The sequence below is a fragment of the Euphorbia lathyris genome, chromosome 1 (genome assembly GCF_963576675.1).
Source record: "Euphorbia lathyris chromosome 1, ddEupLath1.1, whole genome shotgun sequence".
NCBI lineage: Eukaryota > Viridiplantae > Streptophyta > Magnoliopsida > Malpighiales > Euphorbiaceae > Euphorbia > Euphorbia lathyris.
This window is the reverse complement of record NC_088910.1, coordinates 108,338,397-108,410,485: the sequence shown is the minus strand read 5'-3', so window position 1 is coordinate 108,410,485 and position 72,089 is coordinate 108,338,397. Positions and strand designations below refer to the sequence as shown.

Genomic DNA, 72,089 nt, shown 5'->3' with positions numbered 1-72,089 from the left:
AATAACTTCGAGATGGAAGGACCGAGAAAGGAGGGAAAAATTTTAGAGTGCTATAAAGTTTCACAACAAAATAGAGAGAGTGACTAGACTTATTATATAAGGTATATTTTTAATATATAATGTGAATACGTTTTAAAGTCAAATTTCTTTTTGTTGTTTGCTCGTAGTCCTCTTAGGTATTAGGATGTTTGTTGGACTTGTTGTATCAGTTAATTGTGCTTGGACGGATATTCTTAACAAAACTTGGTGGTATACTCATGCACGTTGTACTCCCTTGGATGCATCTCTAATAGGCTTCGAAATATAGTGCTCATACTCCGGTAATAAGAACCTTTTTGCTCATGACTTTCATCATTTGTCAGGATTTGATTGGTTCCCTTCCATTTCATCTTCGATCTTGGACACGTTGATTGATAGGTGTCGAATCCACCAAAGATAATCTCGACTTTTCCTTAATAAAATAATTAGTAGATAGAGCAAGTAGAGGTCGTATCCAAGGGATTAATACCGATCTAATCACTAATATAACCAAGCAATTAACAAAAAGTAAATAGGGGGGATTGAAATTGTTGATTAATGAATAAATAAAAATTGCAGAATCGAATTGAAATTGAATGTAAAATTATATGTTGGAATTTCAGTTAAGGGAGATTCCGCAGGCCAAACAATTATTTGTCATCGATCATTGACGGTAAGACAATATCTTAATTAACATGATCTAGATTGGTTATAGTCGTTCCTTATTCATTCCCGACCTAATCCTTCCTGAATTGTAAAGCAAATCCAAGTACTCCTAAAGATAAGCCCCTATTCGATTAAACAGTTCTAACTTAGCGTTAGAATTTAATCTATCAAATGCATTATGAATTAGAAAGACCCAATCTAAGTTAACCGAATTCTTAGCGACTCCGATTTAAACCAAATCACATGTTCATGCGCTTAATCGTTGTTAAGATATTCAGATGATTACAAATCCTATTTTCTAACGTTGTTCAATGAATGAAAAAGCAAAAGTCCGGCCGAACCGTCACCTGAACCTCCAATGATGGTCTGATTTTATAGATTAATAAACATGCAAATAGCTCATATAAATTCAGATTTCTAAATTAAGGAGTAACAATCTCACGATAGAAAATAATGCTCGCCTTTGATTAATCCCTTAACCGAATAAAGTGTTTAGCTACACATAGTCATGAATTCGACTATGATAACCATTAAAGACGATAAAAATAAATAAAGCTAACTAATAACCCAAAAAGAAAAAAACTTCAGAGAAGAAGTTTTCGTTCCTTATCTATTTATAGAGAAACCCCTCTCCTAAAAGTTAGGTAACCAAATAATATCTATCTGAATCAGCAACCTCTTTTACAAATTTCAAATCCCTGATTTTATGCCTTCTTTTTCGAGTAGGAAAAGGTCCTGGTCAATTTGAACATCAGCAGATTCGAAGGTCCTTAGTCTTGGGCAAGACTAACTCCATTCTCGTTTCAGCTCCTTTAATTCAGCACCAAATTCCTTTCTGGTCCAAAGTTTCTTCAATTAAGTCCAATTCTGCCCCTTTTAATCATTTGAGTCCTGTGGAGGTAAATCAAACGAAAACAAGCAATAATACCCAAAATAACACCAAATTAATTAAATAACCTAGTACTAAAGTGGACATTTGAACGTTGAATTGGAGACTTATCATTGATCCCACTATACAAAAGCACCTCTAATTAGCATGTAGGCTATCGACTTGACGTTTCTATACAAATCTAGAGCTCAACTTGACATATACTCAACTTTCAATAGCATCTCAGAACCATCATCCAAGGTCCGTATTCGATATTCAGAGTTTGAGTGTTAATTATCAAAATCTTAGAGACAACAACCTCATCCACCACTTGCTCAATACAAATATTATTTAATTGCACTTGAACTTCCATGCCCGCGGAGGGTCCCCTATTGCGAGGAATTATCCTCGGTCCAAGGCATGTTTACCGGAGGTGACCATATTTATCACAATTGGTGCAGACAGTGTTGAGACCTTCATATTCTACTCGTTGTTATGAGCCTTCTAACTCAAATTTAGCAACATGGGCTTCATTAAATCTACCTCCAACACAAACACTAGCAAAGCGACCCCTACTATCGTAGTATTTTCATCGACTTTCACTAGTTTGCCAACTGCTTGTGCAACAACAAGAAGAATATCTTCATCTAAGTAAAGTTTTAGTTAATCATATTCATACCATGATCGATTCAACTAGGGCATTAGACAAGGAGAAAGAAGTCGACCAAGTTCTAATTGTGAGATAATATCCTCATACAAGTTAAGATCCGTCCATCATCACATGGTCCATGTCAAAGTCATTGTCAAATTTCAGAATATGGAATCCATGACTCAAATCCATTATATCAAAATCACCAATGGACTTTAGCAATTTGATTGCTCTCTTTTGTAATGCCACATATCCTAAATCTCTCTCCAATAACTTGATCAACAAGGCACTCTCCCACAGAATCATCAAGCGTTTTTCTAAGTTAGGGTCTAAAGTTACTTTTGGACTGGGAGGATTCTTATTAGAAATTCAATTGTAACATCACCAGTAGCTCTTAAGTGTTCAAGGACTCAGGTGTCTCACGGAACGTCCTTGTTCGCCAATAAATCGCGCCATGAAACTTTTGAAGGGGACAGTTTTTGGGATTGGGACTAGGTCCTTTATTCGGTGGAAACCTGATGTCGGAAGGGAGGATAGTTAAGCAAGAATTAATATGTCTTGGTTTAACGATGTTGGTTGAACTTTTAAAGATAAGTTTTGGTTGAAAAAAGATGATTGTTCTGACAAGGCTCAAACCTGAAAGGACTAAAATGGACTAACAAAGACAAAAGCATTTATAAGAAAACCTGAATACTTCATGGGCAAGTAAATCGTGAAATTACCACAATACCCTAACAACCCTTGGTCAAAGCATTCGACCCCTCATGTATCTTTCATGAGCAAAGCATTCGACCCCTCATGTATCCTAACCTTCATGATCATTATTTGAACGTTTTGACCGAACATTCCATCCTCATTTCTTGGTCAAATGACATTGCTTTACACGGATATCCACCCTTATGGTGTACGGATCCAATCATACGAGGCTTTTCTTCTCTTTATCATATCTCTTCATATGAGATGTTCTCCATCATCTAAATTTTCGTTAGTTTAGTTTTACATTTGCATCATGTATAAAACTGTACAATATTTTACACTAACTTAGTGGTCGTATAATCCATAATTTAATCTAAAATTATTCTATATCTACACAAAGTTTCACGCTTCCACACATAAAATCTAAATCTATTCTTTCTTCAAATAGGAATAGTTGAAGTTCTATACCATATTTAGCCAAAGTATTTTATACTTATATTATATAGAATGCGTCCTCTCACCTTCAACAAATGAAAAGACCATGTGGATCCCTTTGGCCCTCTCACACTTTTGTGAATTTCATCACAAGCTTCACTAATTTCAATTTAATAAATGTGCCCATCTCAATCGGTGCATCAAAATAATAAAATATAGTTTGTGCAATCAAATCAAGGAAAAAAGAAGGTAGTTTACTTAAGATTAGTGTAGGATGTCTAAAATGATCCCAATTGACACTTTTGAGGACTAAACATTAATAACCCTTTTTTTAACAAAAGGGAACAAAGGATTAGACTTGAGATTGAGATTGAGTTTATGGGACCATTGATAATGGGGTATTAACACATCTTAATAGAGACACATGGCTAAGGGATACCACACATTGTTTGGTCTCACAAAGGGCTGACACCATTATTTTTTGGGGTGGGTGTTCTTGATTTGATTTGCCCATCAATTATCTTTTTTTAATTTTATTGATTCTGTGCATTATGGGCTATCTTATTATTGCAAGCCATACTATCCTACTATTATGCATCTTCAGATCTCTTCTTCTGGATTCAAAATGCTTCATAATAGTCAAATTTAATCACAACAATATGTTCTTTTAATGCAGTTTGGCCAATTGCACCTAAATTCATGGACGAAAAGGAGTTCTTACTTTGATACAAAGGAGTACTACAATAATTGTAGTATAAGATTCACCCACAAACTCTTTGGTTATGTTGTTATTAAGAATGAGAGAGGAACTTTTGAGTTTTAATTGAACTAAAATTCATAGAAAAAATTAGGGTTGAAAATATTATGATTTAAAGTTAGAAAAATAACTACTCACGAAAAAAGTGGTACATGAATACATAACATAGTAAAACTAATTCTTAAAAATAAGGAACCAATTAAAGAAAGATATAGGAGTCTTATACATGTTGTAACACTTCGCCTTGCTTTAGGAACCGCAAACATCAACTTTCTGTTTTAGAAACTCGAACTTGTTGACTGGAAGTGGTTTTATGAACAAATCCGCCAGCTGATCTTCAATAAAAATCTTGGTGCTTACTTCCTGCTCAAGATTCAAACCCATTATAATCTTTCTTAGCCAGAAAGCTTGACTAACAGTAGCCACTGCAGCAACAACTGCTTTAACAGTGAATTGAGCCACAATATCTTGCTTTTTGGATCACCATGAGAAAATACTAGATCCAAGAGTAAAACAGTAACCTGAAGTACTCTTCATATCATCAATTGAACCACTACTGGAAGTATTATTGCCAGTGTACTAGTGTACATGCAATGTTGGCTATATTGCTTCAGAGCCAAATGATTCTGAATCGATGTGATATCCTTCCGAAGGTTTTTAGATTCCTTGTAGACTTCAGTGACAAACTTATGCATGATTTTCAAGTTTTCATCTTACCTAGTATTGTCCTGAAGGAGGTGTCGGATGTCTCTGAGTTTTACTTCCTCAACTTCATCACATCTCCTTCCTATTGCCCTTATCTTTTTGTTGCACTTCTTAACAAGTGCATAGACATCACATAGGGAATTTATCATTTCTTTTTGGAAGACAAGAAGAGATATTACCTCAAGGTTCTGATCTTCATTATCGGAAGCATTTGATATCTCTGCTTCATCACCACTTTGTTCAACTGTTTCCACAGCCATAAAACATACATTGACTGTTTCAGCAATGTCACATTTAGAGGAGGAAGATTCATCATTGTCACTCTATGTAGTTACCATTGCCTTCTTGCCAGACTTCTTATCATTCTTCAGCATTGGGCAGTTTAACTTAATATCCCAGGCTGGTGACATTTGAAACAGGTAATGGGTTTGGAAGAGTCCTTCCGAAATTTGCTATCACCATGTTCCCTTATTAGTCGTTCAGACCTTTTGTATGGCTTCTTGTACTGATCATTCTTTTTGAACATCTGCTTCATCTTGCGAGTAAACATTGTCATCTCTTCATTATCAGTCCTACTTTCCTCTGAGGAATTGGCTTTCAACACTATTGATTTCTGTTTCTTATCTTCTGACTTTTCTTTTGCTTCGAAATTCTTCATGAAAATTTTGTGAGTCAGAAGGGACCTGATTAGCTCATCATACTTGTATTTTGTTAAGTCCTGAGCTTCCTCGATAGATGTCTTCTTAGCTTTCCAACCTTTCAGAATGCTTTTGAGAATCTTCTTAACTTGCTCCTCTTCTAAAAAGACTTTTCCTAGTCTCTTGAGCTCATTTACTATGTTAATGAACCTGGCATTCATCTCGGAGATGCCTTCACTTTCTTTCATTTCAAATAGTTCATAAAGCCTCATATTCTGATTTACTTTCGACTCTTTGACCTTGCTGGTTCCCTCGTAGGTGACTTCCATTTTGTTCCATATCTCCTATGCTGATTCGCAGCCTGAAATCTTATTGTACTTTGCAGCATCCAGAGCACAGTGAAGCATATTGATAGCTGAGGCATTATTTTGAAGCTTCTTTAAGTCATCCTCTGGCCATTTATCTTCAGTTTGAGAGTTTCACTCCTTCATCTGTTTCATATGGTTCATAGGGGCCTTTTCCAATTGCCAACCAGGCACTCATGTTTTGTTCTTGGATGAAGTTCTTCATTCCGTTAGTTTAAAAGCTCTTATGTTCACTTCGGTTATAAGTGAATAGGTTGAGAGGTAGATAGATTGCTGAGTGTAGTGTGTAAAGGACTGTACTTTCAGCTATTACATGAATGAAAATAATGAATGTGTATAAGCTTTTTGCTTTTCATTTTTGGCACTTAAAAGATGATTCTCTTGATTTCAGCATTGATGATCAAGTACAAATGAAATGCTTTTATAGTGAAGCCTGGAGGAGGATCATTTCGAAATTCGAAATGACCCGTTGGAGGGAAAGCTCCTTCTGTCGCTTTCACCTTCTGATTCCAGTACAAAAGCTTTCCGTTGAAGTAGCTTTTCCTTATGTCTCCTTGAGACAATATGCTTCTGATTTTTGCCGAAGGCAGTCTGTCAGTTTGGACAAATATGGCAAAGAGTCCAAATTGTCCTGGGGGACAAGTAGCATGTTACTTGTACTTCTTTCCACATTTAGGAGCGCAATGTCAGTTAGGGAAGTCAACATTAATCTTCTTTGATTCTCTTTAATTCTTGTCTTCTGGTAGAATCAATCTTCTGAGAGAAAAAACTTATTGATTCTTCCAGCTTCTGGGACGGATTGAAGCTTTGGGCTTTTGCCCATCCTTAAGGCCTTTCTTTAATACCTTTTCTTTCTCTTATTTAATCAAACATAATTAACAAACCATTAGTTAAATTAAATTAACATTTAATTTATATACTTAAACCATTTATGGGATTTTGATTTCCTATTTAATATTTTTGTCATAATCAAAAGTCAGTGTGGAAATCGTGTTTCAACATAATGTGCCTCCCAAAGTTTTCTCCTAGATTCATAATGGGGTATTGTATATCCCGTTTGTAAAGACTCTTCTCAATCCATATCAAAATTTCCCTTTTAGGAGCATTCATAGGTGTGTATGGAGTATTCAGGGGTGCATATATGGGTCATTCATGAGTACTTCTGAGGTACATTCCGATGAACTTCTTTACCCCTTATGTTCAGTGTTTTGAGTTTTCAGCATCACTTCCTACTCCCGCTAGACATCATCCAAATCCATGAAATTTTTGGACATGTTGATAAGTTCCATTAGAGTCTCTGGGTGATTCGTGACCAAGCCTTCCCTCAACCTTTTGCAAGTTATGTCACGGATTACTGATTCAATCGTTGTATTAAGGTCGAATCGTTTAATTTGTACACACAATTTATTGAATTGATCAATATATTCTCGTAAAGTTTGATCCTTTTCTTGTACGAGGTCGTACAATTTTCTACATGCAATCATTGGAGGTATGCATCCGAAAAACTTCGCACAAAATTCTCCACTCAACTGATGCCATCAATCAATTGATCCTGGGTCAGGGACTGAAACCAGTTGAATGCCGATCCTAGTAGAGTTGTTTAGAAAATTTGACAGATGATCCATTCGTTTGTGTCACAGACATCCATAAGCTTTTTATACTACCGAACGTGTACCTATGGATTTCCTTCACCCTTGTAATGGGGTAACATTGGAGGTTTGAACCGTCAGTCTTTTTCATAGCTCAAGATCCATAAGGATAAAGGAGAATCTTTCAGAGATGGAGCTGGTTTTCTTACTTTATACCCATATCTCTGTAAGTTATCTAACACCCACCTTTCCATGTCTTCATATGTCCTCTCAGTACTAGGAGGTCGAGAAATGAATTGATTTATTCTCTTCCAGCTCTTCCTCTAGTAAGTTGGCATATCGTTTTGACTTCGGGCTTTGGAGTCTCCACGGTTAGTGATAGTTGTTGCCCCGTAAGTGGATCAAACAACCACGGCTCCTTTCGGATCTTAGGTTTATTTGCATATCTTATCGGGGCTACGACATGCGTTATTGTCGGTTCGTTTTGGATCTCCTCCAATTTTCGTACCAGGGCCATGATAGGCACCATTGTCTGATATCTGCATATCTCTAGTACTTCTGAATGTCTCACAAGTATTTGCTCTCTTCGGATCTTTGGCACTTCTGAATGTCTAATCGGGTATACGACATGCACCGTTGTCTCAGATGTTAGAGGATTCGCCATCCCTAGAGGCATAGTATAAAAATGGCATTTGGTGACGCCTTATTGGCAACAGTTTGTAAAAAAAATTGATGCCAAAGGTCGTTGGAGTGGGTTTTAGCAACGGTTTTCGTAAAAAACCATACCAAAAGTCAGATCTTTGGCAATGATTTTCAAAACCTTTGCCATCTATTAGCATCACTTACAGTGGCAACGGTTTAAAAACTGTTGCCTAAGGAAAAAAACAGTTGCCAAAAAATCATTTTTGTACTAGTGAGGCATATATGAGGAAACATTCCAGGAGAGCGCTTGTAATACCATGTCCATCATGAAGAGAAGGTTGTGAGGAATAAGTAATAGATTCACTTACCATTCGTATGAGATGCAAACTGTTAGATACATGTAGCCCACTCCTTGGTAGAAGACTTGTGTGTACTGAGATACCACTAGGTTGTGGTGGAGAAGGAATTGGGACGAGTGCTTCCATCCTTGCTACAAAGCCTGTCAAAATTTCAATTAATCGATCCCTTGAACATTGACTCATGTGGGCAGCAAGAACTGCTCCTACTTCACTTATGAAAATGGTTAGGGATGCATTATCCAGATTTTCCACCAGCACTTCGTCTGAAATTGGACCCGAGGTAGTAACTGGTATTGGTATAGTCCTTTCAGGTTCCATCGTTACAAAACTCTATTTATGATGTTCCATGCTCACCGAACCAATTTGATAACTACCCTACCTTTAATGATATGTATTTCATCTCTAGGAGGCCCCGTTGGGTTCGGTCGGGGGCACTTCGATGCTAAAGTTAGTACCATATAGAAAAGTATAAGAATATGAAAAGTATTTATGGAAGTGATAGTTAGTTTACTTGGAAAGATATCCCCTGGGTGGGCATATATACAACTTTCTATGACGTTCTTGACTTAATGAGACTTAATTGAGACTTTGCACCATTACTCTTATTAATGGCTATTTATTCTCTATTAAGGGTCATTATTCTTCGCTAGAGGGAATGATGGTTCTTTTGAGTTTCTTAATAACCGCATAAGTGACATATAACAATGGAGATCTGTTCCTCATGGCTGATCCTTCTTATAATTCAATATACGCATAGCCTTTTAGCGTGTCATTAAGATGGTGTATCTAACATGATAAGGTATTTGGAGGTGTATCGTATGTTTAGATCTGTCTGTCTTACTTCTAGGCTCTTTTCGCTTCTTATCTTCCATCTTCTTGTTCATTCGCTAGTGGAGGATAACATCATGTGTAATTTTTGATGTTATCGATAGCCATATTTATCATAGAACCAGTATATTTTGATTTTTCAAATCTCTATTTTTGGAGGTTTCTCTCTCTAAATATTAATTTTCTCTCTTTTAATCAAACAATCTAAATAACATAAAAATAAGAAGATCAAGAATCAAAGTTGTTTACAACAACATTTTAATTATTAGCTCTACAAAGTTTACTATTATAGTGGTCAAGATTGAGTGACTTTTATATTAGTAGAATCAAAGTTTAGTGGCTTTTATGTGAAGTTTTGATATTGAGTGGCCATAATATTAATAAAGTTAAGTTGAATGGCCATGGATGTAATTTTCTCCCAAATAAAAGCTAAAGTTTTGGCCCACTTAGGAGGCCAAAAATCAATTTGAAATCGAACCATTCGTGGTTCGGTTCAACCAAACGAAAGATAAAAACACTTTTTTAACTACATGGTTTGAGTTTGGTTTGGTCAAGCCATAAATATATATCTTTGTGTTGTAGTAACTCTTCTATCCATGTTTCTCTTTCGTTTCGTCATCAATTGTTACTCTTAGGTTGTCCCTTGATGATGGCTCTATGTATAGAATATATCAAGACAAGTAATGTTTATATATGGACCCCAACTGATCAAATAAATTTTGGTAGATCATCAATCGATCTAAACTTATTAGATCTAAGTCTTAGGATCATTTTAATTTTTATCTAGGATTTTAATAAGTCTATATCTAATAGTGATTGACCAAATTCATTTGATTAATTTAGGATCCTTGTGAACACTGCTGATATCAAGACACACTTAACAACCACTTCAACTATACAAATTTCAAATATTTTTCTCGCTTAAACATATTTGTTTCTTCACAATAAAAGTTCATTGGCAAGGGTCAAACGAATTCTTCGCTATCTTAGGCATACTCGAGATCATGACATTTTCTCTCACCGTAAATCTCCGATATTCCTACATGGTTTTATTGATGTTGATTGGGCGAATACTCTTGATGATAGAAAATCAACCACGAGATATGCTATCTATTTGGACCGATCCTTGATATCTTGGAGTTTTAAAAAGCAACAGTCTATTGCTCGGTCTTCTACTGAGGCTGAATATCAAGCCCTTGCCATAGATGCTTCTCAATTTGGTTGGCTGCACATTATTCTTCAAGAGCTTGATTTTTCCTTCTCTCAACCACCACAACTTTTATGCGACAATCTTTCTTCAACATATTTGATTGTTAATCCTATCTTTCGTCATCGTATCAAACACATTGAGGTTGATTTTTTTTTGTGGAAGTCCGTGTTTCCAAACGCTTGCTATAGGTGCAATACATTCCAACATTTAAACAAGTTGTATATATTTTAACTAAACCTCTATTAAAATACTGATTTCTATTGTTGTGTTCTAAGTTGAGCATTTATGCTGTCCCTACTCAAATTGTGAGAAGGGGATAGAATACTATATGTACTAATTGTATAATTAGTCAACCATTAGGGTTTAGTCATCTTAAAGACGGTTTTGATCAAATGAACTTTAATGATCATGTAGTATTTAATCATTCATCGTTAAATCTAGACTTATTAGACTATAATTCTAACAAATCTAGATCAAACAATATTTGATTATTGAGATCCATGTGAATATTACGGCATCTTAAGATTAACATTGTATCTATTCTCTACCGTACGATACATGTTGCATTACTTCCTTAAGGAGTAGTTGTAATAATAATAATGAAAATAAATATATAATTATTTTATAAGATCCATAAACAAATCTTTTTCTCATAAGCTACAACCATGATTTCCCAAAGGGTGTTGTTAAACTCCGCCCCAAATTCCCACTCCTAGCCCCGTGAAAGGACGAAAATACCCTTTCATGGGTTTTGGGAGGGGAATTTCTATTTTTTTTTTTGCCAATCCGACACGCGGGCGTGTGGATATCACGCCTCACCGCGTGGTCGGGCGTGATAGCCCCACGCCTCACCGCAAGGTCGGGCAGTTGGCTGTCACGTCCGACCACGCGGTGAGGCGTGTGTCTATCACGTCCGACCACGCGGTGAGGCGTGTGTCTATCACGTCCGACCACGCGGTGAGGCGTGATAGCCACACGCCCGCGTGTCGGATTGGCAAAAAAATAGCTTTTTAACCCCGTAAATAGTTCGTTAAACCCGTAAATAGGCCGTTAAACCCATAAATAGGCCGTTAAATCCGTAACTACAGAATTGTACTTAAAACCTAAAAATACCATACAATTTAGTCCTAAAATCAGTAAAAATAATATAAGTTAATTAATAAAAATTATGGCATTTTAACTCGTATTACCCTTTAACAAATAAAATTTAAAAACATAAAAATTAAAATAAACATTAATAAACATAAAAATTTATAAACGTAAAAGAGTAAATATAATATCAAAAGTGTTAAAATGTATGAATTTCTACAACAAAAATTCAGCTCGCCCGACTCCACGCATCCATAAACTCATTCATCTCCCTCTTAATGCGTGGAACATCCTCGTCAGATCGGTGGGTAGCCGATAGTTGGGTGACACGCCACAACCAGCTAACCCACTGCAAAAAAAAATTAATAAATAAATATTAAAAATTAAACACATATAAACTAATACTAAATAATAATATTAAATAATAATAAACTTACAAATTCGCTGTTGGCGCGAGCATGCTGTACCGGTCCAGCCTGTGGTGCATGAAGGAGATGAGGATGCGAATATCGCCTATACCAGTCCATATAAGCAGGATCACATGCAGTGGGATCGTATCCAACTGGTCGGCATCTCCTCCGATCAATGCCCCGAGCCGATGGAAATCTCCTCCAGGTATCCTCAACTGTGACTAAGGAATGCGTGAGCTTATACGCTATAGATCTCCATGGTCGTACTGCTTTATCAGGTCTAATACGCTCAGCTGAGATAGGCTGAGTATATCCGACCTGTCGCAGCGCTCGATCGGGCATATACGGCTCGACGATGTCTCTACACCGTATCCAATCGGCGTAGGACACTCGAAGCCGATCATCATCGGGGATAGGACCATAAGGCAACCACGTCACCTGAAAAAAAATAATACTCAATAAAAAATAATAATATACTATAAATAATACTTAAATTAATTCTAAAATTTTATAAAATACCTCTGCCGCCGTCATACGGTCTAGCTGCCCGCGTATGGTATCTAGTCGGGTGGTCGTCTTGCCTGGTACCCCGACCTCCCATCTCAGTGCACGGGCATGGTCAGCTGGGATCAAGTGAGCTCCTCTATGCGGCCGGAACACCGGAAAATACTCGTATATCCATGCCTGCAGTAGGGTCAAACATCCGTATATACCTGAATAGTCTCCTCTCCTCGCTATCCCCAGCTGTCGGTACAACATGGCAAGTGTAGCAGACCCCCATGATAGTCCAGCTGCCCCACTAACACCGCTGTAAACCTCAGCAAGATGGGCAGGCCTAATCCTATCTCCACTCTTGTCAACAAACAGAGTGGATCCAAGCATAAGCCACATCCACGATGTGGCCCGAGTAGCGTCATCCCTACCCTCGGTGAGAAGCCCGTGTACAGCCCCAACAAATACACCTCCACCACCCCATAAATGTCGGCCGGGCAACAGAAGCTCAGCCTGACTCACCCCAAACATCATCATGCACATGGCATGAAGCCCGTCAGTAGGGGGAGACTCGGACACCATCGGACCGTCGATCGGGATCCGAAGAATCTGCCACACATCATGCAGCTGGATAGTCATCTCCCCGAATGGCATGTGGAAGGAGTTCGTATCGGGCTGCCACCGATCCACGAACGCAGTCAACAGCGGAGTGTCGAGGTTCTTAAACATGGCATGTGGAAGGTGAGACAAACCAGTCTTCTCGATCATCTCCCTCAGTTGTAAAATGACACATATACAATTTATACAATTACTGAATGTTTTTTATGTTTATAGTTAAAAATACAAATTACAATAAATGTTGACACACTATATTATTCTTACCTCGGGTGACGCACCAGAAAACCACTGACACAAATCTCGATATGTTGATGATCTGTTGTAGCATGTCAGAAACGACCGAATCTCTCCTCCCAACATCCGTGAGGCAACATATCCTAGAAAACTAGGAATCACGGAACCATCAACGGGGCCACCATCCACCGATGCAGTAACTAGCCAGCTCTCGTCCTCACTAGCTTTGGGACGTTTGCTTGTCCCTGAAAGTTATAAAATTATACTAAAATACTAAAATATACTAAAATTATACTAAGTTATACTAAAATACTAAAATATACTAAAATACTAAATTATACTAAATTATACTAAAATATACTAAAATTATACTAAGTTATACTAAAATACTAAATTATACTAAAATACTAAATTATACTAAAATATACTAAAATTATACTAAAATATACTAAAATTATAAATTATACTAAAATACTAAATTATACTAAAATTATACTAAAATTATAAAATATACTAAAATATACTAATATACTAAAATTGTACTAAAATTATACTAAAATTATAAAAAATACTAAAATATACTAAAATAATACTAAAATATACTAAAATTATACTAAAATTATAAAATATACTAATATACTAAACCTCGCTATCCTCAACCTCGCGATCATGTGCAACTGCAGACTGTCGCACTGCCCGGGCTGCCACATCCAGGTAGTCCTCAAAAGTATTGCTATCAGGCTCTCTGTCATCAAAATCTGTCGTCCCCTCCGATCCATCAATATCGGGCTGCTCCACAATCGGTCCCCTCCTCAACTGGTCCGTCGCAGCCCCTCTACGCCTACGACCGGATATATCAATACCACGCAATCTCGTATGGCGTGGTGTATCATCCTCGCCGTCCATATCTAGACGACGAGCAGATGACGAGATGGATTTCCCACCCCTAGTAGGCCGCTCCGTCTACAAAAAAAATTACACTAAATTCATAAAATTGTAAATAATGTAAATTATACTAAATTTATAAAATTATGCTAAAATACTACTAAATTAATAAAAGTGTAAATAATTGTAATTATACTATAATTATAAAATTATAATAAATTATACTAAATTTATAAAATTACCCTAAATTAATAAAATTGTAAAAATTATGCTAATACTATACTAAATTTATACTAAAATTAAACTAAAATTATAAAATTACACTAAATTACTAAAATTTTAAATAATGTAAATTTTTATAAAAAAAAAACCGTGGGCGTAAGGGAATCACGCCCGAACCACTGGTCGGGCGTATGAACATCACGCCCGATCAGTGGTGCGGGCGTATGAGAATCACGACAGACCTGCGGTTCGGGCGTATGCGTATCACGTCCTACCATTGGTGCGGGCATGTGGCTATCACGCCCGCACCACTGGTCGGGCGTGATACTCATACGTCCGAACCGCAGGTCGGGCGTGATTCTCATACGACCGACTGCGATTCCGGCGAATACAAAAACACCCCCACAGATTTCAGTTCGATGTAAAAATCAACGAAATAAAACGGTAAATCTTACCACTTTAGCTTTTCCTTTACGGTTTCTGTCACCGTCCATGATTCGGTTCACTAATTTGTCCGGATTTGAGCAAAAATCGTATAGGGTTCTTGAGAGGTTTTGGGTTTTTTCAAATTTAGTGCAAATGGTAGTTCGGTCTATTCACGGGGCTAGAAGTATAAATTAGTGGCTGAGTTTAGTAACCCACTTTCCCAAATCTATTTTACAAATTGTCACGAGCTCTATTTAGAGGCTTAAGATCCTAAACATAATCTCATACTAAACAAGAATTACAATTTGTATCTTAATGGGAGACCAAAAACTTATTAAAAATCGGACAATTGGTGATTTGGATTGACCGACCTAGAAAACACGGTTTGGGCAAACCAAATGCAATACAAAAACTCTTTATTGTCTTAAAGGATAACGAAAAAATTGTAGGAATTAATCAAAACACAAGATACAAAAATAAACCTTGTTTTTATTTGGAAAAGAGAGAGCTTAATTACAAGTAGCATTTGGACCGACAATAAACCCGTTCACTTAAAAGGTCATAAATTAGATATTGAGAAAGAAAGAAAGAAAAATGTAACAATAATGAAGGAAGGTCCTACATAAAATAAAATACAAAGGTGTGACATTTTTGGTCATTTTCCATTTGTGTAGAATTTTAGTCCACTTAAATTCTGACACAATGCCGTTCATATATGGAAATATTTAGGATCATTTAGTTGGCAATATAACTTACATATTATAACACAATTCAAAAGACGATGTAATGGGAACATCTTTGTGAAAAAAATTGACCAAGAAAAAAATTAACTAGAGGAAATCTCTATATAGAAATATACTTGGAATCGACGTATTTATATGACAATTGAAAGGTTATTATTAAATAGAGGTTATTACCAAGTTGAGACCGGGTTTTTTTATAACAAAATAGAAGTTATTCATATATAGAGTATTTCTATATAGAAGTTTTATTATATATGGAAACAGAATTCAGATTCCAAATGTAAGAAAATAAATATAAATCTAGACAGGATTATCAACGAATAAGGATTAAAGGTTCGGTCCAAACCTATGAAAATTGACTATACATATATTGTTGAAAGTCCGAATGCTTCACACATCAAAGATTTGGGGGTTGAGTAGATAACTTCGCTGAGCCTGGGCAGGAGAGGCGTCTGTCCAGGGATAAGAAGGGGCCCAAATATATTAATGTATAGTACTAAGGCTTTTGAACTATAATTGGTTAAATTAAAAAAAAATGCCTAATACACCACCAGCTTTCTGAACTTGTCCATAATAGTAGATTAGCTCCATAAACTTTGCAAGTGCCCCACCAGCTCCCTAAACTTGCTTATTTCGTATCACCAGCTCCCTAAACTTGTCCATAAAAATTGATTAGCTCCCTGAACTTTGCAAGTGCCTCACCAGCTCCCTAAACTTGTTTATTCTGTAACAACTAAATACAAAAACCATATTACTAACCCGGGTTAAAGTGCAAAAATACCCCTAACATTTTGGATCAGGAGTAATTTTACCTCTAACGTCTAAAATTGTGCAATTTTACCCCTAACATTGGAAGCCAAAAGCAATTTTACCCCTAACATTGGAAGCCAAAAGCAATTTTACCCCTAACATTGATAAATTGGGTTAATTTGAGAAATAATTCATCAAACTGTCTTATCGGTCATGAATTTTGTCATCTACACTTCACATGTGCGTCATTTTATCAGTAACAAATCACAAACACATGTTGGGATGTGAAAAAAATATACTATCTTTTGTACGAATTGGATAAAAAAATCAAAAAATTCACCAAATTTATAAATTTGCTATTGGCTACTAAAGTTAGGGGTAAAACTGCGTCATTTTAGATGTTAGGGGTAAAATTATCTTGACCCAAAATATTAGGGGTATTTTTGTACCTCAACCCGAGTTAGTATTATGATTTTTGTATTTAGTTGTTACGGAATAAGCAAGTTTAGAGAGCTGGTGAGACATTTGCAAAGTTCAGGGAGCTAATAAGTTTTTATGGACAAGTTTAGGGAGCTGATGATACGAAATAAGCAAGTTTAGGGAGAACACTTGCAAAGTTCAGGGAGTCAATCTACTATTATGGACAAGTTCAGTGAGTTGTTGATGCATTAGGCCTTAAAAAAATTCAAAAAACATTGGTATTGGATTAAATTAAAAAAAAAATTATACTTGATTAAAAATATGAACATCAGTTAACAAATTTTCTACTTTACCTCAAATTCTTTCCAAATTTCTTAATAAAAATATCGAAAATCAATTCCCTAATTTATCTCAGAGTCTTTCCATAATTATCTCTCTCACCCATCAATCCTAACAAAATTTTTAATTTATCTCTCCATTCTTTAATCACACTCCAATCCCAAAGAATATTGAACGGTAATATTATCCTTCATCTTCAATTCATCAGCTATATATAATAAATTTTGTTCTTTAATCACCTCATTGTGAAACTTTCAATTTCTAATATCCTTCTTTTTTGTGTTTGAAAAACTCTATCAGATTCTGATTTACTTGGTCTTCAGAGGTAATTTGGGAGGAACGCATCAAAATCTTCCAATTTCAAGAACTTAGCCCTTAAAACCCGTTAAGTGAGATGATTTTCAGATTTGGTTTTTCATTTTTCTGTTATCACGCTTTGTGTCCTGAAAAGCATAAAATCTATTACAACTATTTTATAATTTATTAATTTGAGAATTTTGAATCTAGAAATGCTCATAGAAATCATTTTTTTTATAAGAAATTGGATACTTAAAGCAATATAAAATGTTTTTTCATATGAAATGTTTTTATTAGATCGTTTGTTAAATGTAAAAAAATGCATTTTTAAGTAATATTCTTTTATACAATTGACTCATTTTTTATTTGTACTTATCTATTAGGGTCCCACTTGATAACTCACCCTTGGACCTCTAAAATCTCAGGATCGGCCCTGATAACTTCTCTCATAGAAGTTGTTAGATATTGAAAAAAGAACCGAGAATGTAGGTTTTTCTTATAAGTTGGTGTTATTCACGTTGAACAGACGTTATGAAAATTGAACCTTTTGGAAGCACGGATGAGATGTTCGGCTAGTGTGAGAAGTGGATCTGGACCTATTCAAGACGAATTTTAAGTCTAGTGTTTACTAGATGATGTAGTTCCAAAGCTGGTTAAATAAATATATGCAAGGTAATTAAGAGAGATAGAGAGAGAATTGAGAGATAGGGGTTAGTGGTGGCAGGTTGTTCAGTGCTGACACAACACAAGAAGCAGATATGAGTTTCAATTTCCACCTGAAACTACAAATCTAATCTTTCACCTCTTCTTTTTACTGTCTCTCATGTACCTTCTATTTAGTTTATATCTATTTTTCATTGTATTTCTAATACTAACGAATGGTTAATTTAACTGTGGCCTTAAAAATTGATTTTACATGTGTCACATTTGTTAGATATTGTTATATATGTTAATATTCTCTTTTTATTTTATTTCCTATTACATTATTATTAATCTTTTTTTACAGAATATTATTAATTTTCAAAACATTGTTCTTCTCTCTTGATGTTTTTTTTTTTTGTTAATGTTTTTGTTTACTTCCCTTATACTCTGTCTCAACTAATTACTCTACATCTTTTTTTACTTCAAATGATTTTTTACTGAAAAATATAAACCTATTTTCATTGCCGTAAAACAAATTCAGGTGGCCTTTAATCAAATTGAAAGGCTAAGAAAAACTTTATAAGTTTGTGAGTCCATCAAACTTTTTGAAACAAATCCAGGAGTTCTTGATATATTAAGTCTATAAAAAATATATATGATATTGAGTTTTTTTGTTTTAAAAAAATCATACATTAAACGGAATCAAAACATAAAACTTGAACAATAAAATCTGGAAGTCTAAGAACACCACTTCATAAGTTCTGAGTTAAAATAGGAAGCTCTAATAAGATCATTAGTGATTCTATCCGCAGAGCGATTAACAAAACTAACATAAACATTATTAAAAGAACCTAATAACTTCTACAATCATTTAATAATAAGTCATAAGGAGATCGAAAAGAAGATTGTACAATACTCCCTCTATTCTCAAATAAGTGTCGTTTTAGATAATTATTTTTGTTCTTTTTTAAGTGTCGTTTTCATTTTTCAATAAAATTTAGTATAATTTTTTGGTCTAAGCATTTAAATTTTGTCTTCATTTATGTGTTTTTTAAGTTTTTAAAGTTTTTTCTCCAATCATTATAGGAGAGAGAATTTTTATTTAGTTAATCCATGTAAATTTATTAATTTAAGTGTATATTAATTATGTTTCTTAATTTGTGTGAAAATTCTAAAACGACACTTATTTGAGAATGGATGGAGTATCAGTTACTACAACTTCAACATTTGTCCCAATAATACATCCATCAACTCCCTTGTTCTTTAACCAACTAAGCCTTTTCGGATCCCAAGAACTTCTCCAACACGAGGCAAATAATTTCTTTTCACAAGCTTATTAACCCGGACAAGATTTAATAGACCACAAACTGACTGTGGATTGTCCAGTTCGCGACAGTTCCAAACAAGGATATTCATGATGATAAGTGAACCTGTCGAGTAGATCATGCCTTTGCCCACTTTTTAAGCCCACTTCTATTTCTTTTTTAATTTTCGAAATCGTCACTTCTTTAATGATTTTTCCATTCTTCTACGTTTTGGGTACAATATAACCACCTCCTCGTTTAAAACAGTATTAATTGTCTCATCATTTTCAATATTCTCCCACTTATTTTGTCAACTACCATTTGAGTAACCTCCCGCTCATCTCCTTAATTCAAGTTAACATCTCCACTAATTACGCCGCTACCAAATTGGTAGTTATAATTCAACCTTGTTGAACCGTTAGTCATCGTCTGCCGCTCCTAGCACCAACATCACTCACCCTTGCACCCTTGGGTGCATGCTTCCGACCAGCCTGTGTTATCATTACAATCTCATATGGCTTAACAACTTCCCGATTATCTGATTCATACACTTTAGAACAAGTGATTTCTGTATGATCAAGCAATCCACAAATAAAATAGAAGCGTTCAATTCTCTCGTATTTGAAATCAACCCAAAATCATTCCCCAATTGGTCTTTTTAACTTCATTCTACTCACCGGCGACTTCCTAATATCCAACGAAACTCTAATGTGCATGAACTCTCCAAATCCCTTGGAAGTTAAGAGACAATAAACTTCCATATATGATTACCAATAGTCATAACTATTTTTTTTACATGAATCCACTAGACATAATGAACACCCGTATCCATGTGAAATAAAGGTACTTCACCTGGTAATTTATCCGCAGACAATCTCTGAATTGTCAAAATTTATTATCAGACCGTACTCCATAACTCTCCTTATATAAAACTCACGAAAAAACTGGAAAATGAACAAATTTGGGTTAATTGATCTGATATAAACTCTTTTACCCGGTCTCCATATAGAAGCCGTGAGATCACGCATAGCCTGAAAATCTACTGATTTATCTGTTAAAAATCTTTCAACTAAATATTAGCAAAAATCCAAACAATCAACATTCAAATATGGATCCTCCACATTAATTTAAGGCTCAGATTCGCATAGGACAGTTCCAAATTACTCGATGAAACCGTCACTGAAAATCAACAAGAAAAAAACTTACCAAAAAATCAATACGAGAAAAATCTTGTGAAGAGCACAAGTCGAGAGAAAACCATTCAGAGAAAAGTCACCTAGAAGTTGTTTTGATATTGAGTTTTTTGATATAATAAAAAGTTATAATAGAAAAAAACTCTTCGTAAATTATTTATTTAATTAATAAAGTTTTGTTTCAAAAATACAAAATTAATTTAATTAATAAAAATTAGGACTTCATTAAGAGAATGCACTTTAGCTTGTGGGTATAACGTAAAAGGTAGTTTGAGCAAAGATCAATGAGAATTACTAGAAGTATCTGTATACGTACGTACATACATGTAGAGGGTAAATTACATCCATAGTCACTGATCTTTTCCCATTTTAACATTCTGGTCACTAAATTCTTAACACTTTTTAACATATGTAATCACTCAATGTCTCAAAATGACATTGACGGTATCAAAATAAAAAATCCGAAGAGTTAATTATATTCTAAGAAATTTTAATTCTTGTAAATTTTCATTTTGAAGTCATTTAGGTGTTCTTTGGTTAGGAAAGACAAAGTGAATTTTTAGAGTTGGAGAGAGCTTCAGAAAATGTGATTTTAGAAAATAAAGAATATGGTTTCATCTCAAGAACATGGTTTCATGGTAAATATCGTTCTGAACAACTTTAATTCTTGAATATTTTCCTTTTGAAGTCGTTAACAGTCATTTTGATAAGTTAGTTAAAGTTGAGTTGTTACCGGCGTTAAAAAGTATAAAGTTCAGTAATCATATTGTTAAGAATTAAAGTTCAATGGTCGTAATATTAAAATGGATAAAGTTTAATGGTCATGGGTGTAATTTACCCTACATATAAATAAAAGCATCTTTTTAGTTTATAGCAATTTCCTTGGATTCAACAACACTCTAACCATGAAATTCACTAAATCTCTAATCATGAAATTTATACCCAAAATACTAAAATAATAATAATAAAAAAAAGACTACATTATTATAAGTAACTGTTTAAGTGTAATAAGATTTGAATATTATTGATTACTTAAAAAATTCAATTAAGAAAAACAAAATATAAAAATAAACTACGTGATTCCAATTATGTTCAAACGTAATTCTGCATTTTAAAATTTGACAAACATCTATTTCGAGGTTCATTTTGTTAAAAAAAAACACTATTAGAAATGATATGACAATTTTTAATCAAATAATAAAAGGATATTTTTATTGTATGAACTTTTATTTTATCTCCCACTCTCCATTTCTAATTATCTCTATCATTCTATCATAAATCTTATACACTTTTACATGAGATTCTTCTTCTTTTTTTCTTTTATCATTTATCCTCTATCCTCTGTTGATAAAGAAGGATCGGCTTTCCGATTTGTTCAATTTTAGAGAAAGGATTCCAACATTGGTCAAATTAGAAGAGATTAAAATCGCTTTTTACTGTGTCAATATATTAATGAACTGCACTAGAAAAGCCACCATTAAAATCGATCTCTAATTGAAAGAGCCACTGGAACGATCTCTTCCAAAATGTTTTACGAAAAAGATCATATATGAATGAATTTTTATTTCTGAAACTAACATGGTACCTTCTTTTAAGGTATCCTAAACATCTTCGTCCCACCTAAAAATAAGGTAGATTAAAGTGTTTTCGATTGAATCTACAATCAGTTAAAAATTCCATCCAATTTAAAGTGTTTCAATTGAATATAGACTTACAGATAAACCATTAATCTACAAAACTCATTCAACTGAATCAGTTAAAAAGGTGTTCTCTTATTAAATAAAGATTCAATTGAAAATATTAATGCATGAGTCTCGAATCCCCCTTTGATTTTCCCTCTACGATTTCTTCTCCTCAAATTTAACAACTCATTCATTCTTCATTCTTTCCTAGAGAAGAAAGTGTTGTCGTTTTCAGGGAATAAAACATCGTCGTTTTCTATAGCAGCGAAGAATCATCCTTCCTTCTTGGTTGAACTAAAGAAGAATGAGAGTGAAAACGCAATTTCATTTTACTAGTTTCAAAATGAGAGTGAACCAGTGAAGGAGAGGAGAAAATGATAAGAAAGCGTGAAGTTAGGGATAGAAAAAGTATAAAATTCATGTTACAAAAATAAATAACAAGAAAGATAAAATTATTCTTGGACCATTTCACCAAAACTTGCCATGTAAGCATTTTCTAGCAGTGTTAATATTTTTACTATATTTGCTAATGAAATAAATTTTCAAGGTACATGTTTGTCAAGTTTTAAACCACGAGACTATATTTAAAATGGACAAAATCACAAAGTTTATTTTTCACTTTTCTCTTCAATTTATCCTTATATATAAATTATTCAACAAACCCTATGTAAAGAAAAGTCTGATAACATTGTGATATTATCCCAAGGATCAAAAAGGATATTCGCCTAAAACGGCCACGTGTTGATCACCTGATACTGGCGTATCATAGCGTATTGAGCAGAGGGATCCGACAGGCGGATCACCAACATCTCACCACAAGAGATCCGCGGGCGAACTTAAGAGGCGAATCACCATAACCGCCCAATTCGCTATTGAAACAGTTGAGCCTATCCCGCACTAAAGACCATTAATAAGCAATCAATTTCCTAAACGGACATGCTTAAAGGGAATCAGTAACCACCATTAATGGAGCATTAATGGAGACTTTCTAAGTTACTAAAGGTTACAACTTCATGACTATATATAGCTAGTATCTCGAGCTATCAAGGTACATATTCGCTCACCCTTTGTCAATTCAGTTTGCTCACTTGTTCCTCTATACTAACTTTGGCATCGGAGCTTCCTCCCGTCGAACCCAACGACGCCCCCACAGGGACGGAAGTCAATCGGAAATTCTCCACTAGTCATCAAAGTCCTAGTATAAAAATAATTACTAGGAGATCAGAATGATCATAACAAATAAGATAAGAGTAAACTTAACCAACAAGATAAATATGATAAATATTATCAACTCTAACTAACTATATAATATTTATCTTAGCAGCCCCCCTATAAGTAGTTGCCCAGAACACATCGACCGTAACTTCTCCATAACCTCTTTCATAAACACTTGAAATCACACGATGCATCTTCGTGATTTCACTCGCCATTCCTTGGGACAATTTTTGGTGCTAACTACCACGCATGAGCATGGTGTCATTGGTTCCATATGCTTTTCCAAAGAGAATAAGAGTTCTGAGTGGAGATGTTCCATTTCTAATGAGATTAAGGCGTTGCTCGACAATAATACATGGAAACTTGTTCCACATCCACCAGATAGAAATATTGTGACATGTTGTTTGCTATTTCAAATGAAGCGCCATGCGGATAGTACGGTTGAAAGCTATAAAGTGCGTCTTGTTGGGGTTTAGTGTCCTATAGTCAATTGTTGTAGGATATAAACCAGCTGTAAATGAATTGTTCTTTTATATCATTTGTTATAATAAGATATAGTTTTCAACTATATATAAAGGCAATCACTAAGAACTAAATAAGTCAAATAAAAGAAAATTCTTAAGTTTATTTAAAGTGATTATAAAGTGTTCATACAAGCATGAAGTGAGACAAAACATTATAATAAACTAATAAACTTAAAACCACCCCAAGTCAAGTAATATGTTTGAATAGGGATTGACATAATACTGTTGAGACTTGCATGTAATAATGTCTTCTGTTGTGAACAGAGAGCTGATCTCACAAGCTTTAGATATGTGGATATCTGGGCAGTTACATGGATCCGGTGAAGGAGTTTATTAGAATTGGGGACCCAACTTGAGATAACAGGATGGATGGATTTATCCTATGTCACATGTTCATCACATTGGTATTAGTAGGTATAAGTAATCCTCGAACTCAAAGGAATATTAATTAGTGATTCTAGATTGTGGAATGTGATACTTTGACTATGTTCAAACACGATCCATAACAGGGAGGACCCCGTGTTGAAACACCTTTCCACATGATTTTGATTTGACAAAATTATTTAAGTTAATCTCATGATTAAGACAATTAAATTTATGTGCTTTGATTTAATTGTACTAATGTGTTTGTTCAATGTTGAGTATAATTATAAATGAGAACAGAAATAAAAAGTAAGACAGGATGAAGTCAGCATGAGACACAGCACAAGCTGAGTAGAAGTGTAACTCAGCATTATAGAAGAAAAGTATTCTTCAGAACAAATGCTTGAAGACGAAGCTGTCCGAAGACGCTGAGTGGAATGGTACTCAGTCTCCGATATAAATAAAGAACAAAGGCAACGTCAATAAAGTCAAGCTGAGTGTTCGTCAGGACAGCGCGAATGATCCATTTACTAAAAGACAAGATCCGAAATAAGTCTACCCCAATACAGAAGCTTTGGAATTACGCAAGGAGACAGTTTCAAGATGCATGGGTCAACTGGCCTTTGGCTAAAAGATGAAACTGGCGTTAGAAGACGAACCTGGCGGAAGAAGACAAGCCTGACACCTGCTAAATTCACACGACAGGATTGGCCTGCAAAACTGTATGCTGACCAATGAATGACGCAAGAAGAACGTTTGAATTCAACGGACAGATCCGAATTCAAATGATTGAGGCATCCGATTTCACTATAAAAGGACAAGTTCATCTCTTGGATCCTTTGCTGAAATACAAAAGAGAAAAGCATACATACAAGCACATACAAACAAGAAAAAGCAAATTCTTACACCCAAATCTTATTTCTGTGTAAAAGTCTAGATTGAATTTGTATTCATCTAAAGTGTTCTTCATCTAGAAAGAACAAATCTGTATCAATTGTAAAGATTAAGAGAGTGGTGCTGAGTACTCGGTTGTAGTACTTAGTGGTAGAGAAAATCTTAGTGTTTGGTTATAGCGCTCAGTAGGGTTGAGTAGACGAATAGAGGACGGTACTTTTGCATACTCAATTGCTTGTAAACGGTTTGTGCTCTACCTTTAAAGAGCTCAGTAGTGGATTGAAAAAGCCCGGAAGGATTCTGGGGACTGGACGTAGGCGGTGAGGCCGAACCAGGATAAGTCTGCTGAGTAATTTCTAACTCTTTCTCTCAATATATATATGTATGTGTTGCTTGCTTAAGTTACTCAGGATATAAATTGTATAAGCTGACACTGAGTAATCAGAGTGCTGAGTTGGAAGCTGACCTTAAGTGTTAATTCCCAACTCACAAGTGAAACGGTTCTAGTCAGCCTCTGACTAAAGCTGCCTTACATCTCGCTCGGCCTTGCTGACCAAAACTGAGTAAAGTAATTTAAAGAATTAAATTAAGTCAGCATAATTAAGCGAAAAAGTTACATTAGTTCCTAACCCCCCCCCCCCCCTTGGAACTAATTACATGGGACCAACAAGTGGTATCAGAGCATAGTAGCTCACTACTCAAAGATAAAACTATCTTGAGCTGATCCCTGTAAATGGCTGAGAACAGCACTCGTTTCCTTCCTGGAAATTAAACAACACAGATACTCCCTAATGGATTGTCTATTAGTCGGCCTCCCTTGTTCTTCGGATCAAATTATACATTTTGGAAGAACAGGATGAAAATTTTTATTCAGGCTACAAACATGAGTGCGTGGCTTGCAATAGTTCAAGGCCCGTTCGTGCCTTACAAAATGGTAAACAACGAGAAAGTTGTTAAGAGTGAAACTGAGTGGTCAGAAGATGACCTTAGAAAACTACAAAATAATGCTTCGGCTATCAATTGTTGGAGTTTAGTGTCCTAAAGACAATTGTTTTAGCATATTAATATTAATGAATAAATTGTTTATTTGATCATTTGTTTAATCAGATATATAGCATTAAAATATAACTATATATAAAGGCAAGAATCTTTCGTAAAGAAAGTAACCCTAAGTTTATTTAAGTAGTTATAAAGTGTTTATACAAGCATGAAGTGAGACTATACTTTATAATAGACCAATAAACTTAAAGTAAACCCAAGTCAAGTGATATGTTATAGGGGTTGTCATATTACTGTTGAGACTTGCATGTAACAGTGTTTTCTGTCGAGATAGAAAGCTGATCTCACAAGCTTTAGATATTCGGATATCTAGACAGTTACATGGATCCGATGAAGGAGTTCATTAGGATTGGGACCCGACTTGAGATAACAGAATGGATTGATTTATCTAATGTGTCAACTGTTCATCTCATTGGTATTAGTAGGTATAACTAATCCTCAGACTCAAACATTCGTTAATTAGTGATTCTGGATTATGGAGTCTGAAATTTTGATTCCCTGCGAGCACGATCCAATAGGTGAGAGCCTAGGGTGTGTGAGAGCAGGGTTGGGTATCACACAAAGTAATTGCAGAATAGTTAATGTCAGATTGAGCATTCGTCACTCCCGGTAAGTGGGAGATATATCCAAATGGCCGCTTGTGGTGAATTGACTGAAATCCTTGCAAGGTGATACAGTTAAGAGTAGAAATGAACATTTCACTTAACTTATCTTTTCAGAGTGAATTCAACCTGTACAAGTAAAACCGGACTCTTCGTCATATGTAACCTTGACACATTCCATGGTTATAAGGAATTGACCGACAGGATATAGTTGATGAAGGATCGTATTATACTGTACCTGTTAAGCCCAAAATATACCTAAAATATCATTAACATTTACATCATTTTTATTACGAATTTGTGTTATTTATATCTGTTTAGATTACTTTTATTTTCGAATATCTTTCTTTCTTGCAAGGTACTTGAATATTTGGTAAAATCCAAATAGGAACGAAAAAGGATCTAAAACAGAAGAAAAGCCCTACAAAAGGAGTCAAAGACGACGTAAATCGAAAGCACCAAGTCGAGGACACGAACGAAAGCAAGAAGTAAGAAAACCTGCCGGGCCGCGACAGTGGATCCCAGACCCGCGGCCGCGACACGCGCGGTACAACCAATTCTCCCCTTCGTCCGTCGCTCAAGCTCAGTGCTACGTCATTCACGGCCGCGGATTACTATCCTCGGTAAGTGCAGAAATTCACCAAGAGCATTTAACACATGCTGAAAATCCAAGAAACGCGTTCGTTCAAGTGGATAAAGACGTCCTTTCACAACGGACACGACTCTTAACCAACGGATACATCACTTCAAACACAACCCTTCAACATCTATAAATAAAGAGTTGATGTTGAGAAAAAGTGTAATGAAATGCTATAATATAGATATAGAAATCAGAGCGTAGAACTTATGTCGAAGTTCTAAGTAAAAACATTTCGAGAGTTAGAAATTAGATTCTGTACAAAACAAGATGAGGTACACATATTGTTTATAGTTTAATTACAACTCAGTAGCGTTTAGACATTGTTCCAGTTTTAGTTTGCATCATGGTAGTGGCCGACCGAATCCCTATTACGAAGTTACAGCGAGAAGATTGAGTAAAGTGTTCGCCCCCGAGCCTGACAACCTCCTAGGAAACCCAAGGAAGTGGAACCGATCAAGCCCTTCACTTGCACGCCCTCGAAGAACTCGATGCTCCTTATTCTCTGTAAACTTGTATCAATTTACATTTCATCTAATAAAGTCCGTTCTATTCGACAAATCGTTATGCAGCACTTATGGTAACCAATCCAATATAAGTGAGGCTGGTGTTTTCATTAATATGCACTTGAATTCAAAATCATTACAAGGAAACTTTGTTGAACACTTAGGCAAATTATCATCTCGAAAGAGTGTTAATTTGAGTAAGGGCAACTATCCCGAAAGGGTTTTGTCGCATTCAAAGCCAATTAATTAGAGGTTCCGTCATTTATTTCATCATCATAATAATACAAAGTTTAAGTTGTTTTCTTTGCTTAATGCAAATGAACAAATTCATTCCTTTTTCTAATAAGTTCTAAATGTTCCTGTTTTGTAAAATTCATCCTTAAAATCAGAAGATCTTTCTAACAATCGATTTATTCTAAATATATAATCTTATTCCAGCATTTTCAAATACTCAAAGTTTACAAATTCAATCAAATAAATTTCCTAAATTCAATTAATCCAATTTTCACTTTTTATTTACATTTTATAAATCTAACAAGTTCGAAATTAAAGATTCAAAAATAAGTTTTTCGTTAAAAAACGTATCTCTGTGGGATCGATATTTTTATTACTACAAGCGAAACCGTGCACTTGCGAAAATCGCTCAACAAGTTTTTGGCGCCATTGCCGGGGATACGCCAAAATTTTTGACAAAATTTTTATTTTTCGCATTTTATTTTCGAATCTAGGTTTATACATTATTTTTATACAACTTTTATATTTTATTTATTTTCAGTTTTATAACATATTTGCTTTCAATTTTGTTTTGAAGGTAGTTGGGCTCGTGTTACAATTTCAAGTTGATGCGCAGTTCACGAAATTCGGGCACGCCACCAGATCCTTTTGATCCAGAAATTGAAAGAACACTTAAGAAAAACAAGAAAAACAACAAAAAAGACAAAACACCCTTAAAAACAAAAGTAGACCAGCCAGAAATTATGGCCGATCCACCGACACTTATGGATTACGCTAGGCCAGGAATGGCCGGTGTAACTAATAGTGTAGTTAGACCCCGTATAAACGCAAATCAATTTGAAATTAAGCCTGCTTTGCTTAATATGTTGCAAAACAACGTAACGTTTTACGGATTGCCTAACGAAAACCCTAATGCACATTTGACAAATTTCTTAGAAATTTGTGACACTTTTAAAATTACTGATGTAACAGCTGAAGCAATCAAACTTCGCCTCTTTCCTTTCACTTTGAAGGATAAGGCAAAAATTTGGTTAACTTCTATGCCTGCTGCAACATTTGAAACTTGGGACCAATTAGCCCAAGCATTTTTACAAAAATATTTTCCTTTAGCAAAAACCGCAAGAGTCATCAAAGAGTTGACATCTTTTACACAAAATGATAATGAAACTCTTTATGAAGCTTGGGAACGTTTTAAAGAACTTCAACGTTTATGCCCACACCACCAATTGCCAGATGCACTTTTAATGCAGACATTCTATAATGGATTAAATCCTACGACTAGAGGTTCATTAGATGCTATGTCTGGAGGGTTATTTATGAAGAAGACGTCCGCCCAAGCAAGAGAACTTTTGGAGGAAATGGCAATCAACAGCAGTATGTGGCCCGCAGAGCGTGGACATATACCAACGGCGAAACCATCATCCTCATGTACATCATCGGTTAAAGGTATAATGAATCTTGATCCTGTAGCAATGTTACAAGCCCAATTTTCTGCCTTATCGCACAAAATTGATAAATTTATGGCACCATGTGATCCTAATGATCCGATCCAGAGAGACATTGACTACGAAGGTATGAATGAGATAGAACAGGTAAATTTTGTCCAAGGACAAAACCAAACTACTAATCCTTATTCTAATACTTATAATCCTGGATGGAGAAATCATCCTAACTTTAACTGGAAAGATGGTAATAATAATAATAATGCAAATGCTAATCAATATCGTATAAACAATTATCAAAATCAAACAAGAGATACGATTAGCACTTTATCTTCAAAAATCGACAAATTTATAGATGCTATGAATGGAAAGGTAAGTAATCAAGACGATGGTTTTAAACGGATCGAAAATAAATTCGATCAGCTTATCAAAAACCAATCATCTAGCATCCATAATTTGGAGGTTCAAATTGGACAACTTGCTAAATCAATTCCATCCCGCAAAGAGGGAAGTCTTCCCAGCCAAACGGAAGAAAATCCGAAAGAGCATGTTAAGGCTATCACTCTTCGTTCGGGGAAAAACTATTTAGGTCCGGAAATGCCCGGAATTTCAACTTTACCTGGAAATGATTTACCAAAATCCAAAGAAGATACATTAAAACAAAAAGATACACCAATTGACTCTAATCCGAAACCCTTTGTACCAAAGCCACCTTTTCCACACAGGGTCCAAAATAAGGACCATGATAAACAACTGTTATCATTTTTAGACAAACTTAAAAATTTACATATAAATTTAACATTCATGGATGCGATTACGCAAATCCCTAACTATGGAAAATTCTTGAAAGATTTAATTTCAAAAAAGATTAGTTGGGAAGGAATTTCATCCATTTCACTTTCTGAAGAATGTAGTTCGATAGTATCAAGCAAATTACCTACTAAACTCAAAGATCCAGGATGCTTTACCATTCCGTGTACTTTGGGAAATATGGAATTCCCAAGCTGTCTTTGCGATTTAGGAGCTAGTATAAACTTGATGCCATTGTCTATTTTTGAGAAATTAGGATTAGAAGAAGACATCAAGCGTACCAATATGGTTTTGCAATTAGCGGATCAATCCACTAAAAGACCATATGGTATAATTGAAGACGTTTTGGTAAAAGTTGACAAATTTATTTTTCCTACTGATTTTGTTATCTTAGATTTTGCTTATGATGCTAATTGTCCGCTAATCTTTGGTAGATCATTCATGAACACGGGACGTGCTCTAGTTGATGTGTCGGAAGGAAAAGTAGTTTTACGAATAGGTGACGATAAGATCGAGTTCGATATGAATCAAGCGATGAAATATCCTATGGAGGATTTCGCTTGTATGAAGCTTGATTTAATTGAAGAATGTGTTAATGACATTGTTCAAAGAGAAGAAATAATAGAACCTATAATGGGTGAAGAATTAGAAGATAAGGACCCAGAGCCTTTGATTCGAGAAGATGGACCAGTTCCGCCTTCAGTAATAGTTCCACCTAAATTAGAACTTAAAGAACTACCAAACCATCTGAGATACACTTTCCTAGGCGGAAGTGACACTCTACCTATAATCATCTCTAACAAATTAACAGAAAATCAAGAAGAAAAATTGAAAGAAGTTGTTAGAAATAGAATAGGAAGTATGGGATGGCAGATTTCAGATTTTAAAGGGATTAATCCTAGTATTGTAATGCATAGGATTCACTTAGAAGAAGATAAGCCACCTAAAGCGGATAGACAAAGACGTTTAAATCCGAACATGAAAGAAGTAGTCAAAAATGAGATTACTAAACTTTTAGACAATGGAATCATTTATCCTATTTCGGATAGTGAATGGGTTAGTCCAATCCATTGTGTACCCAAAAAGGGAGGTATAACTGTAGTAAGGAATGATGAAGGTGAATTAATACCTACGCGAACCACCACCGGTTGGAGGGTTTGTATAGATTATATGAACCTAAATAAGGCAACTAGGAAAGATCATTTTCCTTTACCTTTCATCGATCAAATGATCGAAAGGATAGCCGGTCATGCATTTTATTGTTTTCTCGATGGTTATTCCGGATTCTTTCAAATATATATTTACCCGGATGACCAAGATAAAACAACCTTCATATGTCCTTATGGAACATTTGCATATAGAAGAATGCCTTTTGGTTTATGTAATGCACCAGCAACTTTTCAACGTTGCATGACTGCAATTTTTAATGATTTCATCGAAGATATCATGGAAGTATTTATGGATGATTTTTCAGTTTATGGAGATTCTTTTGATGCATGTTTAAAAAACTTAGATAGAGTTCTTTCTAGATGCGAAGAAACGAATTTGGTATTAAATTGGGAAAAATGTCATTTCATGGTCGACGAAGGAATTGTTTTAGGTCATAAAATATCTGAAAAGGGATTAGAAGTGGATAGAGCAAAAACTTCAGTAATAGAAAAATTACCCCCACCAACAACTGTCAAGGGAGTAAGATCTTTTCTAGGACATGCAGGTTTTTACAGAAGATTTATAAAAAACTTTTCTGTGATTTCCAAACCACTTACTAATTTACTTATGAAGGATTCAACCTTCGACTTTAATGAAGATTGTATTAAAGCCTTTGAAACATTGAAAACAGCCTTAGTCAGTGCGCCCATAATTGCTAAACCCGATTGGGATTTGCCTTTTGAAATCATGTGTGATGCAAGTGACCTAGCAGTAGGATGTGTTTTAGGTCAAAGAAAGGATAAAAAATTACATGTTATTTATTATGCAAGTCATACATTGTCCGGTGCACAGTTAAATTACACAACAACAGAAAAAGAGATGTTAGCCGTAGTATTTGCATGTGATAAGTTTAGGTCATACTTGTTAGGATCTAAAGTTATTATTTATACAGATCACGCAGCTTTACGTTATCTGTTTGCTAAGAAAGATGCAAAACCGCATCTGATTAGATGGGTTTTGTTGTTACAAGAATTTGATATAGAAATTAAAGACAAAAGGGGGTAGAAAACCTTGTCGCCGATCATCTATCAAGACTAGAAGATGAAAACGGTCCTATAGGTGAAACTGTCGGTATACGAGATGATTTCCCCGATGAACATCTCTATCATGTAGAAAGTATCATGTCACCATGGTATGCAGATTTTGCTAATTATCTTGCAACCGATATCGTTCCGGAAGGATTATCTCCCCAACAGAGGAAGAAATTTTTCTTCGATATTAAACAATATTTTTGGGAAGATCCCTTTCTATTCAAATCATGTGGTGACGGGATAATTAGGAGATGTGTTGGAGAAAATGAATATGAATCTATAATAACAGAATGTCATTCCAGCTCGTATGGAGGACATAATGGAGTTAATAAAACGGTAGCTAAAATATTGGAATGTGGTTTCTATTGGCCGACAATGTTTAAAGACGTTGGTTCCTTTATTACTCGTTGTGATAAATGCCAAAGAACGGGTAACTTAGGAAGGAAAGATGAGATGCCCCTCACAAACGTGTTGGAAGTCGAAATCTTCGACATGTGGGGAATTGATTTCATGGGACCTTTTCCGCCTTCCAATGGCAAAACTTACATATTAGTAGCCGTTGATTATGTTTCAAAGTGGGTTGAAGCAATTGCAACCCCTACGAATGATTCTAAAGTAGTTATTACTTTTCTTGACGATATATTTTGTAGATTCGGTTGTCCTAGGTACGTTGTTAGTGATGGCGGTACCCATTTCATAAATCGGAATTTCGATATGCTTATGAAAAAATATGGAGTACGCCACCGCGTGTCAACGCCATACCATCCCAGTCAAATGGTCAGGCGGAGATCTCAAATAGAGAACTCAAATGGATTCTAGAGAAAACTGTTTCGTCATCAAGAAAAGATTGGTCACAAAAACTCAATAATGCGCTATGGGCATACCGTACTGCATTTAAATCACCAATAGGAATGACTCCGTACCGTTTGGTGTATGGAAAATCATGTCATTTACCAGTTGAATTAGAACATAAAGCCTATTGGGCTATTAGAAAACTTAATTTTGATTTACAACAAGCAGGAAAGAAACGTTTGCTCGATTTAAATGAGTTAGATGAGTTACGTCATCTAGCGTATGCAAATGCGAGGATTTATAAAGAAAAAGTGAAAAAATGGCACGATGCCAAGATTAAAGTCAAACACTTTAATGTTGGAGATAAGGTGCTGTTATTCAATTCACGGCTTCGTATATTTCCGGGAAAACTTAAGTCTAGATGGGACGGACCATATTTAGTCGTCAAAACGTTCGACTATGGTTCTTTGGAACTTGAGGAAACTAATGGTAAGCGTTTCAAAGTTAACGGTAATCGATGTAAAATCTATTACGAAAATATTTCCGAAATAGGACCTAGTTTCGTAACAAGATTTCCTGACATTTAAATCATTTCATTTTTCTTTTATTATTTTTATTTTTATTTTTATTTTTATTTTTGTTTTGTTTTAGATTATATCATTTTAGAATTTTAGATATAGAAATATATATTCGAGTCATGATTAATTTTTAGGAATTTCATAAAAATTAGAAAATTCAGTGATTCTCAGTTGAGAATTTCAGATTCTCAGTTGAGAATTCACATATATGAAATTCTTAATGAGGTAGAAATATTTCTGGACTTATAGAGAATTTCAAATTCTCAGTTGAGAATTTAGGCATGGCTAGAAGTCAGGAAAATTTCTGGACTTGTAGAGGATTTCAGATTCTCAGTTGAGAATTCTGATTGAAAATTGAAGGGAAAAATTTCTGAACTTACCGAGGATGAGGATTCTCGGTAGAGGATCAGGAGTTTAGAGTTTTGACAACTGATTTTTGCAGGAAAATCAGCGTGTCGCGACCGCGGGTCAGCATCCTCGGTCGCGACACGGGGGAAATTTTGCCCAGATTGAACCTTTTCTCAGCAGTTGTAACTATTCAGAATGAAACACTAAGTTTTTCTCATTTCTAAACGGTTTGTTTCATGCCTTTTCACTTCGAAACAACACCTCTTTTCGTCCTAGGATCTTATATATAGGTACTAGAGGTCCAGTTTTCTGTCACTTTCTTTTTCATCTCTATCAGAACTATCTCTGATTTTCTTACCATTCATAAAATCCAAACACTAAGTTCAGAACTTTTCTTCCTTACTCTTTCCAAAAATCATGGCTTCCTCAAACACTTCATCTAAGAAAGTTATTGCTTCACGCAATAAACATGTGGATATATCAGAGCGTTATGGATGTAACTTTCCCATCTTCAATCACGATGAGGGAAGGCGCTTCCTGAAACTTTGATACACTTTCTTTGTCGGAATGCTATACATGGATGACTTTCTTAATGATCAATTAGGAATTAAGGAAGATATGAGTCGTTACATGGAGCGACTATGATGGACCAGATTTGTCGATATGAAGTTTCCTATAATTGGAGACTGGGTGTTAGAGTTTTTCTGCACTGTGCGTTTTGTTAACAAGCGTCGTGTGCGTCTCAGTTTTCGTCGGGATGACAAAACTTTCACTTTTGGATATCCTGAATTGCATGCTTGGTTTGGTTTTCCTTTGAAGGATGCTACCAAACGCCATCATGGAAGAGATATGACGTCCACTGATATTTGGCGAATGCTCACCGGTATCTGGCCTTTCCACCCAAAACTTGCCTATAATAAGTCTTTCTATTCCAACTCTATGCTATATTTGCATAAGTTTCTGAGTCACAGCCTATTCGGTCGCACGTTCAGTAGTGTCGTCCAAGAATCTGATCTTTATGTCCTTGGCGATATATTTCAAGGCAACGTGGTTGATTCTTCAAAAATTCTGATGGAGGGTCTTGTTGCCGCATCTAGATCTAAGGCTAAGAAGGTTGGGTTCGGGAATATTATATGTGGAATAATTCTAGGGACCAAGGGAAGTATTTCTGTTCCTTGGAGTGATGCTGAATCTTTCCCGATGCTAGACTATGAATTTTTAGAATTTGAAGGTCTAGTGAAGCGAGTTTTTCGATCAGGACCAAATTTTCTTTCTGCACAAGAACGACAAGCCTTCGTGCAGTTGAAAATAGAACGATATAGGGCTAAGAAAATCCCGATTGAAGGGGACGAATTTTTAGCATAGCTTGTGTTTTGTTTGTTTGTAAATAAATGTTAATAAATAAAAATTTCTCTTTTGCATTATACTTTGTTTTTGATTATATGGTTACATTTTAATTTCATAAATTTAGACCAATGAATCAATTAAATGCAAACTTAATCATTTCATTAACTAATTAATTGATTAATAATTAAATTTCAAGTTCCTAACATAAGATTCATTTAACTTAACTTAATGAATGCACATAAATGTTTCAATTAATTTTAGTTCCAACCCTTTCATATTTCTAATTTTAACATTCATTAATTAAAGCATTTTCATTTTTTTTTTTTCTTTCATTAATAAGGATAAACCTTTGGTTTATTTATGTTTTAAGTACAGATTTCATTTTTCAAGAAGTTCAGGATATAATTTATCAAGAAAATGCACGAAATGAAGTAAATAAGCTGAATTTGGGTAGCCACGAGGTGATCCGCGACCGCGGATGCGCTTCCACGGTAACATCAGAAAAAATCCAGAAAATTTCAGACACAAGATTCGCTGCCCAGCGCGATTCGCGGCCGCGAATGTTGGATTCTCGGTAATTTCAGATTTTTCTTCTCAAATTTCAGAGGATATGTTGGTTGAAAAACGCGATCCGCGACCGCGGATATACATCCACGACCGCGACACGCATAATTCAGGCACTCCAGGTCCGGTTTTCGACCTATTTTTCCATTCTTCCTATACCTTTTCCTTTTCTATTTAATCTATACCTATTCTTCTTCCTATTCATCCTCTATTTACACCTTTTCATATTCAACCTCTAACTATATTAATTACTCTTCCTATTTCAACTCTACCTATTCCAATTCCTATTCCTACTCTAACTATTTAACTTCCTACTCAAACCCTATATATACCTATTACTTACACAAACCTTACATCACCTCCAAATTTAACCAATCCCCTACTCTTACCCCTTCCCAATACCTTACTTTTCCTTTTCCCAATTTCATCATTACCCTTTTCAATCACCTACACCTTTCAATTCCAAGAATTCACAACCATTCTACTTCATCTTCAACCTTAAGCTTTTCTCTCTTTTCATCTTTTTCTCTAAAACCCTAACATTCATAACACATAAACACCATAACCATGCCTAGAGCAAAGCGTGTTGGACACAAGCCGGCTGTCACTGAGGCTAATCGCCTTAGGGTTAGATGCGGGGCTTATTTCGACATTCATTCTGAAGAAGAAGTTGGACGTTTCAAGCACTTTTCACACGCCAATCGCAAGTTCGTGGATATGCAGTTTCTTGACTTTGATTCGGTAAGGAAGTTGAACTTCACTACACAAATTACTGCTTTTATTGAAACTTTGGGATGGGAAACTTTTGCTTCTATGCGTTTTCCACAAATTCAAGAGTATGTGGTTGAGTTTTTGGTTACTTTGACGATGAACAAAAAGAGGACAGAAATTTCTTTTCGGAATAAGGGTATTACCTATACAGTTGATTATGCGGCTATGGGTAATATGTTTGGTTTCCCTACTAGTGACTTTTATGATAAGCCTCGGGATTTTGATAATAACTCTTTTTGGCAAACTCTGTCTGACCAAACTTCTTTTGATTCTAAGAACACTTCGAGCAAGTTGATTAAGGATAATTGTGTGTTCTTCTTTCACAAGTATTTGAGCTTTTCACTTTTTGGTCGTGTTGAGAGTTCCAAGATTCAAGTCCGGGATTTGTTTGTCTGGGATTGTTTGTTCAAGGGTTTGCAGGTGGATAGCATTGGAATGCTTTTTGATAGTTTGTATCGTGCTTCGAGGGCTCATACCACTCAAGTCCCTCTCGGTAATTTAATCACCGCTATTGTTTTGGGAGCACGGGATGAATTGACTGATTTTGATATGTCCGCCTACCATGGATATGTTCCAGTTTTGGACATTGCGGCTCTTGAGCGGGCTCATTTATTGGTTTCTGCGGCTCCTCATGTTTTTATTTCGTATGCTACCCGTATTGCACATCTTCGTGGCACTATGGGTGGAGGTGCTTCTAGTTCTCATAATGTAGGTACCGATGAAGAAGGAGCGGAGGAAGGTGGAGACGCTGCACCACAAGCCCAAGCAACACAAGATAATGATCCGGTGGATTTAAGGCGGATTTTGAACCAAATCAATGCAAATAATCGTCAAATGAATTTAAGAATTGATGATTTGGTGGAGAACAATATGGTGATGAATGACAACCTCAATACTTTGAGGCGTGCGCCGAAATGTGGAAACTTCACCAACACCTCCGGATTCCCCGCCACATGCTTAGGTTTTATCTTTGATTTTTATCTTATCTTATTTCAATTTCAATTTCGTATATTTTTATATTTATTATGTTTCGTACAATTTCTAATTTCACTTTACTTTTATGATGCATGTTTTTGCTATATCTTTCGTTTATTTCCGTTTGTTTTATCTTTAGTGTTTTATCTCCATTTTTGCCCCCATGAGGACATGGTCCAATTTAAGTGTGGGAGGAGATATATACATATATCATTTTATGCAAACGAATGAATGAATGTATGCAAATGAATGAATGAATGTATGCATCGCTTGTTTTTCAAAATACAAATGCAACGTATATTGCAACACTTTTAAATATATTGCAACAAATGAAAAAACTTAACATTTTTTTTTTATGAAATATCATTTTTACATTTATAAATATCATAAGTTAAAATTTTTATGATTATTTTTAGGTTATCATTATCGATAGAAATAATATATTTCTATACGGGTAATATTTTTCAAAATATATTTTTCACAAATCTTCGACACGATTTTAAGTAAAATTGTCTCGAGTGAATGTATTTAAGTAAAAATTCTTTATTTTTAATCTCTATTTCATATCATGAAATTCATGATACAATAAATCTTATTTTAAATTTTCAATTAGGTTTATAGGCATTAAATTTGAACTAACAATTTTTAGCTCGGTTTTGATTTTGTCTTACATTAACACCAATTGAAGTTTTTAAGGAAACTATAGCCATAATACATGTTGAATTTTAAGTCAATATAGGATGAATGTGCTAATTTTCTTTTTCCCAAGTTATAATCAATAAATCGTATTCTTAACTTTTGGCCACGATTGAGACCAACCTTATCACAATCGAGGTATGACAGGGAAGAAATTAATAAGTAAAGCGTACTTTTGGCCACGGTTGCGACCACCCTTATCACAATCGAGGTATAGAAGGAACGTTTAAATTAGAAAAATTAAGCGTATTTAAAGTTTAAAGTAACGATTGCGTCCACCCATGGCATGGTCGGTACCTCTTAAGCGAACACAAAACAAATGCATATAAAGTTACGATCGAGACCACCCTTATCACGGGCGTAACTAAGCAAATAAATTAAACTTAATAAATCATATATAATAATTCAAGTTTGGGAAAGGAAGTTTGGTGCTTTGAAATGCCTTGAGATGGAAAACTCAATAACGTGCGTGCTTACATCGTCCCGAATACTTCAATTTAAAAATTGAAATACAAGACGAATGATATATCGTATTTATACTAAGTTAGTTTGATATTTTGCGTATAAATTTGCCATGTGAAGTTAGTCTTTTCGGCTTAACTAATTTAAAAGGTAAACACAAAGATATATGTTTTATTTTTTATAAAGAGATTAGTTAAGGAATAAATTCAGTGAAATTTTGCTCGGGACTAGCAAAAGATTAAGTGTGGAGATTTGTTAAGCCCAAAATATACCTAAAATATCATTAACATTTACATCATTTTTATTACGAATTTGTGTTATTTATATCTGTTTAGATTACTTTTACTTTCGAATATCTTTCTTTCTTGCAAGGTACTTGAATATTTGGTAAAATCCAAATAGGAACGAAAAAGGATCTAAAACAGAAGAAAAGCCCTACAAAAGGAGTCAAAGACGACGTAAATCGAAAGCGCCAAGTCGAGGACACGAACGAAAGCAAGAAGTAAGAAAACCTGCCGGGCCGCGACAGTGGATCCCAGACCCGCGGCCGCGACACGCGCGGTACAACCAATTCTCCCCTTCATCCGTCGCTCAAGCTCAGTGCTACGTCATTCACGGTCGCGGATTACTATCCTCGGTAAGTGCAGAAATTCACCAAGAGCATTTAACACATGCTGAAAATCCAAGAAACGCGTTCGTTCAAGTGGATAAAGACGTCCTTTCACAACGGACACGACTCTTAACCAACGGATACATCACTTCAAACACAACCCTTCAACATCTATAAATAAAGAGTTGATGTTGAGAAAAAGTGTAATGAAATGCTATAATATAGATATAGAAATCAGAGCGTAGAACTTATGTCGAAGTTCTAAGTAAAAACATTTCGAGAGTTAGAAATTAGATTCTGTACAAAACAAGATGAGGTACACATATTGTTTATAGTTTAATTACAACTCAGTAGCGTTTAGACATTGTTCCAGTTTTAGTTTGCATCATGGTAGTGGCCGACCGAATCCCTATTACGAAGTTACAGCAAGAAGATTGAGTAAAGTGTTCGCCCCCGAGCCTGACAACCTCCTAGGAAACCCAAGGAAGTGGAACCGATCAAGCCCTTCACTTGCACGCCCTCGAAGAACTCGATGCTCCTTATTCTCTGTAAACTTGTATCAATTTACATTTCATCTAATAAAGTCCGTTCTATTCGACAAATCGTTATGCAGCACTTATGGTAACCAATCCAATATAAGTGAGGCTGGTGTTTTCATTAATATGCACTTGAATTCAAAATCATTAAAAGGAAACTTTGTTGAACACTTAGGCAAATTATCATCTCGAAAGAGTGTTAATTTGAGTAAGGGCAACTATCCCGAAAGGGTTTTGTCGCGTTCAAAGCCAATTAATTAGAGGTTCCGTCATTTATTTCATCATCATAATAATACAAAGTTTAAGTTGTTTTCTTTGCTTAATGCAAATGAACAAATTCATTCCTTTTTCTAATAAGTTCTAAATGTTCCTGTTTTGTAAAATTCATCCTTAAAATCAGAAGATCTTTCTAACAATCGATTTATTCTAAATATATAATCTTATTCCAGCATTTTCAAATACTCAAAGTTTACAAATTCAATCAAATAAATTTTCTAAATTCAATTAATCCAATTTTCACTTTTTATTTACATTTTATAAATCTAACAAGTTCGAAATTAAAGATTCAAAAATAAGTTTTTCGTTAAAAAACGTATCTCTGTGGGATCGATATTTTTATTACTACAAGCGAAACCGTGCACTTGCGGAAATCGCTCAACAGTACCTAATATAGAAAGGTTAACGTCAGTTATCAACCTGACTTCTTAATTGCTCTGGGGGGAATATCATAGGTTCTGCTAGTAACAGCTCGCGACGGTATTCCGTTATATATATGTTGGAATTAATCGTGATGAATAATTTCAAAGGATATATACGGCTAGTGGCAATAAAGAACCTAATGGGTCGCATATGGGACTTGGAATCGGAGGACGAAAACGTAATTAGCAGGACACGGACACATGAGCCGAAATTTACATATTTGTTAGGGATATTAATTTAGTTTAATAATTATAATTAGATTATGATTATGAATTAAACTAAAGAATTATCTGATAATATTAATTGGATGTTTTATGCAATTAAAACTCTAATTAATTATTCCTAACATTAATTAATTATTAATTTGATTAATAATAATTATCTAAATATAATTAGTTATTGTTTAGATAATATTAAAGTGTTTATTTAATTATCTAATTAGGAATCCTATTCAGAATAAGATTCCAATTAATTAAATTCCTAACACAACTAGGATTAGGGTTTCGGAAGTCTATAAATAGACCCCTAGCCTCAGTATTTCGGCCAACACAACATACAGAAGGAGAAGGAATTGTTCCGTCGTCGTCTCGGCTAATTTACTTTATTTCTTACTCCCTCTTTGATCTCGTATCGATTTCTGTTAGAAGCAATCATTGCGATTGCTATTTATTAAAGGTTGATTACTGATTAGTTTTGTTTTTGTGTTGAATCAAACGTTCGTGGTTCACGAGTTGATAATAACAAGTTGTGGGCACTTCGTTTGCAACGGTAGATAGTTCTTCGATAAAGGTATTACTTCCTATCCCTCTTTATATGAAATAACAATTAACAGATCTTGGAAAAGGGAAATAGATAAAATAGATAAAATTTTATTATTCCGCTATGCCTAGGCTTGTCTATTTTCCTTCATCAATATGCTTCACTGTGCGTTAGATGCTGCAGAGTACAACAAAATTTCAGGTTGTGAGTCAGCACAAGAAATATGGAAGAAGCTGGAAGTGACCTATGAAGGTACCAGCAAGGTCAACGAATCAAAGGTGAACCAACATATGAGACTATATGAGCTGTTCGAGATGAATGACAATGAAGACATCTCTGAAATGAACGCTAGATTCACCAATATCATAAATGAGCTGAAAAGACTCGGCAAGAACTTCATAGAAGAAGAGCAGGTGAAGAAAATCTTAAGAAGTCTACCCAAGAGCTGTCAAGCTAAAAAGACAGTTGTGGAAGAAGCTCAGGACCTGACCACATACAAATATGATGAGCTGATCGGATCTATGCTAACCCACGAGATCTCAATGAAGAACTTTGAAGCTAAAGAAAAGTCAGAGGACAAGAAGCAAAAATCTCTTGTCATGAAAGCTGACTCATCGGATGATGAGGAAATGGCCATGTTCACAAGAAAGATGAAGAATCTGTTCAGAAAGAATGACAAGAACAGCAAAAGGTCATTCAAAAGAAGCGACAAATACAAAGCTGAGCCCAGCGACAACAGATACAAAAAGGACAGCTTGAAGCCTGTCATATGCTTTGAATGTTATCAAAATGGGCATATTAAATCAAGCTGTCCCACTTTGAAGAAAGAAAATAAAGGCAGCAGAAAAGCAATGGTGGCAACATGGAGTGACAGTGATGAGTCAACCTCATCAGAAGCTGATGCCACGGAGTCAGCAAACATATGTTTCATGGCTGACGAATCTGCTGACCAATGCCATTCTGAGCAAGCTGACCTCTCAGATGAATCTGACCAAGAGGAGCACTCCAATGAGGTAACATCTCTTCTCCTGCTTAGAAATGAAATGGTTAACGCCCTGAGTGATCTATATACACTGACCAAAAAGTGTAACAAGAAAATTAGAGCACTCAGCAGGCGATGTGATGAGATCGAGGAAGTCAAACTGAGTGACATCTGACATCTCCTTCAGGACAACACTAGGCAAGATGAAAATTTAAAGATAATGCATAGATTTGTCTCTGAAGTCCAATCAGACTCTAAGAAGCTGAGAAAGGACATCATAACTATACAGAACCAGTTGAGTACATTGGCTAAGAAAAGGTTCTATTCCAATGCTGAGTATCAAGGTACTGGTCAGCATCGACAGTACACTCAGCAGAACAGTCAGTGTGACTGTTGTGGAAAGAGAGGACACACTATAAAAGTGTGTTGGTATGCTCAGCACCATCGTGCTGACCAAAAGAGGAAATATCCTCAAAGGGTAATCTTTTGTGACTATTGTGGTAAAAATGGCCACACCATAAATGTATGTCGTCACAAAATAAAATATGACGCTCCACCTATTCATGCTAACCAACGAGGACCCAAAAAGAATTGGGTACCTAAAGATGAATAGTTTAAAATGCAGGTGAGCCTGAGGTGCGCGGAGAAGTCAAAGCTTTGGTATATTGACAGCGCATGCTCGAGGCATATGACTGGTGATGAAACTCAGTTTATCACACTTGAGCTTAAACGAGGTGGAAGTGTAAGCTTCGGAGACAACAAAAAGGGTAAGATAGTAGGATCAGGTACTATCGGAGGAAACCCTTCTATTGAGTCAGTCTCCTTAGTCAGGGGTCTCAAATATAACCTATTGAGCATAGCTCAGCTGTGTGATAGCGGTAGAAAGGTTGTATTTGATGCCACTGAGTGTCGGATACTCGAGGGAAAAACAAATGATTTAATTTTAACTGCCTCTCGTATTGATAATGTTTACATGTTGAGTTTAGAAAAGAATTTTTCGAAAAATATATGCTTAGTGTCAAAGGAAGATAATTCCTGGCTATGGCATAGGAGACTTGGTCATGTAAGCATGGACCTCCTTGCCAAATTAGCAAGAAAGCAATTAGTTGAGGGTTTGCCCAAACTTAGATTTGAGAAAGATCAATTATGTAATGCTTGTCAGCAAGGTAAACAAACCAAAAAGTCTTTTCAAAGTAAAAATATTGTCTCAACCAAGCGTCCATTGGAATTACTACACTTGGATCTTTTCGGACCTGTCCAGCCACTCAGCTTGGGTGGTAAGAGATTTTCCCTGGTCATTGTAGATGATTTCTCTCGGTACACTTGGGTCATCTTGCTGAGTAGCAAGGATGAAGCTTTTGAGATGTTCTCAACGCTGATCAGAAAACTTGAAAATGAAAAAGATTTAAAATTAGCTCACATCCGTAGTGATAATGGCGGAGAATTAAAAAATCAACAGTTCCTAGAACTCCTCAACAAAATGGGGTAGTTGAGAGGAAGAACAGAATATTAGTTGAAATAGTTAGGACAATGCTGAGTAAGAATAGGCTTCCAAAGTATTTATGGGGTGAAGATGTCAACACAGCATGCTATATACTCAATAGGGCTTTAGTTAGACCTATTCTTAAGAAAACCCCCTATGAACTTTGGAAAGGACGAAAACCGAACATTGGATATTTTCGTGCCTTTGGTTGTAAATGTTTTATACTCAATACGAAAGACAACCTTGCCAAATTTGATTCTAAAGCTGACGAAGCGATCTTTCTAGGGTACTCAACTAACAGTAAAGCATATAGGGTGTTTAATAAACGAACTCAAGTCGTAGAAGAGTCTATCCATATCGAGTTCGATGAAACTGACCCTGCAGGAAAGTAGTCAGTCTGCCGAAGATGACCTATGCTCAGCTTCCGCTGACCAAAATGGAGCCGCTGAGTCATTACCACACGGGCTGACCAAAGGTAAAAACGAACCTGAAATTACCTTTGCTGACCAATCTAAAACTGCAGAGATTGCTGAAACACCTGCTCCTGACAACTCAACATTACCCAAAGAGATCAAAATTCCAAGAGGACACTCGGAAAAGTCTATTCTTGATGCTGCTGAGAACAACCTGATGACAAGAAATCAACTCAGGAGATATCTTAGCAATGTTGCGTTCGTCTCAGTCCATGAACCAAAGAATTTCACCGAAGCTGAGCACGATGAATTCTGGATCAATTCTATACAAGAAGAGCTTGATCAATTCAAGAGAAATGAGGTATGGGATTTAGTACCAAAACCTAGGAATCAAAAGACCATAGGAACTAAGTGGGTCTTTAGAAATAAGCTAGACGAGCAAGGCAATGTAGTCAGGAACAAAGCCTGACTTGTAGCTCAAGGCTATAGTCAGCAAGAAGGCATTGACTACGGTGAGACCTTTGCTCCAGTTGCTAGGTTAGAGGCTATACGAATATTATGTGCATATGCTAGTTTCATGAACTTCAAACTATATCAAATGGATGTCTGATAGGGGTATTTTACCCCTATCTTTTAGCGTGATTTACGGGTTAATTTTAGAAGAAATAAATAAGTTTAATTGCAAAAATAGAGTGTTTTAATAAAATAACAAAATAAAAATAAATTCCGTACTTTCGGTTAATTTTCCGTATTTGTGATTAATATTAGTAAATAAAACGTCAAGCTAACTCGGCTCCCGAGAATTGTATTTCAGGTACGAACAAGTAGTGAAAATCCACCACAATACGCGGGGCGTCTCATTCCTTACGCGGGGCGTGAAACACCAAGTCAGAAATAGTTGCCTTATCCACAGGCACCACGTGGGATCTGCTCAGCATACGCGAGGCGTATACCACCATACACGGGGCGTGGAACATGTGTCAGAAATGATTAACCTAATCCTGAAAGTCAGACTGCACGGTCTCCCTGAGTCAACTATCCATACGCGGGACGTATCACCTTACACACGGGGCGTGTAAAGAAGTTCTTCAATGTAAAAAGCTCAGAGACTCTTTTACGCGGGGCGTGCTTCAGCTACGCGCGGCGTAAAAGACCCAATTCAAGCAATAAAAACTCAGAAACTCAAACACGCGAGGCGCATCCCAGTCTACGCAGGGCGTGTTTGAGACAACAAGATCTGGAATTGGTCCACATACAGGAGATTTCTGACGGAATGGGCAAACACGCGGGGCGTTCCACACCCTATGCGAGGCGTATTATGGGATTTCTGCACAAAATCAAAGGTCTGTACATATGCCCAGATGACAGAATCCATAACTTGGATCGGGAAATCTCAAGAGTATCTGTTAAGTATGCTCAGTGCCAACATTAAGATCCCCGCTTCCACTATGTCCGATGGCATGGAAGTCTTCAAAGGTCTTCGGGAGAGTACGAGTCAACTTCAAATGTACTCATCAAAACTGACTCGTGTTGTTCAACAGGGAACCTTCTATCCTCCTCCTCCAACTCCCGATGCTGGCAAAACGGGGGAGAAAGAAAGGCAAGCTGCTGGAACTCAGCTGAAACTGGGGGAGATAACCAAGCCTGCCGTCGGAACTCACCAGAAGCCCGGTTCAACTTCTGCTGACCCAAGTAATCCAAGTCAGCAACAAAGAACTGCAAAGGGCAAAGGCAAATCCCACCAAGTTCAAATCAATATAAAGAGATAGATTAGAAACAGTCTTAGACTTATAACTTTATATGTGGCATGTTCCATTTTGTTATGCTGACTATCTATTATAAGCATCTTTTTATCCAAACTGACTTATCTATATGTGATGCTTACCTGTTATGCTTATATGCTGATCTGTCATACTTAACTATCCATTGAACAACAAATTAAAGCTTGTGAACATAAGGAAAATATAAGTAAAACATACTCAGCACACATAACTCTGACACCTATATGATAACTCTGATACCTATGTGCAACACTGAGTAATAACTATATGTTCTAAGTATTGACCATGTTCTGAAAAGCTGACCTAGGCTCATCTGAATTAGATCTTAGAAGGTCTAGAATTGAACTAAGTCAGTAAAAGCATGTCTTAATTTCACTTGATTAAATCTTAGAAGGTTTAGAGTTAAATTGAGTCAATAGATGCAACCCTTACGGGGGAGTAACTTCAGAAGAATGAAAGATAAATCAATCATGGGGAACTTTAATGCTGAGTTCCATAATTAAATATTTTTGCCAACATCAAAATGGGGGAGTTTGTTGAAACACCTTTCCACATGATTTTGATTTGACAAAATTATTTAAGTTAACCCCATGATTAAGACAATTAAATTTATGTGCTTTGATTTAATTGTACTAATGTGTTTGTTCAATGTTGAGTATAATTATAAATGAGAACAGAAATAAAAAGTAAGATAGGATGAAGTCAGCATGGGACACAGCACAAGCTGAGTAGAAGTGTAACTCAGCATTATAGAAGAAAAGTATTCTTCAGAACAAATGCTTAAAGACGAAGCTACCCGAAGACGCTGAGTGGAATGGTACTCAGTCTCCGATATAAATAAAGAACAAAGGCAACGTCAATAAAGTCAAGCTGAGTGTTCGTCAGGACAGCGCGAATGATCCGTTTACTAAAAGACAAGATCCGACATAAGTCTGCGCCAGTACAGAAGCTTTGGAATTACGCAAGGAGACAGTTTCGAGACGCATGGGTCAACTGGCCTTTGGCTAAAAGACGAAACTGGCGCTAGAAGATGAACCTGGCGGAAGAAGACAAGCCTGACACCTGATAAATTCACACGACAGGATTGGCCTGCAAAACTGTATGCTGACCAGTGAATGACGCAAGAAGACCGTTTGAATTCAACGGACAGATCCGAATTCAAATGATTGAGGCATCATATTTCACTATAAAAGGACAAGTTCATCTCTTGGATCATTTGCCGAAATACAAAAGAGAAAAGCATACATACAAGCACATACAAACAAGAAAAAGCAAATTCTTACACCCAAATCCTATTTCTGTGTAAAAGTCTAGATTGAATTTGTATTCATCTAAAGTGTTCTTCATCTAGAAAGAACAAATCTGTATCAATTGTAAAGATTGAGAGAGTGGTGTTGAGTACTCGGTTTTAGTACTCAGTGGTAGAGAAAATCTGAGTGTTTGTTTATAGCGCTCAGTAGGGTTGAGTAGACGAATAGAGGACGGTACTCTTGCATACTCAATTGCTTGTAAACGGTTTGTGCTCTACCTTTAAAGAGCTCAGTAGTGGATTGAAAAAGCCCGGAAGGATTCTGGGGACTGGACGTAGGCGGTGAGGCCGAACCAGGATAAGTCTGCTGAGTAATTTCTAACTCTTTCTCTCAATATATATATGTATGTGTTGCTTGCTTAAATTACTCAGGATATAAATTGTATAAGCTGACACTGAGTAATCAGAGTGCTGAGTTGGAAGCTGACCTTAAGTGTTAATTCCCAACTCACAAGTGAAACGGTTCTAGTCAGCCTCTGACTAAAGCTGTCTTACATCTCGCTCGGCCTTGCTGACCAAAACTGAGTAAAGTAATTTAAAGAATTAAATTAAGTCAGCATAATTAAGCGAAAAAGTTACATTAGTTCCTAACCCTCCCTTGGAACTAATTACACGGGACCAACACCCCGGGGTGTGTGCGGGCAGGCGTTGGGTATCACATGAAGTAATTGCAGAATAGTTAATATTGGATTGAGCATTTGTCACTCCTGATAAATAGGAGATACGTCCAAGGATTGCTTGTGGAAGACTTGACTCTAAATCCTTGCAAGGTGACGGATTAAGAGTTGAAATAAAGATTTCACTTAATCTATCTATTCAGAGTTAAATCGACATGTACAAGTAAAATGAACGTCTCGCTATATGTGACTTGACATAATCCATAGTCATAAGATTCAGTTCGAGGATGTAGTTGATGAAGGATCGAATTATACTGGACCTAATACGGAAAGGTCAACGACGAAATCAACCTGTCTTCTTATAGCTCTGGGGGAATGTTTACGGTTCTGCTATTCACAGTCCGCGCACTCATTCCGTTATACAAAGATTGAATATAATTTTGGAAAATTAATTTAATGGTTGTATACGGCTAGTAGCAATAAGAACCTAATGGGTCACACATAAGACTTAGAATCAAAAGAGGAATTGATAGTAATTAATAGATGGAAGCCCAAAATAGTTTTTGAGGCCCAATAGAAAGGGGGGGGCGAAATATACATGTGTTTGACAAATGTGTTGATTAATTTATTTAGACAATTGTGATTGGATTATAATTGTGGTTAAATTAATTATAGGATAAATAAATTAGAAGGTTTAATGTGATTATATATCTTCTAATTATTATTCTATTAAACAACTAAATATTATCTTTATATTTAGATATAATTATAGATAATATTTATAGAGTATTATTTGGAATAAAACTCTATTTAAATAACCTAATCCTATCTAACTAAGGTTTAGATACAATAGGCTATTTATACCCCCCTTATTATTGAATTTCGGCCAACCCCAATACAATAGGAGAGAGAAATTTCGGCCACCCTGGTTGAGGAAGAATTCACTCCTTTTGCTTCCATCCGATTAATTCTATCTTTTCTCTTCTTCTTGATCTTGTGTTGATTTGTTAGAGACAATCTCTATTGATTGTTTTCTTTTGGTTGAGATTCTAACTCGTTTGATCTTCTGTTTTTCTTTGTGTTCGTGAACTCGGAATAAGAGTTGTGGGCACTATGTTAGCAATAGTAGATAGTACGTCATTCAAGGTATTTCATTCTATCACTCTTTATATGCAATAACGATTAACGGATCCTGGTTTAAGGAAATAGGTAAAAAAATTTATATTTCCGCTGCCCTGTATTTTGCCTATTTCCTTCACGTCTGGTTGCTCGTGGTTTTTCACAACAATATTGTTTGGATTATAAGGAAACTTTTAGCTCGATTGTTAAAGCAACAACCATTCAGTATTCATTATTGCCGCGTCCAATGGTTCGTTTGTTAACCAGCTTGATATATCCAACGCTTTTCTCCACAGTCATTTGAATGAAACCATCTATATGGAGAAACCGCAGGGGTTCACAGACATAAATCGTCCTAATTTTATGTGTCGCCTTAAAAAGTCACTTTATGGACTTAAACAGGCTCCGCCCGAATGGTTTACACGCTAAAGGAATTTCTCATTCAACTTGGCTTCGTCATGTCCCTGGCAGACTGTTCTTAATTCATTAAAAAGCATGGTGCATAGAAGATCTATATTTTATGATATGTCGATGATATTCTCATCACCGGCACATTCCCTACTCTCATTCAGTAAATCATTGCTGAAATTGAACACGAATTCCCTGTTTGAAATCTTGGTAGGGCATCATACTTTTTGGGTCTTGAGATTCGATATCTTCAAACAGGCATTCATATCTTTCAATCCAAGTATGTTAATGACATTTTAGGTCGTGTTAAAATGGTTGATAGCAAACCATGTGTGACTCATATGGAAACTACCTTGCCTCTGTCTAAGGAGTTTGGGAAACATCTTGCCTCGGCAACTGAATACTATAATGTGGTTAGTACACTCCATATCTCACCATTACTCGCTTAGACCTTTCCTTCTCAATCAATAAGTTATATCAGTTTTTTCATTGCCTGATTGATGAGCATTGGAAAGTAGCCAAATGCATTCTCTGTTACACTCAGGACACCTTTGATACTCGTTTCACGTTTCATGTCGATCCCATCTGTCAAGTGCACTACTGCACTAACAGTGACTGGGGTGGTTGCCCGGACGATCGACGCTTGACATGAGCTTACTACATATATTTGGGAAGGAGTCTTATTTCTTGGCATACCAAGAAACAAGCGACCATTGCTCGGTCATCCACTGAGAATTGAGTATAAAGATGTACCTAATGCCACTGTTGAACTCTTGTGGCTTTGCTCTCTTCTTAATGACTTAGGGATATCCTATCCCTCGACCACGCACTCTCTGGTGTGACAATGTTGGGGTCTTCTACTTAACTATCAATCCAGTGTTTCATGCTCGAACTAAACATATTGAATTGGACTATCACTTTGTTTTTGAGCAAGTTCAGTCTGGGTCTCTCAACATCCGCTTTATATCTACAGATGATCAATTGCTGATATTCTAACCAAACCTCTATCGACAACTCGTTTTTAGCCTCTTCGAGAGTGACTTTGTCTATCATCTCGACGTCGGCTTGAGGGGGCATGTTAATGATAATTGTTTTAAACAAATAATAATTATACTCCTTATTATCTGTAAAATACAATTAAGTGAAATACAAACATTATACCTCATTTCTCTCCATCTCACTTTGTAACAAAGATATCTCTTATTCTCATCTCCTAGTCACTATAATATACTAGGTTTATATAAAGTTTTTGTAACTTGTTATTATTACATTCAATACAATTACCCTAGTTATACTTATACACCTAATACAAGAGCCTGACTATTTGGTTCTCCACATTGGATCAAAACTAGCACAACATGTTTGAGTTGAGAAATTTAAGGATCTTTTTGTTTAATTAGAGGATAATATCCAACCAAACTAAAAATTCTAGAACCATATTTAGATTTAGTTTTACAATATTCTAAAATTCTATTAAATTTTTTTATCGGTTCAATGTTTTTTAATCTAGCTGATTGAAATTAAATGAATTTAATACTATGTAAAAATATAGAAATTTAACTTCATTCTAACGATATTTCAGAAAATAAAAAATAGACCAATTAAGTTTAGTTTAATCAAGATAAAGAATTTGTAATTAATATTTTAATGATGTATCAAAAGGATGTGACTAATAGAATGAGATATATAGATGCTTTAATGTGTTGTCTTAACTATTTTACTTTCAAAAAACAATATTATGTGTTAAGCTGAGATGACATGATGTCATGTCCCAATTGTTAAAAGGCAGCAATAAATAATCCAAATCAATTTAATTTTGCGAAATCAGAAAATTCGCACATCTTTTTCAACATGTAAGATTGACAACTGAAAGTCTTTCGTAAACAATTGGTTTAAGAAAATAATTAGCTTCAAATCCGTTTTTTTTTTTTTTCTTTGCACGGATCAAAATATTATACTTGTAAAAATTTATAAACCAATATAATATTATGAGTTAGGCTATGTTTATTTGTTTTTGACAAAGTAGTTTTACTTTATTTTTTCTATCATTGAATGAGTTTATTTTATCAAAGTTCATCACCATTCAATGGTGGAAAAAACAAAGTAAACATAAAAGGCACTTAATATTATTAAATTTAAAATACTTATAATTTTAGTTCTTTTTTCAATTACATTTTTTTTCTCTTTAAAAAAAAATTGTATTATTTTGATTCGATTGATATTCATTATATCCATTTTATTGCTTAACATATATATAAAAAAAATATATCAAAATGCATATATTAATTATGATATTAAATAGATGTAAAATATTCTCATATAATTACAAAAGTAAATGTTTAACAATAATATAATGTAGATTTATCAGCAATAAATTTGAAATGTTAATATTATTTATTTGAAATGTGAAATTAAGAGAGTAATGAAAGAAATTATTATTCATTTCCGCGTTGCTTAACACAGATCAAGCCCACTTGGCCACATGTAGAAGGATACTTAGTAAACTTTTTCTAGATTTGCGCTCCCTCTTTAGAACTCTTTGCTAATTACTTATAGCATCTCCAAGTGTCTCTTCTCTTGGACTCTTAAATTAAAATTTAAGGAGTGAAAATTAAAAATCAACTTCAACAATCTCCTAATGGCTTCTCAAATTATTAACCATCTTTCTTTCATCCTAATTATTGAGGAGTCTCTCTCCACTCTTACTAACTCCTCAAATTGTTTTTTTATGAATAATTTATTATTGAATACTCTCTCTCCTTTCACTATTGGTAAATATATCAATACATTACTAATTTTAATGATAAAAAATAAATAAAGAATGATTATGAAGAGTATTGTTGGAGATGACTATATTAGTCACTTCTCAAATCACTAAGAGTAAGTTGTTTATATTATTTTTGGAGAGTAGACTAATAGTCTCTTTTAGATGCTCTTGTCTTACTTCACTTTAATTCATCTATATGGAATTTATCGTTGGAGTGTCCACATGGCTCGTTCCCGGTGCAAGAGGAGAACCAAAGGAAGACCTTGTCCGGAAATCCCATAACCCTATTATTTAGTGCGGTGAGCATGGAGTAGCACACGACTCCTTTCTCATTCTTGAAAATCATCCCTCCCATAAGTGAAGTCGAGTTGATGAAATTATTATGTCGAAATTCCATAAACGACCAGTACCTTAAATTCAATGTTGATGCTTTTTAGGCCAAAATTGCTAAAGACCTGAAGCCTTTCCAACCTAGCATATCCAAGTCCGCAAATATTAAAATGAATTCATATTCTTAAAAGAAATATTGGGATCATGCCCTTCAGTCCCATCTGCATTCATCATGTAAAATGCCTCCTCTACAAGTGGATTCATCTACAAGACCTATTTTCTTCTTCATCTCATGATCTCGTCTTTCTTCTTCATCATCTCCTCATTCAAGGCAATTTTCAATTTTCATAAGCTCTATTCTTTGAAATGGAATTTTGCACTTCATTTCGTTCACTCTGTTCTCACGACTAGATTTTCTAGAGATGAAATCAATTATTTTTATAGATCTTATAGATCAGCGATTAAAGATTTTAGCTACACCAAAACGATTTTCTCCCTAACAATTTCATTTTTGATCTTCGATTAACCATCAAATAAGATTTCTCATCATTGTTTTGGCGATTTGAGGCTTAATTTACTCAGTGATTTATGATTTTCGGACTGTGTGTTTTATATAATTTACTCTGATGTTTTCAATTAGAAAATCTATGCTGCCTCATTACTCATTTTATTCAAGCTTTGATTGCTCTTAATTCTAACCAGAAGATAGCAATTAGCATGGAAGAGATCAGCAGAGGAATGGATATGTGCGGTCGACATGGATGGAGATGCATATAAATGATATTAATTGGATTTTAATTTTAAGAGTGGAGTACACATGTCATGAGATGAATGGAAGGTCTTCTTTGTGAGTTGGAACTCCTGGACCTTGATATAAAATCTCAGGTGGTAGACTTATGGAGATTGAGCAATTGGCTAGTGGAGGATGTTTTGAGAAAGTTGAAGAGTAAGGGATTTGAAAGGTTTGTGGGGATCAGAAACCCGATCTGTTACAAGCTCATTATGACGTTTATCAACCTTTAGTGTGAAAAGGATCTCACCGGCAACCGAATGGACATTTACACTTACAATATGATGAATATGGTAATGGAGGACACACTTGTTGAGTTTAAGTATGAACCATGGTTTTTCGAGTGAAGTCGAGTTGATGAAACTACCATATTTAAATTCCATGGACATTCAACATCCTAATAATAATGCATAGGCTTTTTGGGCCAAAATTACTAGCCTGAAGCCTTTATAAGATAGCATCTCTAAGTTTGTCAATATTAAAGTGATTTCTCTTACATACCTATAAATGTATTTTGCTCATTCTTTGCGGGGAAGGAAGAAAATCAAAGTTCAGTATTAGTGAATGAAGTTTTCCTACTTTGGTGCATTAATAAAGGGATTAGGGTGGATGTTTTTTTTTTCATTTGGCTGGTCTGCGAAGTAAAAACAGACGGGATAAAATGTCATTTTTGTTTATTATTATTTGAGAAAATTGTGTAATTTTTGAAAGTTGCATCTAATTTTTGCATTTTTACGGTTTAATTCAAAATTTTATAATTTTTAGCCCAATAATTTTACATAAAATTTCTCAACCTTACATAAATTTATTTCTACTAGTTTTGGCTAGTTGGCTAATTACCTTTTTACAATTCATTTTCTATATGTATTAAGGTAAGCAAATTATTTATCTTTATTATATTAAAGTGTTAATTTAAGCTTTTGTTATTAATTTAGTTTAATTACCATTTTAGTCTCTCGTAATGTCTTATTTAATTTTTTGTGTTTTGCATGTTTCGTCTTTCTTGCAAGGTGTCAATGTAAAAGAAAAATAATAATAAAAAAAAAGAAATACTTATTTAAAAAAACTAGCCTTGATTGTTAGCCCCACATCGTGCATCAATATTTTTTTCTTACGTTCTTTATTTTAATGGCATAAAAGTTTTATTTTAATATTTGTTTTGTCTTTGGATTTAAAATTTGAAAGACCTGCATTATCTTCCATGAATCGAAAATCGAGTAGTAGAAGGAGAAAGTTCATTTTTTTATTTTAATATCGCCCATTTAACCGCTCGTCTTCCACACTCTCCTCTCACTTGTATTTTTGTTTTATTTTAGTATGGTTAGAATCTCAACCACTCACTTCACACAATTAAAATAAAAGACTATAATTTTCTCTCTCACTTTATTCTCTTCCTTTGTCTTCTCATGTAACAAAAAAAAAAAGAGAAACCTTTCCACCACTTTTGTCTTTATTTTTTTTTTCTTAACTTCCACACCTTCCAACGTGGCTGGGGGAATGGGAAAAACACAAACCCGATCTTGCATGCAAAGCATGGCGATCTCAATCAACAATGTAAAACTAATGCTGGATGTCGACGAAGAATGGTTGGCAGATAGATACCCTATAAACTGCCTCTTCCATAAGGTTTAATTTCTGCAACCCTCTTAATTTATGGTTGCTAGATATATGGATATTAATCCACGAGCAAGTTTGGGGCTAGTTGAGGATGTTATGAAAAAGTTGATGACTTTAGGGTTTGAAAGGTTTGTAGAGATAAGAAATCTGACTCATTACGAGCTCATTATGTAGTTTTCACAACCTTTAGCATGATAAAGGAGTTCATTGACAAACAAATGGACATTTACATATAAAAGCTTATGAGTATAATAGCGGAGCACACACTGATGAGTTTAAATATAAACTGTGGTTTTATGAGAGAAACCGATTTGATGGAACTACCATGTCTAAATTCCATGTACGACCATCAACCAAATTTCAATGTTAGAGATTTAAAGTCGTTCCAAACTAGTGTCTCCAAGTATGCCAATATTAAAGTGCTTTCACTTAGGTAAGTATAGAGATATTTTGCTCATTCCTTGCTAGGAAGGAAGAAAAATCAAAATTCAGTTTCATTTAATGAACTTTTCCTACTTTGTCATCATGATGAAGGGATTAGGGCGAATATCATTTTTTTGTTGGTATCATTAGGCTGGTCTGCAAAGTAAGAACGAAGGGGTATAATGTCATTTTTTTTGTATTACTTTAGGTTTTTGTGTAATTTGTGAAAGTTGTGCCACAGTTAATATAATATATTGTGGGGATTTGTGGTGAACGTTCGATTTTGCCACAGTTAATATAATATATTGTGGGGATTTGGTGTTTCGCCACAAATTCTCAGGCATATTATGAAGATTCTGTAGTTCCCCACTAAATTTAAGACATATTAATGGCGAAACTTAGCAAATCCCCACTAATTATTGAATCTTGATGCGTAAAAATATTAAAAAATTAGCGGGGATTTCATATTTCCCCACTAATATTCATATATATTAGTGGAGAACTACAAGAATTCCCCATTGATTGACCAAAAAAGAAGCGCAAATTTTTTTGAAGGTAAAAAAGCGCAAAACTTTGGCGCTTATAATTTAGGGTAAAAAAACTCATTCTCACTTCTCATTATATATATATATATATAGATGTAAATTTATCTCTCCTCTTATACATGTTTTGATTTGTCGGAAATGAGAAAACCCATCTATAAAAAACCATAAACCCCATCCATCTCTCTTATGTTCAATCATTTTGTCTGAAATTTCACCGAATCACTCTTTGCTCTTCGGTGTCGGAATCAGAATCAATTTCCAATGGGATATGAGCTAAACCCATTTTCTCTTTTGGATTTCAGTTTGCAACAAGTACAACAGTCTCCTTTTCTCTAGACTTGTCCCCAACATACATAGGCGATCTATTTCTAGGCTCCGATAAAGGGTGACCTCGATTTTCAATTCCAGTGATGTGTAAGGGTTTCTGTAATTTTGTTTGTTAATTTGTTTTTTATATTTTATAACATCGAGGTTCTTCTTCCATTGGTCAAATCCTTAATGGCGATATACTTATAGTTTAAATAATAGAATTCACACCTTAACTTTTATGTGCGGGGGTGTCTATACGGAAGGTCAGAAGTTCCACACCTGAACTTTTATATGGCCCAAGTTTATGTTGGTTGACACATAGGATGGAATTGGTTTACATTTTGTTAAACATTTTTTTGTTCCTTCCTTTTGGTAACTCTGTTTAAAGATTGGGTATTATAAGCAGATATCATGCTAAACCTATTCTTGAGTTCCTTTTTCAAAATAAGCACAAGAATTGTTTTATATGGTAACCTAGTATGAACTTCATTAAGACTCAAAACCATGATTGATAACTTAATAAACTAAAAACTAGGATCCACACGTGTTTGCGCTAGCTTAATTTTTCCTTTTTTTCATTTTAGGGCCAAGTTGGTTTTATGTTTGAATATTTTACCATTGTTATATAATAGTAACTAACCAGCAAATTAGGTAAGAGAAAATGGTTAAAATTTATGGCATGATGGCTTACTATGAATAATAAGTATTATAAGTCCTAAAAAAATGGTTTATTTTTCAACTTAAATCATGACTTAATATTAGGCATAGACTTAGCCCCATTCCCGTGCTTTAAATGGGATGTGGGTCTTGTTGTAACCTGAACTAAATAATAAATTTGTAAGACGGGAGACCAATCGTTGAACTTCTGAAGGAAGACGGTCCTTCCAATCAGGATGATGACCGTCCGCGTTCTTTGAGGATCGAACCTCCTGGATGAAGATTGAACGTCCCTGGATGAAGGTTGAACGTCCCTGGATGAAGGTTGAACGTCTTCTTTGAGGATCAAGCCTGTTATAGTGTGGGAAGCGATCTTCCCACAAACGCTCCGATGCTTAAGTCAGATATCTTAAAATATAATATTTTTTTTTCTCTCTAAAAACCAACCCCTTCTCCTTCGAACTTAAACCTATTTATAGGAATAAGGGAGGAAGATACCGTACTAAACGTGGGTACGGTTATTTAAGCAGATAATGGGTTACGTGTGTTATGGTTATATCAATTGCTCCCCACTGTTATTTTTGGATTATTTTCAAAAATAGGAGTGAGAAAGAGATTTTCTTAACCACCTAAAAAATGATTTTAAAAAATGGTTGCATGAATTCTTCTATCAGGATTATCAATTTTGCATGGGAAGTAAAATGAAGTTTTTTAGAACAATGAAATAAAAAAAATCGAGTTCCTTCCGTTGAATTTAAAAAAAATCGGGTTCCTCCTGTTGAATTAAAAAAAATTGGGTTCCTCCCGTTTTCGTATTTTCACAGGATAAAGCTTGGCCTGTTTATTCTGATAAGGATAATTTTTCTAATTTCTATCTCCACTAATTAAAATAATAATAGGTTCAGAACTCTATCCTATGAGATAAATTAGAATTATAACAAATATTAGAATCCTCTTCCATTTAGGATTTCATGGGATAATCTGGAATATTGGTAGGAATCGAAATCCTATTCTATTTAGGATTTTATGAGATAAAATAGAATTATAATAGATATTAGAATCATATTTCGTTTAGGATTCCATGAGATAACCTAGAATATTAGTAGGAATCGAAATCCTATTCTATTTAGGATTTTATGAGATAAAATAGAATTATAATAAATATTAGAATCCTATTTCGTTTAGGATTCCATGAGGCAACTCTGGTATTTAAGGATGTCGGTACAGGATTTATTTTTTACCTCCACGGCACAGCTTTTCTGCACCAGTCAGCTCCCTCAAGTATATCGATTTTTACAAGCTTTTTCAAGCCTTCCGACCCGCGTCGGCCCTCTTCCTCACGTGCACCGATTTTGCCAAGCTTCTTCAAGCATACCCATTTTCTCTCCTTCGTATCTAATCTTGGTGTATTTGTGGAATTTCTTCATCCTGCTCCTGCCTTCGATTTCTTGGCTCGGGAAAAGCTCCGTTTTCAGGTTATCCTTACCATTGATTCTGAAATTTTGTATTTGTGGGTTATAACTAGGTAGACTCCCTCCTGTTTTCACACTTGAACATGAAAACTAGACTAAGGAATGGATGAACCTTGGTTATGCCTGTTTACCTCAATGTCTACGATCTCACCACCACCATTGCTTTTCTCCAAGTTCATACGATCATTAACATACATATAGATGATTGATTCAATGCACAACAAATATAAAATAAGTAAAAACATGTGAGGTTGGCCTTGATTTTCGTTCAATGAAGGAAAATAAATTATATATGTCACAGCGGTGAAGATTTCATTCGCCTACCAATTTGATACTTCTGGCAGCCTTCTTAATTAATTACTATAAGCTAACTTATTTAATCAAAAATCATATACATAGCCTAATAATGCAGTCGCTTTTTTAATGGTAGAAGCCTTTTTTTCTTTTTCTTTTTTTTTCATAAAAAGCAGAAAGAATAAATATATATAATTACAATGATGTCGTTTTTAATTAATAATTTTTTTTTTACTTGGGTTGGTGAGAAAAAACCTCATCTAAATTAAGATAGGCTTAATCCCTTAATCAAACACCAACCAGAATAATTCCTCAAGCAAAAAAAAGATTAATTAAGATAATAATATTATCTCAATAACACTTAAAAGAACCTAACTTCAGCTATACCAGACAGACAAGACATTATCCTTTGATTTATATATCTTTATGTCCATTTTGTCAAAATGATTGAATTTGAAATAATTAATTTTCAGTTGTTGTCTTGGATATTTAATGAGTTCATGGCCTTGAATTCAGTGGTTTCGAAGCAATCAAAGTTGTTGTGTTATTGGTTCGATTTTACCCTCGGAATGACGAAAAAACCCGTTTGTCCGATGCTAATCGCCTTTGTTTTTAATCGTTTTTGAGCTTTTTCTTTCGCAGTTGGCTTGTTTCATTATCATGGTTCGTACCAAGCAAACATCAAAACACATATCCGAAGCATTGGGGCCTCATTCCTTGGACGTTTTAGCTTTGTGTGTTCCTACTCGCCTATCAAAAGATGATGTTCATACTTTCAAGACAAAATTCTCGTTTCCGTCTGGTTGGGAGGGCCGCCTCCCTCCAAACCCGAAGACCTCATTTGCCTTTGTTCCTTCAGAATCATTCGCCATACATAAGGCTCTACTAGAGATGGGAGTTCGTTTTCCTTTACCTTCTTTTTTCATGGAGTTTTTGAAAAGCAACAAATTGTCTCCGTCTCAACTTCATCCTCAAGGATGGAGATTGCTTGTAGCGTTTTATGCTCTTTGTAATAAAAAAGGAGTAGTTCCAGCCGTCAACCTTTTTCATCTTTTTTACATTCTTAGACCTCTCAAAGACAAATCCGGGTGATTTTCTCTTCGGAGGACTGATATGTGCAATGATGGATTATTTATTGACGATCTTCCTCCTATCGAGCGATATGAAGATAGATGGATCCTCGTGTTTCCTCCTAAAATGGCATGGAATATTCCTCTTCCATGGAGTTGGTGTTGGATTAGAAGAGGTGTCTCACGGCCATCGTATCCCAAGGTTTTAGATAGATATTCTTTCGAGATTCCTGTTCTTCAATATGCGAAAAGTCCTCTCAGCCACGCTTTAAATGCTTTCCGCCGTATCACGACTGGTTGGGGAATTACATCTTTGATACATGTGGAAAATGGCAAGACTTTGAGTTTTAATTCTTCATCGGAAGAGACAAATATGGCTCCTAAATTTATAAATATGGCATCTGCATCCGACTCCGTAGATGATCCATCCTTGGTCGAGAAATTTAGCGTTTCTTCAATGTCTGAAATGTCGAAAATTCCTACACACACCATATTTGAGCTTGGTGAATGACTTAAGTTGATATAGCAAATTATATTTCTAAAAATAAAGTAGCTTTGTTAACTTTAATGCTTCTCTTATTTTTTATAGGTATGACTTCCACGCCTGGAAAATTTGCTCTCATCGCTTTGAAGACGGGCAACCAGAAACGTAGCAGAGAAAATGTTCATGATTCAGTAAATTCTAGAGATGATACCTTAACCTCTAAAAAGGTTAAACCTATTGATGCATCTGCCGATACAGATCCTTGTAAGGAAGCTAAAGCCGACTCATCAAAGATGGGAGATCCCCAAGTTGCTTTTGAGAGTGGAGTTGAGAAAGATATTTCCAATTTACACACAACACCTTCCATGCTGACAAGGGTGGCTCAGACTTTTCACACCCTAAAACCCCACGCATTTCAAGGAGGACACTTCGATCAGAGTCCTTAAATGATATTCGTCCATCTTTTCCCTTGTTAGATAGACCTAAATCATTCTGGAAGCTATATAGGGATGAACCTACCATGTCTCGTTCTTTAAACGGCGATGATTTTAGAGTGTATCCTGGGTTGCTTGATACAGATTCTGTTTTTCTTCCTGGGGTAGCTTCAAGATTAATGTATTCTTCCATTCTTCCTCGAGATGAAGAAACATATTTTAAAGATATCCAACAAAACATGGATTTAGCCGAGCGTCGGATCGTTGAGGTGATAGGCTTATATATATATATTGTTTTCTTTTATATATATAAAAAACATGTCTCTTTACCTCTTCTTATTGTTACAGGGAGCTCATCGTGCTTCTCTTGCTTTTGGGTTTGCAAGATCATGAAAGAAAAAACTCGACGATTGTCTTGCTCGCAATGAGAAAATGGATCAGACTATCAAAGATCTTCAAGAGCGGAACCAAAAGCTAGAGAGTTATCATACACATCAAGAGAAAATGGAGCAAACCATTAGAGATCTTCGAGATTATAACAAAAAGCTGCAATCTGAGTGTGACCATTTTAAAGAGGATGCTTCTAAATATTCAGCCATGGTTGATGATAATAAGAAGTTGGGAGAGAAGACTTGTAAGCTTCTTAATGATGTTACTTTACTCCAAAGCGAGTTAAACGTTGAGCGTGAGATGGTTCAAAAGCTGAAAGGAGAACTTAAATCGGTGCACCCTACCAGCGTTCAATCATACAGAGAATCTTTTGATTATTACCAAAGGAAATGTGCCGTAGGGGTCTCATTTAGCAAGACAGGTTTCTATCTAGCTCGCCAAATTCTTGAGGAAGAACATGGTCGAGCGTATCCTGAGTTAGTGTTCTCAAAAACTGCATCAGTTTCTGACTCCCGTCCATGGCAAAGTTTCGACCCCGACGAAGAGGACCGCCTCTTTTAATAAAGGTCTCTATGATGATTTGGAGAATCTTAGCGGGCCTTGGATATTTCACGAGAAGAATGGGATTACCGAAGATGAAAAAATAGCTGTTTTGCAAAACCTAGATGAAGATCATGGAGTTGATGAGGATCTTAATGATGATGATGATGCCTCTGCCACCCCTGCTTCTTAGAGATACATTTTCATTTTATTAGAAAACTTTATCATTTCCTTTTGTTTTGGAAACCTTTTTGAGTTATATTTATTTAATCTTTCCTGCTCCCCAATCACTTGGAATTCAATCCGAATTAAATGTGATTTTGATGAACTTATTTATACTGCTTGCATTATGGCAAAAAACATGTCTTCCCCCATAGAAGTTGTATTTTCTCCATGCCATATGTCTTAACAGTTTTAATGGAACACAACTGCGTGCATCATGGTAAAGAGCTATCTATACCATGTGTCTTAACAGCTTTAATGGAACACAACTGCGTGCATCATGGTAAAAGCATGAGCTTTTCTTATACCATGTGTCTTAACAGCTTTAATGGAACATAACTGCGTGCATCATGGTAAAGAGCTATCTATACCATGTGTCTTAACAGCTTTAATGGAACACAATTGTGTGCATCATGGTAAAGAGCCATGGTAAAGAGCGTATCTTCCCTCGTAGAAGATGGGCTTTTATTTTACCAGCTTTTATTTTACCATTTTCCTTAAACACATTTGGAAAATATGCTAAAGCTTATTAGCATAGAATGATAATCTTTAAAGATTTATTAGCTTTCCTTCAGCGTTATATAATAAATTAAAAGCATGAATAAAATAAGCTGATAAACAAATGATAAAGATAAACACACAATATTTACGTGGAAACCCCAATGTGGGGAAAAACCACGGGACCGTAATTACGGCCTGAGTTATCTTTATTCATAATAAGTGTTAATACAATTGCTCTGGAGATAGAGCTTCAAGTGATTTGCATTCCACGTCTTATGAATCTTTTTTCCTTCCATCATTTCGAGTAAGCAAGTTCCAGGTCCAACTATCCTTCTTACCCGATACGGTCCTTCCCAATTTGGACGAAGCTTCCCTTATTCCAAATGTGCATTGGTTATGACTGTCTTTCTCAGAACCAGATCTCCTTCTACTAACACTCTTTCCTTCACCCTTGAGTTGTAGTAACAAGAGACTCTTTGTTGGTATGCTGCTAACCGTATGCACGCTTGATCTCTATGCTCATCTAACAAATCCAAGTTATCCTGTAGTGCATCAGAATTTGATTCTTCGTCAAAATCAACCATTCTTGGAGGAATTGCTCCAATCTCAACAGGAATCAAAGCTTCCATTCCATAAGCTAGACTGAATGGAGTTTCTCCAGTTGGGACTCTTTTGGTTGTTCTATAGGCCCAGAGGATTGATGGAAGTTCATCCGCCCATGCTCCTTTTGCCTTATCCAGGCGCATTTTTAAACCTTCTAGGATTGTTCGATTGCTTCTTTCTACTTGCCCATTGGCTTGTGGGTATGCTACTGAAGCAAAGCTGAGTTGGATATAAAGCCTTTCACAAAAACCTTTGAATGAATCACAATCAAACTGCTTCCCTCTATCTGTAATTATCACCCTTGGTAGCCCAAATCTGCATATGATATCTTTCCATACCACATTTTCTATCTTCTTCGCAGTAATAGTAGCTAAGGGTTCTGCTTCTATCCATTTCGTGAAATAATCTGTTGCTACTATCAGGAATTTCCTTCCTCCGGTTGCTTGGGGAAAAGGTCCTAATAAATCTAATCCCCATTTTGCAAATGGAGTTGGTTCGATTGAGGTTCTCAAAAGCGAGACTGGAGCACTTTGAATGGTTGCAAATCTTTGGCATTTATCACAAGCTTTAACCTTCTTTAAAGCGTCATCCCTCAAGGTAGGCCAGAAGAATTCACTACGCAACACTTTACTTGCTAAAGCTCTTGCTCCTAAATGTTGCCCACATATCCCCTCATGTATTTCCGCTAGAGCGTAATCTGCCTTTTGTGGACCCAAACATTTCAAAAGTGGCATCGAGAAACCCTTCTTACATAGGACATCATTTATCAAAGTGAAACGTGCTGCTCTTATCTTCAGTTTCTTTATTTCTGTAGCTTCAACGGGAAGCTCCCCCGTCTTCAAGAATTTTACAAATGGTGTTCTCCAATCTTGTATTTCTTCAATACATGCTACAATTTTTTCCTCTATGCTCGGCCTTTTAAGTTCCTCCAAATGCACCATTCTTCCTTTCGTTTCCATTGATGATGCAAGCTTTGATAAAGCATCTGCGTGGCTATTAGAAGACCTATTGATTTGTAGCAATTGGAAATCTTTAAACTCTCGAGATAAAGATTTGACCTTTCGTAGATATTTAATCATGATAGGTTCCTTCGCCTCATACTCTCCATTGAATTGTTGAACCACCAACTGTGAGTCACTATGAGCTATTATCTTTTGAACTTGTAATTCTTTGGCAAGTTTCATTCCTCCTATAAGGGCTTCATACTCTGCAATATTATTTGAACTTGGAAAAGCAAAACGCAAGGAGTATTCGATTGTTTCTTGCTCGGGAGATATCAATACTATTTCGGCTCCACTCCTTGTTGAACTTGATGCTCCATCAACGAATAATTTCCATGTGTGCTCATTCTCTCTTGCCACTATTCTCTCTCCAGTGCATTCCACAATGAAATTGGCTAAGACTTGTCCCTTGATTGCTTGTCTAGGCTCGAAGTTGATGTCGTATTCTCCTAACTCAATCGCCCATTTCGTAAGACGTCCAGAACATTCAGGTTTCTGCAATATTTGCCTTAGAGGTTTGATGCGTGCGCGCCTAGGTAGAGTTTTCTAATGACGATTAAATGTGTATTGTGGTGAATGTGCTATGAATATGGATGTGATCTTTTAAATGTTCTTAACTCTACTAGATGCTACGGCTACTTAGGGGCAAGTGTACCCCGTCGTATCAAGTAATAATCCGGTTAAGACCGGGTATCGAATCCACGGGATTTATAATTACAAGTATTAGACGACTCAGTTTCGTATATTATTTAGGCGGCGATTACTTTGGGGTGAAGCAAGATACAACTACACACTATCCTAACTATTGGCGACTCAGATTTGTGTAGCTAAAACCCTATGAAGTGGGATGAATATTGATAAGTTATAACGGCGATAAATAATGACTCTAAATGTATACGGATAATAATTTACTCTTGCAAAGACGACTAAGTATAGTAGGACCGACCCGTGAAGCACTTAGACTACGTAAATCCTAGTCAAGGCGTGTCTAATGCGGGGGAATTAGAAACTAGGGCCCGTAAGTTCCATGGCTTATCAATTCCTACGGTTTCCGGTTTGTCACTTCCGGTAGGGCAACACCTATATAACTCCCTAAAGATAACCCGAATGGCATCGGAAATCGCGTTCTCCTACACAATAGTCAATTATCAATATCAAAACAAGTAGCAAATACTAACACGTAAAGGGAAATAGAGATTATAAATCATGAAATTATAAATATGAAATGTATATAAATGGGATACAACCAAGCCTAGTACATAGGAAGAGTACAAGCTAATTAGCACGTAAAAGGGGAGAATCCGCCCTTGAAACTAGCTAACCGGACTCAAAGCAGTCTCCTAGGTCGTGGAGGTGGAACTCTCGAGCTTGGTGACGAATGGTGGAGCGGAACTTCGATGGAATGCCGGAACAACCGAACAAGCTCTCGAGGTGGAGAGTTTAGCTACAAAAACTGAATCTATACTACAACAAATAACAAAACAAGTATAGTTTGCTCTCTAGTGTGTAAATTATTTCTTGGTGTCAAATGAAGTTCAAGAGCTTCCTATTTATAGACATCAAGCAAGGGCAAGCTTGTAATTTCACAAAGTACAAGTATGGAGCAACATTATTTGGTGCAGAAATCCCATGATACGCCCCGCGTAAAGTGGTCTACGCCCCGCGTAAGTGCCCATTCCGTCAGAAATCTCCTGCATGTGGACCAATTCGTTGTCTTGTTGTCTCAAGCACGCCCTGCGTAAAGGATTGTACGCCCCGCGTGTTTGAGTCTCTGAAGTTTTATTGCTTGAATTGGTGCTTTTACGCCGTGCGTAGCTGAAGTACGCCCCGCGTAAAAGAGTCTCTGATCTTTTTACGTTGAAGAACTGCCTTTTACGCCCCGCGTATGGAGAGTTGACTCTGGGAGACAATGCAGTCTGACTTTCAGGATTAGGCCAATTATTGCCGATATGTGTCATACGCCCCGCGTAGAGTGGCATACGCCCTGCGTATGCTGAGTCAGTTCCACATGGCTTCTGCGGATAAGGCAATCATTACCGACACCATGTTTCACGCCCCGCGTAGAGGATTATACGCCCCGCGTATGGAGTGGATTTTTGCTCCTTTCTTGTACCTGAAATACAAATCTTGAGAGCCGAGTTAGCTTGACGTTTTTATTTCCTAAACTAATAAAAAACGAGGAAAATAAACTGAAAGTACGAGATTTATTTTTATTTCTTTATTTTATCAAAAACACTTTATTTTTATAATTAAACTTATTTATTTTATCCAAAATCAATCCGTAAATCACGCTAAAAGATAGGGGTAAAATACCCCTATCAAACCTCCTCGGACTTTAAAGTTTTATTTGTCCTCAAGTAAAAGAAATCGAAAGACAAAGGATTGAGAAAATTAAGAAACAAACCGAAGGTTGGTTTTGCCAAGTGCGTGATTTCAAAGTTATGGTTTTGTGCAAAGGTTTTGGTAAGTACCTACGCAAATAATTGAGTACAAAAACTCGTTTGAAACCTCCATGATCAAGATTTAATAGGCAATATTAACGGGGGTTGATTATCTTTCGAGAACCCGATAGTACCTCACCAAGGGATTTCGCTCTTACGCTCAATTTTAGGTGGGTCGGTGTTTTAGCACTCTTCTTTGCACTTACTCGAGATCATGTTGAATTTGCATTTTTATCCGGGTTTTTCCTCTGAAATATGGTTAGGCAATATTAAAAATGAACCCGGAAGGGGGTTGTAATGTGGGTGGCTTCTTTAGTGGTTATTTTAAAGAAACTCGAGTTCAAAAATACTGTTTTGTGATTGCACCGCATCATTGCTTATTTCGGCCTTGGCGAATTTTACAAGATATACTTCAAAATTGCTCGGGTGGAGCTTGAGAATGCCTTTTTATTTTTATTGTATCCTTCGTTTTGATAGAGGCACAAAAACAATATTTTGAGAACTGATGGTGCTCATTTGCTAAGGCCGTGACTTATTTCGGGTAATTCGGGTGCAACTTGATTATGTCGGTATTTGAACAAGAGGAAAAAGGGTTAAATGTTAAGAGGGTGTTAACAAAAAAAAGTTGGTTAATAGGCTCGAGGGGGTTTCCTAATGTTCAATGAAAAAGAGAAAAATAAATTAGGAAAAATTAGCCTAAGTGGGTTCGGTTTATCATCTATTGCCTTTTTACCACAATAAGTGTACTTAACCCGGTATTGGATGCAAATTCTATGATTCGAGTGAAGTCAAAGCTCTCGAAAAATTGTGAAAGAATTAGAGTTCTTGTACAAACTCTTTTAGGCTAAAAAATACCTCACAAAGATTCGGGTTTAAATTGTGTACTACCAAGTTTTCGCTAAATTCTCAACTATCCCGTTTTTATTTCCTTTTTAAAGTTTATAATGGAGGTAACATTTGGGTTAAGACTCAATGTCTTAGTTTAGTACCAATCCTAAGTTTTGCACAAATTCCCTAACTTTAAGATCGAGACTAAAATTTCTTAATCGAATCATTCCTTTATGTTCCGACACTTTTATTTTTGATGACAAATAACAGAACTTTAATTAATTTTCGAAGGAGGGATAACGTGTCGGGAAAATTTAAGAGAGTGAATAAATGAGTCTAATTATTTTGTTGTTATTAAATTTTTATTTTTGTTTTTGGTAGTGCAAACCAAACTAAAAGTGCGGGGTTGCACGGCCCTCCGTGTTATTTAAAATGACGCCTATTCCAAGGGCGTCGCAAAAAGAAACTAAAACAAAAACAAAAATAAAGCTAAGGAATGGAAAGAAGAAGACCCTTAGTGGTTAGGGGGCCTACGCGAGGCGTGCCCAGGGGGGCGCCCCGCGTAAGTTGGCGTTTTTATTGTTTGTGGAGTTAGAGACTCAAATACGCGGGGCGCAGTAGGGGACGCCCCGCGTGTTTGAGGTTCTGAACCTTTTTGTGTATGAAAATAAAGAGTACGTGGGGCATGCTATGGGGTACGCCCTGCGTGTAGTTGGTATAAACAGCAAAAATAAACACAAAAATAGCACGAAACATAAACGGAAATTACTAATATATTAGAAAATAAAAGGATAGTACATCAAAACATTAAAACATCAAAAGAAAATGGAAAACAAAAAGAAATGGAACTATGGTTGAGGTAGAGGTGGATTGCCATGGAGGTTGAAGTAGGAAGCGCAGGAAGCGGTGAGGGCATCGAAACGAGAGTCGATATGAGCCCGATCCTCATGTTGTTGTGCCTCAATGGTGTCGAAGCGGGTGTCAAAATGGGCCCGATCACGACGTTGGTTATCCTCCAAGATATCCAACCGAGCATAAAGGGCATTGAAGTCGTGAAGGGGTGGAGGACTAAAATTGAGACCCAAGCTCGAGTCCGAGTCACCTTCCGCATTGGCATGAGCCGCCCCCGAAGTCTCGCCCGGGCTGAAAGTTGGACGTTGTAAGGATTTGAAAGCGTTTTTGTCCAACGGCCTAGGCACAAGGCGTGGGAGGTGCTCAATGGCGTCGGAACCGAGAGTGGAGAGGGTGAAGATGGTGACGAGGTGGCCAAACCCGAGCTTGGCCCGTTTTCGGATGGGTGTGGCGCGGAGGTGGACGGCCACGTGGTAGGCGAGGTCGTATGTGAGCCCGTTGGCACAACAGTAGAGGGCCAACAGTTCATGTTTGTTGACCTTGGTGGACTCGGATTTCCCCATGAAATAAAAGGAGATAAAGCGGTGAAGGAGTTGGAGAATAGGGTCACGAATAGAGGTCGAGTGGAGGTTGGATACGTGATAGTCATCGGACCCGGTGATGGAAGCCCAAAATTCGGGAGCGGAGACACCGTCGGGCCAATGGGCGACGCTGGGCTCCACTTGGTGAGTGAAGTGGTTGCGAAGCCATTGGGTGTCAATGGTGAAGGGACGGTTTTGGAGGCGGAAATTGAAAAGCGCGGCTCCGGGTACATTATTGGAGGTGAGGGTGGTGAAGAATTCAATGACTAAGGAGGGGTACACATGGTATTCGGTACTGTAAATGTCATAACACCCGAGGGCACGGAGATGGGCTTTGAAAGGCGTGCCGAGATCATGTTGATCGAGCACGCTACGCGGGATGTACGGAAGTTCTTGGACCGTAGTCGCGCAAAGTTCTTCGTACCGGGTGGCCTCCTCCTCGGTGAGAAGGTGAAAAGGGACCCGGTATTGCCGTGTAAGTGGAGGCGTTTCCTCCCGGTCGGGTGGTGGTGGTTGTTGATTTTGGGCGGAGCGGGAGGAGCGTGTGGTGCGAGGTCGACGAGCTTGCATTTGTTGGTCGAGGGGGGTGTTAACGGCGGCTCGTTTGCTTCGGGTCATGATTATATGAGGAAGAATGGAGAAGGAATGAAGAGGGAGTAGGAGATGAATGTTGGTGAAGAGTTGGGGTAGTTGTGAGGAAGGAAAGGGAGAAAAAGGGAGGATATATATAGGGGAGAAGTGGGGAATCCAAGCAAAGCTCGGATTCCCAGAGGGGTACGCGGGGCGTAAAGGGGCCACGCCACGCGTATCCCTCCCCCTGATGTTATTTTACGCAAGAATGGTGAGATACGCGCGACGTAAATAGGGTTACGCCACGCGTATCGGACCTCCTGCTCCTTTTTTATGACAAAAAGGGTGGAGACGTCGGGCGTAAATGGGGTTACGCCCCGCGTATGAGGACGGAAGATGAAGGATTTTTGTGGTTTTTGGTAATTTTCTGATTTTTTTGATTTTTGGATTTATGATTGTTTAATGATTTTTAATTGATTTTATGATTTTTATGTTTTATTTATGACTCTTTTTAATTTTTATTTATTTGTAATTAAGGAGGTAGTTAATGAAAATTTATTATGGAGGGAAGTTGAAAATTTGAATTTGAAAGGGTGGAAGTTGATTGGGTGGAAGAGGAGGTGGAGTGTGGAAGTGGAAAAGTTGTATAGGGAAGAGGAGTGATGGGAAGTTTGAGAGAGAGGGAGTTGCCATGGGGAGTTGTGATTCACAACTCCCCGAGGATATGCGCGGCGTACCCTATGGTACGCCCCGCGTGTCCTCTACGTGGAACTTATTAAACAAAAGCGTCAATGAGTATCGTGTACGCGGGGCGCAAATTCAGGTACGCCGCGTGTAGTGCGTCCTTTATTAAGCAAAAAGGGCAGACGCACAACTACGCGGGGCGCAAGGGGTTGTACGCCCCGCGTATTTTAAGGGTTTTGGATTAATGTGGGATTTGTTTTTCTTTTGATTTTATGAAAATAAAAGAAAGTGGGGAAAAGTAAAAATGAAGATGAAAATAAAATAACAATAATGCAAAATAAAGAAAAGAGATAACGTTTATAATACATATAGACAAGTGGTTCGAGGAATTCAAACCGATGCTACGTTTTAAGTCGAAGTAGCTCGACTTTCTTATATGGCGGCTTATTGCAAGACGTCCGCGTTGGAGCTTGACGGGTCCGAACTCCTATTGTTGAGGAGCGTTATCACTTGTCCGGATTCCCTATTCTTACCCCGCGGATTTTGTTCAGTGTTTGCCGGGAGGGTTCCTAGTGGCCTTTCTTGTTGTTGACGGTTTAGGTGGGCCACCTGGCGGCTAAGATCCCTGCAAAACACTTCGCTATCGGAAAGACGGGTTAATATGTCATTCAACAAGGACGTGACCGATTGGTCGTGTACATTGTTGGAAGGTGGAGCGTTCCGATTACCGGGCGTGGCTTGTGATTGCCCGAGCCTGTTTTCCCGAAATTCTTGCTCAAAGCCGGATGGGGGCCTCAACACGTTATTATTATTGCCATATGATAAGTTCGGGTGTAGGTATCGAGGCCTCCATCCGCCATTATTATTATTATTATTGTGGTGAGAATAGGAGTTCGGATGGGAATTATACCTTTGGTTGCCTCCTATATAACTTACGTTTTCGGCATCGCCGGCAAAAGGGCTGCCGGCTTGGCAATTAAACGCATCATGGTCTCCACCACAGTGAGTGCACATCAGGACCTGCACACTTTTATTGAGGCTCAATTGGGCGATCAACGAGTCAATCTTCTTGTTCATTTCAGCTATGGAGCTTTTCGGAGCCTCTTTCTCCACAACGAATGTCTGGTGTCGCGATGGGCCGGCAAGCCGATCCTCTTGACATTGCACACTTTTCCTTGCGAGCTCATGAATGAGCTCGTAGGCCTCACTAGCTTACATCCGAAATAGATCCCCACCTGCAGTGGAATCGACAGTCGCACGGTTAGTGGGAGTTAACCCGTGGTAAAAAGTGCTTACCAAGTCGTGCTTTGGGATGTCATGGTGGGGGCAGTTTCGGAGCAACTTCCGGAACCTAGCCCAAGCTGCGTGAAGGGCCTCGCATTCCAACTGCCTGAAGGATGTGATATCGGTCCGTAACTTGACTGTTTTGGACGGCGGAAAATAGTAGGAAAGGAACTCCTTTTCGAGCTCTTCCCATGACGTGATGGATCCCGCCTCCAATGAGTGTAGCCATTCCAACGCCTGTCCTGTCAATGAAAAAGGAAACAATTTCAGTCTCACAGCCTCAACGGGAACACCATTTTGCCGAGAGGTATCGGCACACATAAGAAATTTATCCAAATGTTCGTTGGGGTTCTCATGGAGTTCCCCTCCGAATTGACCACATTATTGTATCAATTGGATCATTCCGGTCTTGATCTCATATGTGTTGGCCGGGATCGTGGGAGCGACTATGCCA

General features: G+C 36.3%; 1 non-coding gene across 1 annotated transcript; it reads right to left on the bottom strand.

Annotated features, from left to right (window-relative positions):
• Window positions 1-29,326: 29,326 nt before the first annotated feature.
• Window positions 29,327-29,433, bottom strand: LOC136215919 (small nucleolar RNA R71). Its single transcript, XR_010682921.1, has one exon. It is a non-coding gene; the product is annotated as a small nucleolar RNA R71 (small nucleolar RNA).
• Window positions 29,434-72,089: the final 42,656 nt, after the last annotated feature.